The 51,675-nt window shown below is 50.8% G+C and overlaps 2 protein-coding genes across 4 annotated transcripts; both read right to left on the bottom strand.

The window, feature by feature from the left end:
• Positions 1-253: 253 nt before the first annotated feature.
• Positions 254-25,921, bottom strand: kansl1b (KAT8 regulatory NSL complex subunit 1b). Of its 3 annotated transcripts, XM_084676982.1 has the most exons (15): positions 25,903-25,921; positions 25,120-25,221; positions 18,633-19,890; positions 7,808-7,949; positions 7,195-7,287; positions 6,151-6,257; positions 5,640-5,796; positions 5,335-5,503; positions 4,973-5,167; positions 4,643-4,816; positions 4,125-4,306; positions 3,855-3,982; positions 3,452-3,676; positions 2,862-3,108; positions 254-2,013 (listed from the first exon to the last, which is right to left on the bottom strand). In XM_084676982.1, the coding sequence occupies exons 3-15, from the start codon at positions 19,781-19,783 to the stop codon at positions 1,783-1,785; spliced, it is 3,201 nt and encodes a 1,066-aa protein (XP_084533108.1). In that variant the 5' UTR covers positions 19,784-19,890; positions 25,120-25,221; positions 25,903-25,921; the 3' UTR covers positions 254-1,782. The 3 variants fall into 3 exon arrangements, with proteins under 3 accessions (XP_084533108.1, XP_084533109.1, XP_084533107.1); XM_084676983.1 differs by lacking the exons at positions 25,120-25,221; positions 25,903-25,921 and adding an exon at positions 23,766-24,254 and having other exon boundaries at positions 3,855-3,976; XM_084676981.1 differs by lacking the exons at positions 25,120-25,221; positions 25,903-25,921 and adding an exon at positions 23,766-24,251.
• Positions 25,922-28,073: 2,152 nt separating this feature from the next.
• Positions 28,074-37,962, bottom strand: cdc27 (cell division cycle 27). Its single transcript, XM_084678309.1, has 19 exons — positions 37,790-37,962; positions 36,554-36,629; positions 36,035-36,182; positions 35,551-35,676; positions 34,507-34,604; positions 34,197-34,366; positions 33,720-33,934; positions 33,500-33,611; positions 32,854-32,969; positions 32,653-32,752; positions 32,045-32,249; positions 31,689-31,861; positions 31,337-31,489; positions 30,957-31,165; positions 29,676-29,793; positions 29,291-29,419; positions 29,053-29,127; positions 28,741-28,903; positions 28,074-28,633 (listed from the first exon to the last, which is right to left on the bottom strand). Exons 1-19 carry the CDS (start codon positions 37,814-37,816, stop codon positions 28,548-28,550), a joined length of 2,499 nt encoding a protein of 832 aa, XP_084534435.1. The 5' UTR covers positions 37,817-37,962; the 3' UTR covers positions 28,074-28,547.
• Between the last annotated feature and the right edge of the window lie 13,713 nt (positions 37,963-51,675).

Here is a 51,675-nt window from a genome sequence, read left to right as displayed (position 1 = left end):
GTTTGGTTTGACTCATGACTGTCTAGCTTCATTATTGCACATAAATGTTCTCATCCAAGCAGTTACTGAATAAATTAACGTGTAAAACATTCAACCATGAACTTTTTAATGTAATGATGTTCAGGAGAACTTGTCCTTATGTATCGCTCGTTGTGTGGGTCTGCCTCGCTACGGTCTGTGGACGTGGAGCGTGGAATGTGTTTACATCGTGTCATTTCTTTTTTGGGTGTTACAGACCGTGAGACGTCACATGTACAATATAATCCACTTTTATTCAGAGAAGCACAAACGATGTCTGTCGAACTCCACAACCATCCAGAAAAAAACTGTTTGTATCTGCTTTCGCTTAAGGAAAAAAAAGTGTTTAATATCCTGTATGTGTCTCGTTTCTATGCAGCCAGGGTCGCTACGAACCTGAACACCAAACACAGTTAAGAATCAAAACAAAAGTATTTACAAAATATAATATTCTTTTGTACAAACTATTACATGCTAGGGGATATAGCAGACCCAGCCACCCTCACCACAGTGGAAACTCTAAAGTATGAAAATAACTCACAACAAAACATGGTGCCAGATGACTCACTATGGTAACACACTGACAGAGAGGAGAGAGGGGAGGTAGGGAGGAGGGGAGAGAGGGGAGGTAGGGAGGAGGGCAGGAGGGGAGAGAGGGGAGGTAGGGAGGAGGGGAGAGAGGGAAGTGGGATAAGGCGAGGAGAAGAGAAAAGAAAGGAGTAGAGAAGGAGAGAAATGTGCTGGTTGGGCAAGGCTGGGGGGGAAACCATGACTGTAGGAGACTAAAAGAGAGGAGAGTGAAAGAGAGACTGACACACAGGAGAGACAGACAGAAGTGAGACAGACAAACTGAGGGAATATGGCTGGAGAGCAGGGAGACAGACACAGACAGAAAGACAGACAGACTGAGGGAATATGGCTGGAGAGCAGGGAGACAGACAAACAGACAGACAGACAGACTGAGGGAATATGGCTGGAGAGCAGGGAGACAGACAAACAGACAGACAGACTGAGGGAATATGGCTGGAGAGCAGGGAGACAGACAGACAGACAGACTGAGGGAATATGGCTGGAGAGCAGGGAGACAGACAGACAGGAGAGAGACAGACATCTGAAGCTGAAGGACCGGGTGACCAGGTGACCGGGTGACCAGGTGACCAGCGGTGCCAGGTAGAGCCTCAGGATAGGGTGTGTGTGTGTGTGTGGGTGTTGAAGGACGAGGGTGTGTGTGGGGGGCAGGGGTGTGTGTGTGTGTGTGTGTGGGGCGGGGGGTGTTGGAGGAGGCTGTGGGAGAGGGGGTCATGTTAGCTACTGAGTTGTCTGAAAGACATCACATGATGAGGGGGGGGGGAAGAGCCCTGGAGCAAGTTGAAATTCCACCAATAGCAAGCTGCGCCTACCAAACCCCGCCCACGCCGGTCTAATGTCATCGTGGAGGAAGGAGGTCTGATCTTCTCTCTGCACCTTCCATCTGTTGGTCTTCCGGTTCCATCTCTCCGCCCTGTCCCTCTCCTGATGGATCTGGGCTCTCACCATGGCTGGGAAGGACGGGAGAGCGGTGAAGAGCAAACAGCAGCCGTCCTCTCTCCTCCCACGGTGGGCCTTCAGGGTGGAGGAGGAGGTGGTGGTGGAGGAGGTGGAGGAGGAGCAGATGGAGGAGGAGGAGGTGGTGTAGGAGGAGGTGGTGGAGGAGGTGGTGGAGATGGTGGAGGTGGAGGAAGAGGTGGTGGAGGAGCTCTCTGAGGGGGGAGGGGACGTCAGGCTTCATCGCGGGGCGTGTCTGTGGGCGTGGCCTGTGGAGGGTTTCTGCTTGCTGGCTTGCTCGGGCGGGGGGAGTGGGGAGGGGAGCGGGGAGGGCAGGGGGGAAGGCGTGCGGCAGGTGGAGGGGCGACGCAGGCTCCGGTACGGCCGCTCTCCCTCCTCCTCTGGCTCCTGCTCCGGCTCGCCGTCCAGGGGGAAGGAACGCCGTTCCCACGGCAACACCGGTAGGAGCACCTGGACGAGAAGGAAAAAGACAGATATATATATATTTGTTGTTGTGTTAAATTCCTGACAACTACGTTGCTGCAAGTAGTGTTGTTTTTGGCGACCTGTTTTAATTTGAGTTTTAGTCTAGTCTGACACTTAGTGTCGAGCTGTCATTTTAGTTTTTAATAGTTTTAGTCACGTTCATGCTCTTTTTAGTCTAGACAAGTTTCAGTCGACTAAAAGTCTGAGCATTTTAGTGTTATTTTAGTCAGACTTATCCATGACTATTTGTCTAGTTTTAGTCAACAAAAACGGATGACATTTAGTTTAGTTTAATCAAATTAAAATTGTAATTTAGTCTCTAAACTTCAATCAAAACAGAAGTAGTCTAAGCAGTAGTCTCGGGAAGCATGTTAATGCCAAAACCATTTGTTTAATGTATTGGTCTAGAATAAGGTATTCAAAGTCATGTTGTTGATGCCAAATTCAGTTCACAGTGATTACTATGTGAATGACAAAACTAGCTACAGTATTTGGCCAACAGGGGATGCTTAGTACACATGCAGTCAGTCAGGTAGGAAGAACCCACTTTACACTCTCTCATACAAACACACACACACACACACACACACACACACACACACACACACACACACACACACACACACACACACACACACACACACACACACACACACACACACACACACACACACACAGTACACACACACACACAGTACACACACTAGTCACACGTGTTAACCCACTTTACACTCTCTCGCAAACAAACACACACACGCTAGTCACACACGTTTGTCTCAGTCGTTTTCAGCTCCAGTGGCTAACATCTAAAGTGAGACACATTAGGGGAGTACCTGGTCCTCGTACGAGGTGTCGGGCGTGGAGCAGCGCGTGTCGTCGCTGGAGACCAGCCGCTGGGGGTCCCTGGCCCCGGGGGGGTAGGGGGCGAACGCCATGTCTGGGCTGGCTGGGGAGCAGGGGGAGGAGCCATAGTCCTGGAGTGCCTGGAAGTGGGAGGAGTCAGGGGAGGAGGGCTGTGGGGTGGAGGGGGTGGTGCAACACAGCAGGGGGGTGGTGCGGCCGTCCACCGACTTGTAGGACCTGCAGGGGGGGCAGGAGAGGAGAGGGCGGGGCCACAGGAGAGATGACAGGGAAAGAGGGAACATCTGTTAACACAAGGCTGACATGAGTCAAAACTTTAACAGAGCAGAACATGTAGTCTCTTTGCTGAAAGACAGAGGCAGGAGATGAGTCAGAAGTAGACAAAGAGCTCAGAGACAAGACAAAGCAAGAAGAAACAGCAGAAGAAAGAGAGGGAGCATTAGGGAGACACAGCAGGGAGGAAGTGGAGAGTGAAACAGATGGCCAGATAGTATCAGAGAGAGATTCAGACAGACAGACAGACAGAGACAGACAGTGAGACAGACAGCTGAGTGGTGCGTACCTGCTGCCCCTCCTCTTGGCCACAGTGCTGGTGGTGGTGGCTGTGCTGGAGGAGACAGCAGCCCAGCGGTATCTGGTCCTCTCCTGGTCCTCACAGGGCTGGTGGAGCCTGGAGAACACCTGGTCAGACAGGTCTTCTACCTCCACCCCCTCCTCCTCCTCCTCCAGCTCCCGCTCCTCCAGCCTCTCTACAGGGAGTCTGGAACACACGTCCACCTCACGCCAGCTGGGGGAACAGACCACACAGCTCAGGGCGTGCTCCAGCTGTAGTGTGTGTGTGTGTGTGTGTGTGAGAGGATATGTGTGAGCAAGTGTAATAAGGAGAGAGAGAGAGAGCCATAAATATAACCTTAGCCTAGTAGGCCTAGCTGTAGTGTGTGTGTGTGTGTGTGTGTATTAGAGACCTGGGGGTGATGATCTCCTTGTACTGCAGCTTCTCCACCCGTGTGGTTGCCGCCACAGACATGGGGATGACGATGTTGTTGATGTCAAACGAGCTCTCGCCACGGCGACGGCGGGTGGGCTGCTGTTGCTAGGGGGGGGGGGGGGGAATGATGCTGTCAGTCATCAACACATCAGCACCTCTACAGGGATGCAGCACACACACACACAGCCTGCGTACACTGCAGCACACACACACACAGCACACGTAGGTGGAGGAGGATGGTCCTCACCAGGGAGCAGTTGAGAGAGAAGGGGCCGGGGGCCTCGAAGGAGGATGCCAACTGCCGGGCCAGCGGACTGTAGGCCTGGGGGGCGGCGTGGGTCAGGTGGGGGCTGAGTGCGTGGGAGGAGGTGTGGAGGCCGGGCAGAGATGGGTACGGGCTGCCTGAGTCCATATACAGCTTAGACAGAGCTGGGGCGAGGAGAGAGAGAGGGCGAGAGAGAGAGAGAGGGCGAGAGAGGGGGGGGGGAGTGGGCCAGCATGAAGAGAGAGGAGGGAAGGGAAGAGTGGGAGACATAGGTTTAAAATACATTTCTCACCGGCAACACATTAATCCAAAATAGACTCCTATAGATGCAGTGACACAGTGAAAGCGAAACAGAAAGGGAGTGAAAGAGAGAGAGAGAGAGAGAAAGAGTGAGAAAGGAGAGAGAGAGAGAGAGAGAGAGAGAGAGAGAGAGAGAGAGAGAGAGAGAGAGAGAGAGAGAGACAGGGAGAGAGAAGGGGGTGAAGAACAGGGGTTCTCACAGTCCATCCTGTCCAGAGAGAGCTCGGGGCGTGGCCTCTTGCGTGGGTGGGGCTTGTCTGTGCTGTGGGCGTGGCTGCGTTCTCCCCGGTAGTGGGGCTGCAGCGAGGAGCCCTGGAGGCTGTGCAGCTGCTGCCTGTGCAGCTTGTCTGACCGGACCCTGGAGTGGGGGCCACCTGGGGGAGGGGGAAGGCTGTCATGGTTACCTCCTTAACAACACAGAGCCCAGTGTGGCTGTGGAGGAACAGCTTAGCCTCTCGAACCCAGACTGGGCCGGGCCAGGCCAGGCCAGGCCAGGGAGAGATGGTGTCTGTGTGGCGTGAGGGACTCACGGCCAGAGGAGAGCAGGGAGCTGGTCTTGTGTCTGTTCTTAGAGAAGGAGGAGGTGGAAGAGAAGGAGGAGATGGAGGTGGAGGTGGAGAGTCTGTGTTTCAGAGACAGCTTCTTCAGGGGCTTCATCTTGTTCAGAGGACGGCTGTTCCACTCCGACTTCAGCATCCTCTGTAGGTGAAGACCCATGGCCACATCTGGAGAGGGGGAAAGGGGAGAAGAAAGACTATTGAAACACCCATGTGTAATATGCCACGTGATCCAGCCTCCAGCTGGTCTCTCCTGGGTGCAGGGGCGGGGTCTACTCTCTCTCTATGAAGACATCCCAGCTTGCTGGCAGGCTGCTTGCTTGCTAGCGGCTTACCGTCTGAGAGAGAGAGGATAGGGTGCAGGCTGGTGTCCAACTGAGCCAGTCTCTCCAGCAGAGGGCGATCATACGGGCCCTCCGGCCCAGAGGAGGGGCTGCGGCCGCCACAGGTCACACACTGTGGGTTGAGCTCACACACACACCAACACACACCCTGACTCTGCACCTGGAGGAGAGGACACAGGTGCTGTGGTGTCAGTCAGGCTGTGCTCAGGTTATCCTGAGCCTGTGCTCAGGCTATCCTGAGGCTGTGCTCAGGTTATCCTGAGGCTGTGCTCAGGTTATCCTGAGGTGGGGCTGACCTTGCGGTGGAGGTTGTTGAGGCTGGAGGGTCTGAGGAGGCGTCGTTTCTTGTAGCTGAGGAGAGGCCGTGTGCGGGCTGCAGTACTACCCTGCTCCTGCAGGGGGAGCTGTGTCTGGCCTCGCTGATCCTCCAGCTGAGCCGAGGAAGAATGAAAGCTGGAGGAGACACAGCTAGTTATTTTGGACGCGGAGATATGGAGACTAACTCCAGCACACGGCCTGCACACCTGTTACTGCCCTGGGGGTCTGGTGTACCACGTCATCACCCCCTGAGTGACGTCATCTGGGTTAGTAAGGGGTGTGGTGCTCATTTGATGATCGTTTTCACTTTCCTACAGTCGGTGTCTGTCCCTGCTCTACTCACTGGTAAACACTTATAACACAGCTCATGATCCCAGTGTTGCCAAGTCCTGTCACCAGCTGCTAGTTAAAACACACACACTGTGACACACAGCAGCTGTTACCACATGGATTGTGTCTACACACACACACACACACAGTGGGTAGTACCTGTTGATGACACCGTTGACCTGCCTCCCGGACACACACCCTTTCCTTGGGCCCGTTTCCATGGAGACTGAGCCGGAACTGCCCGTCCCTGCGTCCAAGCCGCGCTCCTGGAGACAGAGGAAGGCAATTGGCATGGTTACCATGACAACGTCCCCCCCCTCTCCCCCCACCGCCTTTCTTTCCCTCCCATGTCTGTGTTCCTCCCCCTCTCCCCTCTAGAGTAGAAGTGTGTGTGTGGGGGGGAGAGAGAGGCAGAGAGAGAGAGAGAGAGAGAGAGAGGAGCAGGTAGAGAGAGAGCGAGAGCGAGAGAGAGAGGGAGGGAGGAGAGAAGGAGCAGGTAGAGAGAGAGAGAGAGAGAAGCAGGTAGAGAGAGAGCGCTAGTCTTCCAGGAAGAGGAGTGCACTAAAGAGGCAGGAAGGTACACACCACTTGGCAGGGTGCAACAAAGACCACTGTGTCTCCACCCCTGCCAACGAGCCCTCTCTTCACCCCCTCTCTTCTTCCATCCCCCCCCCCCCTTCTCCATCCTCCTCATTCCCCCTTCACTCACTCAATCATCCATCCCTACTTCCTCCTCCCTACATATGGAGGTATGGTTTAGTTCACATGTAAAACAGGCTACTAGGCTGCCTGCCTACTAGGCTACAACAGACTGGTTTTAGGTTGGTGCTGAAGCCTAGTTTAGTGTAAAAAACAAAACCTAGAATCAACACATGTAGTACATCAATATTGCTTCTAGCCAAGTAGGCAAACTAGCTGAGGTTAACTGACTGAATTACAACGGATAGCAAGATTAGCTACATTTGCCCCAAATGGATTGATGTCTATACCTCATTATGTAGAACTTCAGAGTTTTATGGCAAATACTCACAAAATGTGCACATTTATCTACACTTTAGGAGCTACAGTTAGCTTGAAGCTCATTCAGCATTCTGTTGCTACGGGTGACCAGAGAAATCTGACCCTCTGTGTTTTGCTGACACATTCAGCCTGGGGCACAACAGAAAGTGACCTGACCACTGATGTACTCGACTGACTTCTTACCTGTGTAACCTGGACAACGGCAGGCTCCGCCTTCACCTCCCCATCCTCAGCCAATGAGTCGGAGAGCGTGGGGTCCCCCAGCAAGATGGAGCCCTGTGATAGGTCAGAATCATGGTTAGCAAGAGAGATGCAGAGAGGATTGGCTGCTTGCTGGGTTGATGGGGGGAGGTGGAGAGGAACTTGGTCAGGCTGCATGAGGGGGACAAAGTTTGAGAAGAATGAGCTGTGTGTGTGTGTGTGTGTGTGTGTCTATCACCTCTATCAGTGATGTAAAGACTTAAATGTTGCCAGGGCAACGATGAGAAAGGCTAGTGTTACCTTGACAACCTACAGCAGTGTTGTGGACAGGGTTCCAGTGGCCTACTTTGTAATAGATGTTAAAGTCTTCTTGAGCTGTGTGCGTGTGCGTGTGCGTGTGTGTGTGTGTGTGTGTGTGTGTGCGTGCGCGTGTGTGTGTGCGTGTGTGTGTGTGCGTGTGTGCGTGTGTGTCTGTGTGCGTGTGTGTGTGTGTGTCTGTGTGTGTGTGTGTCTGTGTGTGTGTGCGTGTGCGTGCGTGCGCGTGCGTGTGTGTGCGTGTGCGTGCGCGTGTGTGTGTGCGTGTGTGTGTGTGGACCTTGCTAAGGCGTAGCTGGCGGTAGATGTCTGTGTGCTGTCTGATGCGGTACTCCAGGTCTGACACGTGAGCCTGCAGCCAGCTCCAGTGGCTGATCAGGGAGGCTCTTTCCAGAGCGTGGCGACCCTCCGCACGGCGCCACCTGCTCACACACACACACACACACAGGGGGAGTTAGACAAACAGTCACCTGACTGGTACACAAAAACATCTCTGATCTCTGTCTCACAGACACACAGCAAACACACATAACTCAGCAAGGCGCACACACACACACAGGCAGCTGTGCCTCAGTAAGATACACACACAGCTCCCTCCCAGCTGATCTGTGTGTGTGTGTGTGTGTGTGTGAGAGAGATGAAGGAGGGTAAAAGTCTCAGAAATCAGAAGAGAGAGAGGGTGAAGGGCAGGGTTAGAGATGGAGGGAGAGACCATGGGGTAGAGAGAGAGCAGCTTTGTTCTACAAAGACAGGATTACATAACCTGCTCTGTCCTTAAGATACACACTCCTCTCCTTTTTTCTCTCTCCCCTCTCCTCTGTCCTCCACCACCTCCCCTCTCCCTTAAGAGCTGCATCCACCCTCCATCTCTTTCCTCAGATTGTCCCTCTAATCGGTGGGCAGATACATAATGAATAGATCCCTGCCTCTAACCAGACTCTTTCCAGCCAGACATTTTACACATGGAGGAGAGAAGGGAGGGGGGTGAACAGGATGGAGGGGGAGAGGGGAAGGCTGTGAGCAGCTGCAGTACCATCCGGAGCCAGCAGGGGCAGCAGAGAGAGGAGAGGGAGAAGAGCAGGGTAGTAGGTCACATCATACGCACACATGCACACAGACTACAGCCAGAGGACTGCATTATATGGTGCGTGTGTGTGTGTGTGTGTATATACACACACACACTTTGACCTTGGAAAAAAATGCCTTGTCTGACTCATTGCCACACCTGTCTTTCCGGTTCTCACCCAGGAGTTGCAGCTGATGTAGTTGGTGTGTGAGTGTGGTGTGTGTGTGGTGTTTGTGGTGTTTGTGAGTGTGTGTGGTGTTTGTGAGTGTGTGTGGTGTTTGTGAGTGTGTGTGGTGTTTGTGAGTGTGTGTGGTGTTTGTGAGTGTGTGTGGTGTTTGTGAGTGTCTGTGTGTCCTTTCAGAGCCAGTGGAAAGCTTTACTGGACAGTAAACAGAGAGACCCCCAAATGATGTCTAGCTATAGCCAACCCAGATACAGCAATGTGCCTCCCTCTCTCCCCCTCCCTCTCTCTCTCTAACAGCATGTACACAAGCTAACAGGAAGTGAGAGAGCAGTGAAGTCAGCAACAGAACTGCCTCCCAGGAAGTCACACAAACACACATACGAGGAGAAAACCCCTGTGCCCTTTTCAGACCACATCAGCACCAAAACACCTGCTGCTACAGAGAGCTGGGCAGAGGGGAGGGAGGGAGGGAGGAGCAGGGGAACAGCAGGGGGCCAGGAGGAGAGAGACGGGGGAGATGGAGACAGAGAGGGACAGAATAAGAGGGGTCAAGAAAGAGGGAAAACAAGGGACGAGAAGAGAGAGAGAGAGAGAGAGAGAGAGAGAGACAGAGAGAGAGAGAGACAGAGAGAGAGAGAGAGAGACAGAGAGAGACAGAGAGAGAGACACAGAGAGAGAGAGACAGAGAGAGAGAGAGAGAGAGACAGAGACAGAGAGAGAGATAGAGACAGAGAGACAGAGAGACAGAGAGACAGAGAGACAGAGAGACAGAGAGACAGAGAGACAGAGAGACAGAGAGAGAGAGAGAGAGAGAGAGAGAGAGAGAGAGAGAGAGAGAGAGAGAGAGAGAGAGAGAGAGAGAGAGAGAGAGACAGAGGCCTGGCTCACACCTGCGTTCAAGTTGCTCTGGTCACAAGTGAGCAGCTCTAAGAGCTTCTGGTCACTCCGTGCATTAAAGTGCACCTCCAGATAAAACTCAAGTGACCGCTTCCCCATTCTTTAATGCAATGAAACACATACATCATCCTTGTTTGCTAAGACCAATGGCGTTATTGACTTGCATGAAGCCATGTCTAAAAGAACCAAAAGAGGCTTGGTCTATACATTTTTGCCTGTTGTTGCCTTCGTGGCACCTGCAGACTTGCTGAGTATGTCACGCGAGGAGGTCATCCTGGTTAACCAGAGGACGGCACGTCTTCAGTCCCTCAGCGAGGCCCACAACACACTGGGGCTCACAGCCCACAGGGATTCCATGTGAACAACTGTTTCTCGATGCTTGCGCTGGGTGCTTTCACACCTGTACCTCACCCTGCCCCCCAGAGACCCTGTACCCTGCCCTGCCCTGCCCCCCAGAGACCCTGTACCCTGCCCTGCCCTGCCCCCCAGAGACCCTGTACCCTGCCCTGCCCTGCCCCCCAGAGACCCTGTACCCTGCCCTGCCCTGCCCCCCAGAGACCCTGTGCCCTGCCCTGCCCCCCAGAGACCCTGTACCCTGCCCTGCCCTGCCCCCCAGAGACCCTGTGCCCTGCCCTGCCCCCCAGAGACCCTGTACCCTGCCCTGCCCTGCCCCCCAGAGACCCTGTACCCTGCCCTGCCCCCCAGAGACCCTGTACCCTGCCCTGCCCCTCAGAGACCCTGTGCCCTGCCCTGCCCCCCAGAGACCCTGTGCCCTGCCCCCCAGAGACCCTGTGCCCTGCCCTGCCCTGCCCCCCTGAGACCCTGTACCCTGCCCTGCACTGCCCCCCAGAGACCCTGTACCCTGCCCTGCCCCCCAGAGACCCTGTGCCCTGCCCTGCCCCCCTGAGACCCTGTACCCTGCCCTGCACTGCCCCCCAGAGACCCTGTACCCTGCCCTGCCCCCCTGAGACCCTGTACCCTGCCCTGCCCTGCCCCCCAGAGACCCTGTGCCCTGCCCTGCCCTGCCCTGCCCTGCCCCCCAGAGACCCTGTGCCCTGCCCTGCCCCCCAGAGACCCTGTGCCCTGCCCTGCCCCCCAGAGACCCTGTGCCCTGCCCTGCCCCTCAGAGACCCTGTGCCCTGCCCTGCCCCCAGAGACCCTGTACCCTGACCATGCCCCCCTGAGACCCTGTACCCTGCCCTGCCCCTCAGAGACCCTGTACCCTGCCCTGCCCCTCAGAGACCCTGTACCCTGACCTTGCCCCCCTGAGACCCTGTACCCTGACCTTGCCCCCCTGAGACCCTGTACCCTGCCCTGCCCCCCTGAGACCCTGTACCCTGCCCTGCCCCTCAGAGACCCTGTACCCTGACCTTGCCCCCCTGAGATCCTGTACCCTGCCCTGCCCCCCTGAGACCCTGTACCCTGCCCTGCCCCTCAGAGACCCTGTACCCTGCCCTGCCCCCCTGAGACCCTGTACCCTGCCCTGCCCCCCTGAGACCCTGCCCTGCCCCCCTGAGACCCTGTACCCTGCCCTGCCCCCCTGAGACCCTGTACCCTGCCCTGCCCCCCTGAGACCCTGCCCTGCCCCCCTGAGACCCTGTACCCTGCTCTGCCCCTCAGAGACCCTGTGCCCTGCCCCCCTGAGACCCTGTACCCTGCCCTGCCCCTCAGAGACCCTGTACCCTGCCCTGCCCCTCAGAGACCCTGTACCCTACCCTGCCCTGCCCCTCAGAGACCCTGTACCCTGCCCTGCCCCCCTGAGACACCAGGAGTGGAGAGGGCCACAGAAGAAGGGCAACCACTCAAGGACGAATATGGCTTTCCACGAGCGCAAACACACTTCATGTCAGACCGAGAGGCAGGCCACGGCCCTGGGGGCAGGCCACGCCCCTGGGGGCAGGCCAGGGCGACAGAGCAGGTCTTCTGGGCATGTCTGTTCCTGTCCTGCTACCAACATGGCAACCTGCTGAATCATCCGGGACGATCGTTTACTGAGCCCTCATCCTTCTCTCATCAGAAACGACACGTTCGGTTTTCTCCTTACAAAAAAGGCAGAGCTCTGAGGGCTAATCCACTCTGACCAACTCAGCATTCCATGAAGTTCCAGAAATCCCATCGCCCGTGGCAACACTGAAGGGAAAGCGAGGGGGGGAGAGAGACGGAGAGCAGAAGGAGCTGTGTGTGTAGTCTGTGGGTGGGGTCTGAAGAACAAAGGGTTTGATGTTGTGAGAAAGCCACATCCCTCCCCCTCACAGTCACATGACCAGACTCCATGGTGCTGCAGACAGAGAGAGAGAGAGAGAGAGAGAGAGAGAGAGAGAGAGAGAGAGAGAGAGAGAGAGAGAGAGAGAGAGAGAGAGAGAGACAGACAGACAGACAGACAGACAGACAGACAGAGAGAGAGAGAGAGAGAGAGAGAGAGAGAGACAAACAGACAGAGAGACAGAGAGAGAGATAGATGAATGGGGGAGTTGAGAGGCTGGTGAAAATACTGCTGAAACTAGTGTGAGAGAGGCTAGTGTGAGAGAGGCTAGTGTGAGAGAGGCTAGTGTGAGAGAGGCTAGTGTGAGAGGGGCTTGTGTGATCAAGAAAGGGTGGTGAAACTAGAGGAGAGGGCAGATTGAGGGAGGGAGGGAGGGAGGGAGGGAGGGAGGGAGGGAGGGAGGGAGGGAGGGAGGGAGGGAGGGAGGGAGGGAGGGAGGGAGGGAGGGAGGGAGGGAGGGAGGGAGGGAGGGAGGGAGGGAGGGAGGGAGGGAGGGAGGGAGGGGTGAGTCTGGGAATGGCCTGCTTCTCACTTCCTCTTCCTCCTGGAAAATCACTGGCAGCAGTCAACTGTCCTACTCAGTTGAGACCAGTACAACACCAGCAGGTTATCATAGCAGCAGTTGAGACCAGTACAACACCAGCAGGTTATCATAGCAGCAGTTGAGACCAGTACAACACCAGCAGGTTATCATAGCAGCAGTTGAGACCAGTACAACACCAGCAGGTTATCATAGCAGCAGTTGAGACCAGTACAACACCAGCAGGTTATCATAGCAGCAGTTGAGACCAGTACAACACCAGCAGGTTATCATAGCAGCAGTTGAGACCAGTACAACACCAGCAGGTTGCCATAGCAGCAGTAGAGACCAGTACAACACCAGCAGGTTATCATAGCAGCAGTTGAGACCAGTACAACACCAGCAGGTTGCCATAGCAGCAGTAGAGACCAGTACAACACCAGCAGGTTGCCATAGCAGCGCTGTGAGCAGCAGGCTGTAAGATGCTGTGTGTTGTCATGGGGATGGAGATGGTATGATGACAGCGCCAGGTGGTAGAGAGGCCGAGGGGTGTGGCCTGCCTGACCAGGAAGCCACTCCCCCCTACAGTGATAGGACATGATCCAGGATGGAGCAGGAGAATGAGAACCATCTGTAGGCTTTACATTCTCCATCACGGAACACACACCAGCACAATATCATGTCCTGTTGGAGGACGCTGGTAGACAGGACCTGCATCACCCACAGGCTCATCTGCACAACACACACACCAACCAGACAACCTGACACACACACACACCAACCAGACAACCTGACACACACACACACACACACACACACACACCAACCAGACAACCTGACACACACACACACACACACACACACACCAACCAGACAACCTGACACACACACACACACACACACCAACCAGACAACCTGACACACACACACACACACACACACCAACCAGACAACCTGACACACACACACACACACCAACCAGACAACCTGACACACACACACACACACACACACACAACTTGGTCTGTCAGCAGTCTTCCACCATGTTGCTTCTCGTCAGTGAGACACATGGTTGAACTGCCACGTTCAGTGACCTCCCCCATCCCGCAACACCCCCTCCCCCATTCCCCTCCCCCTCCTCAACACCCCCTCCCCCATTCCCCTTCCCCTCCTCAACACCCCCTTCCCCATTCCCCTCCCCCTCCTCAACACCCCTCCCCCCCCTCCTCAGTAGTAGCCTGGTTTGGAAGATAAGGCAGTGTAAACTGTAACAAGCATACCCCATCTTCTGTGTGTGTGTGTCACACACAGTCATCTAAGGTTGCTCCACAGATAACAAACCTGATTCAACATTCTGGAGTGACCAACTGCCAAACCCTAGCCCCTCCTCCTGCAGGAACCAGCTCCTAAATGTGCCCACTGTTGTGTTCACAAGCTGTGAGGGAGTGGGTCCTCTAATCTGTGGTCGTCTTAATCTCCAGACTGATTAGTGCCTCGTGTGTTAAACTACAGCCGTGTCTGTTAGTGATCCATCTGTTGAGGTAAACAATGACAACAACAATACCTACATTCTTCCATCTAGTAAACAAAACCCAGGATCGTGCAATGGTGGTATATCATTTATGGTGTATTTCATCTAGGCCTACAAAAACTAAACCTACAACTTCTAGCTGAAACCAGCCCTGGTCCTACAGGCTGCAGGAGATCCTGTCACCATAACCCTACAGGCTGCAGGAGATCCTGTCACCATAACCCTACAGACAGCAGGAGATCCTGTCACCATAACCCTACAGACAGCAGGAGATCCTGTCACCATAACCCTACAGACAGCAGGAGATCCTGTCACCATAACCCTACAGACAGCAGGAGATCCTGTCACCATAACCCTACAGACAGCAGGAGATCCTGTCACCATAACCCTACAGACAGCAGGAGATCCTGTCACCATAACCCTACAGACAGCAGGAGATCCTGTCACCATAACCCTACAGACAGCAGGAGATCCTGTCACCATAACCCTACAGACAGCAGGAGATCCTGTCACCATAACCCTACAGACAGCAGGAGATCCTGTCACCATAACCCTACAGACAGCAGGAGATCCTGTCACCATAACCCTACAGACAGCAGGAGATCCTGTCACCATAACCCTACAGACAGCAGGAGATCCTGTCACCATAACCCTACAGACAGCAGGAGATCCTGTCACCATAACCCTACAGGCTGCAGGAGATCCTGTCACCATAACCCTACAGACAGCAGGAGATCCTGTCACCATAACCCTACAGACAGCAGGAGATCCTGTCACCATAACCCTACAGACAGCAGGAGATCCTGTCACCATAACCCTACAGACAGCAGGAGATCCTGTCACCATAACCCAACAGGCTGCAGGAGATCCTGTCACCATAACCCTACAGACAGCAGGAGATCCTGTCACCATAACCCTACAGACAGCAGGAGATCCTGTCACCATAACCCAACAGACAGCAGGAGATCCTGTCACCATAACCCTACAGACAGCAGGAGATCCTGTCACCATAACCCAACAGGCTGCAGGAGATCCTGTCACCATAACCCTACAGACAGCAGGAGATCCTGTCACCATAACCCTACAGACAGCAGGAGATCCTGTCACCATAACCCTACAGACAGCAGGAGATCCTGTCACCATAACCCTACAGACAGCAGGAGATCCTGTCACCATAACCCTACAGACAGCAGGAGATCCTGTCACCATAACCCTACAGACAGCAGGAGATCCTGTCACCATAACCCTACAGACAGCAGGAGATCCTGTCACCATAACCCTACAGACAGCAGGAGATCCTGTCACCATAACCCTACAGACAGCAGGACCCTGCAGAGCAGGGGAGCAGGGGGGAGAACAGAGACCATGTGTTGCTTGGTGACGCTGTGACTTGGAGCAGGTGTCAGGTTGGGAGACAGACATCAGCTAAGAACAGAAGGGGAGGGAGGAAGGAAGGAAGGAAGGAAGGAAGGAAAAACAGGACAGAAAAAGAGGGCAGAGAGAGAGACAGAGACAGACAGAGAGGGAGACGGAAAGAGACAGCGAGAGAGAGAGACACAGACACCAAGATTGAGACATTTCCACCCACGTTAACTATGTAACCTAACTGGTTGAGGAGGAAGTAGAATTAGCCAGGTGAGGTGAGGAACAGGCTGAACAGGAGACAGCAGGAAGACAGCAGGAAGACAGACAGACAGACAGACAGACAGGACAATCATACCACAGACCAGACCAGACCAGCAGTAATAGAGGGGAAAGATAGAGGGGAAAGATAGAGGGCTGCTCTATTGTTTCTCAGCAACAAAGCAGCACAGGAAGTTTTTCTAACTCAACAGGAAACCACCACTGCTGCAAAAATGACAATAAACAAAGAATTGTAAACCAATCAGAGCTAGGCTTCCACATACACACACACACACACACACACACAGTAGAAAGGAAAAGTGGTACAGAAGGAAGCAAGGAGATGAGGTAGACAGGAGGAGAGGGGAGGAGGTAGAGGAGAGGGGGTGGAGAGGGAAGGAGGTTGGTAAGAAAGTTTAAAGGAAAGGGTTGGAGTAAGGTTGTCTGTAAATGTGGGGAAGAGAGAGAAAGAGAGGTGTGTGTTTGTAATCACAAATAAACCACAGACCAAATACAAATGAGGGTGGAAAAAACCAGAAGACAACATTCCTTGGTCCTCCTCCCAAACAGCAGTGGCCCAGGCCAGACCCAGGCCAGGCCAGACCCAGACCAGACCCAGGCCAGGCCCAGGCCAGACCCAGACCCAGACCCAGACCCAGGCCCACTTGTTATTGCCAGACCAGACCCAGCATCAGGATCCATGACTCCATATCAAGATCTCTCCTCCATAAAAACACCCATGTCTGCCACACAGCACGTGTACAGACGTCCCTCACGGGCCCTCCCTCTCAGACCAGCAGCAGACGTGACACGTGTTCACTGCATGATGCGTGTGATGTGTTGTGGACAGTGCAGGACACCGTGGTGAGCTCAAAGGGCTCGTGAGGAGGGAGGGGGGGGGGGAGGAGGAGATAAGGATCTTCAGGTGTGGTCGCACCAGGAGAAGTATGCTGAATTTACAACGGTGGTTCTCAAAGCAGGTTCCGCGAACCACAGTCAGGACGTCCGCAAAATAACTTGTCAAATTATAAAATTGTACTGTATCATTAAAAAGTGAAAAAAGATATAATAATCTACAGATGGGCACCATTAGCACCAATTAAACAAGCATATTCTTTCCAGTGAAGAGCACAAAAGGATATTCTGAATGGCTGCTGCAATAATGGGGGGGTCCTTGGAAAATGTTCTGCCCTGTAAGGATCCCTGGCCCCAAAGAGAGTCCCTGATTTCCAACACACAGGTACACAGGTACCCAATCAAACACCTCAGACGAGCATATAGGGAGTTAAACACCAGACAGGCTTCACATGACCCTGGTGTGGTTGGCAGGGCTGCTGCTCCTTTAACAGGCCTGTCTGAAGTGGAACAGGATCAGGTCTGGACGTGGTTACTGGAGCCTAGGCCTGGATGTTAGTAAATAGCCCCCCCCCCTCACCCTCCAGTCTACGGTAACTATGAGTCATCAGTGGTCTGTGTCTCTCTGTGTCTCTCTCTCTGTGTCTCTCTCTCTGTGTCTCTCTCTCTCTCTGTGTCTCTCTCTCTCTCTCTGTCTCTCACTCTCTCTGTCACTCTCTCTGTCTCTCACTCTCTCTGTCTCTCACTCTCTCTGTCTCTCACTCTCTCTGTCTCTCACTCTCTCTGTCTCTCTCTCTCTCTGTCTCTCTCTCTCTGTGTCTCTCTCTCTCTGTGTCTCTCTCTCTCTCCCTGTGTCTCTCTCTGTGTCTCTCTCTCTCTCCCTGTGTCTCTCTCTGTGTCTCTCTCTCTCTCCCTGTGTCTCTCTCTGTGTGTCTCTCTCTCTCTCTCTCTGTGTCTCTCTCTCTCTGTGTCTCTCTCTCTCTCCCTGTGTCTCTGTCTCTCTCCCTGTGTCTCTCTCTCTCTCCCTGTGTCTCTCTCTCTCTCCCTGTGTCTCTCTGTGTCTCTCTCTGTCTCCCTGTGTCTCTCTCTCTCTGTGTCTCTCTCTCTCACTCCATCTCTCGGCCTGCATCTCTGTCTCTCTCTACGCTCCAGGGTCATAATCTGGGACTAACCCTGTTAGTTCTTATGCAATCACCATGTGACCAGATGTAGGTTATCCCCATGTGGCTGGCTTTAGCTCTTCACACACACACACACACACACACACACACACACACACACACACACACACACACACACACACACACACAAAAAAGAGCCAGTCAGACTAGGTCTAGCCTTGAAGACAGACAGGCAGTCAGATAGATTAGGTCTAGCCTAGAAGACAGGCAGTCAAAGGGACAAGCATAGCCCAACAGACAGTAAGCCAGGCAGTCAGACAGACAGGAAAACAGTCAGCCAGCCAAAGGAAAGAAATGAGCACAAATAGATTTGCTAACACTGGTCCACAAAGCATGAACAGCATCCTGCTTTGCAGGCCTGTCTCCAATGCTCCATCTTCCCCTCCAGCATAGCAGTGACCTGCAGCTGAACCGTGGAGCTGGTATCCTGGGTGAACTGGATCTAGTTTGATCACACTGGAACCAGGGTGACTCACATCCTACTAGATCACAACAAACATCCCATCCAGGCTCCTTACAGCCCCCATGAATATCACCACCTCTGTCTCTCTCTTTCCCCGGCAGCTTTCTACCATTTCTCTTTCACAATCATTCCTCTTTTACCAGCTCCATCTGTTTCGACTCTACACTCACTCAAACTATCATTACCTCTCTTTCAAGCTCTTGTATTCCCCTCCTCACCTCTATCTACCTCGCTCCCTTCTAACCCTCTTCCTACCTCTTATCTTTTATCTTCATCTCTCTCATCTTACATGGTTCCTGCCTCCATTCCTTCTCCATGGTGACACAGATCCCCCCCCCCAAAAGATCCACTTCCCTCCAGAAGCAGAGGGAAGCAGAGAGAAGCAGAGGGAAGCAGAGGGAAGCAGAGAGAAGCAGAGGGAAGCAGAGGGAAGCAGAGGGAAGTAGAGGGAAGCAGAGAGAAGCAGAGAGAAGCAGAGGGAAGCAGAGGGAAGCAGAGGGAAGCAGAGAGAAGCAGACTCACAGTGACACGTGGCGCTGGTCCAGCTCCGCCCTGCCAGGCTCATCCTCCTCCGCGTCCGTCTCCCCTCCTGAGCTGCTCGCCGTGGCGTCCGAGTCAAACCCCGCCTCCACGCCGCGCAGCACTGCGCTCCCGCTCACGTACAGACGCTCCAGCTCCAATGGCGTGGAACCCTGCTTCAGCAGCCGTCCAATCCCGTCCCTGTCCTCTTGGCCCCTCCCCCGGGCTCCGCCCCCTCCCACGGTGTGCTCCAATAGGCCGTGGAGCTGCTGCTGGAGGTGTCGCTCCACCTGCTTGGCCTGCACCACCTGCAGGCGTCTCCTCAGGTGCCTCAGCCGGCCGGACATCTCCCCCTGCCGGCCCTGGCTCTGCTGAGCCCGCTCCTGCAGCCACGCCGAGCCCTGGACCAGCCCCTCCGGCCCCACGTCCAGCTCCCCGGCGCCCGGGCCATCCTGGCTGGTCACCGGGCCCCCGGTAACCAGCTGGAAAGGGGTCTCTGTGCCTCCTCCAGCCCCCAGGTTGTTGCCGACACCTTCCTGCCCAGTCACGGTGGTAGCGGGGGAGGAATAGTCCTGGGTTAGCGACGGAGGTCGGTCTGAAGGCTCGCTGTGCGGGCAGCTGGAGGGCGTGGCGGCGGTCGCCAGGGGAGACCGCCGTTTAAGACAAGGTGCTGGATCGGAGGACACTCCAGTCTGGGGCTCCGCCCCTCCTCTGACGGGAGCGTGCTCTGTACAGGCCGTGGTGGTCTGGGGGGGGAGGGGGGAGGAGTCTCCATTCAGGGTGGGGCCGAGGTTCCTGCCCTGCTTCTTGGCCTGGCCGTTGAGGGGGGGCTGGGCCGGGGTGTGTAGGGATCTCCTGGGGGGTCCAGGGGCGGGCAGCAGGCTGGGCAACAGGGCCTGCAACTTGGACGACGGCACAGGCGTGACATCAGAGCAGAGGTAGGAGGCCACCAATGGCTGCAGTTTCCCTACGCCCCTCCCTGCTTCCTCCGCCCTCCTGCCACGCCCTGCCCCTCGGGGGCTGATGTTGTCGGAGTCCTGGCTGGTCTCCGTGGCGCTGGGGGAGAGGGCGGAGGAAGGCTGGGCCAGTTTGAAGCGGATGCGGTGGGCTGCTTCGTTGGGCGCGTCGGTCAGAGCTGGCGCCATGGCAGCCATGCAGCGCGGGGAGGGGGCCGGCCAGTAGGGGGCCTCGCCCGGGCCTGAGGCCAGCTCCACCACACCAGCCCACTGCTGCTCCTCCTGAGGCCCGGGAGGGGGAACACCTGGGGGGGCAGAGACGGAGGGAGGCAGGGAACAGGAGAACATCAGACACTGTGTTCAATAGAAAAGCCAAACACACACACACACACACACACACACACGATCACAGCGCTACAAGACCACTTTTTCACAGACTACACATCCTGATTCGGGCCCTGTGCTCCGGGCCCTGTGCTCCGGGCCCTGTGCTCCGGGCCCTGTGCTCCGGGCCCTGTGCTCCGGGCCCTGTGCTCCGGGCCCTGTGCTCCGGGCCCTGTGCTCCGGGCCCTGTGCTCCGGGCCCTGTGCTCCGGGCCCTGTGCTCCGGGCCCTGTGCTCTGGAGGTCGTACTGAGCAGGAGGAGGCTGGCGACAGTCCCAGGACATGGTGTACGAGAGCAGAGCTCATGAAGATGGGTTGCAGGGTGGGCAGGTGGCTGCCTTGGTCCACATCTTAACCCCCTAGAAGACTGGTAACCACACACTGGCTGTGTTCAGAGGGTTGTTTGTGGGCGTGGCTGGGGACAGGAGTTGGATGGAATGGGGCGGTAACCTAACTCCCCAGATGGTCTGTTACACATACTCAAAAAATACTTGGCAGGTGATTGGATGAACCATGTGTCAATCATCGTCTATCACAGGCTAACAACCATGTCAATAGTTGCCAGTAGTTCCTCAGAGGGTGTTGATTGGTCCAAACCAATGTGGTTTGGGCAAAAAAGAGGAACTTTGGCAAGATGGATTCTCATGCGGTAGTGATCTCGAGAACCCAGCTGTCTCATTAAGTTGTGGAGGGGGACCAGATGTGTTGGTGAAATCCAGAAGTGTATGCTGCTGTGTGTGTGTGTGTGTGTGTGTGTGTGTGTGTGTGTGTGTGTGTGTGTGTGTGTGTGTGTGTGTGTGTGTGTGTGTGTGAGAGAGAGAAGGGAGGGCCACTGCACAGTAGCAGCATCCATGTTAGCATGGGCTGCATGAGCTAACAGCTGATAGCACCAATGTAGGTCAAAGCCTTTGCATGACTGACAGCCCCCACATGCTGACAGCTCCCAGACAGTGTATGTGTGTGTGTGTGTGTGTGTGTGTGAAGAAGACACTACCCTCAAGTCAGACTCCACAGCATTTATCCCACTGTGTGATTGTGTATGGTGTGAGGGTTTCCTTTCGTCACGGACACCTAACTAGACAACATCAACCACTCAGTGTTCACTAAAAGTGTGTGTGAGTGTGTGTGTGAGTGAGTGTGAGAGAGAGACAGTGTGGAAGTGAGAGAGAGTGAGGCTATACTAGACTGCAGTGCTATCCAGTATGCAGGTGGTACTAGTGGACCAGAGATAGAACAGTAACACTGCTACTGATCTTTCTATGGAGTGAAAGTTCTCGAACACCGGATGTTTATTCTGCCTGCTGGCAGGGGCCAAGTCACTGGCACTATCTACCGCCCTCATCTGGGCTAATGGTGTGTGCGTGTGCGTGTGCACGTGCGTGTGCGCGTCAGCCTTGACCGGCAGCTACAGAAGGTTCAGCTGTGTCAACTGACAGGATGACACAGCAAGTGGGAGCAACCGCCATGATGTCACAAAGTTGAAACGAAATGTTTACTATCGAAACTCTCCATTATCTCTCTCGCACACACACACACAAACGTGTGAAATCGTTTCTGTCGTCTGAGTGAGCACCAAATCCACCCTAATCTGTTCCTTCTGTAACTGACATCAAACTGATACTTCATAAAGTACAAGGTCTACAAGGAGCGGAGGCCTGGTTTGTAGATTGAGGTCATGAGAAACCGCAACTGAACCAAACAGTGATAACAAATGTTAATAAAACTAAAATGCCTTAACTACATAAAGTTCAGTCCTTTCCGTGGGAATTTTTTTTTTTAAATAGATAAAATGTATATACTAGATCTCTCTTACATTAGGAATTGAAATATAGTATGCATTTAGGAATACTTCAAATATATAAATTATTGTCATAACATGACTGATTGAAGGTAAATAAAAACTAACATGACAACACCACCTCCATCAGTGCTTGACATACGTTTCTCTCCCTGATACCAGGATGTTTGTCTGGCTGCAGTGAGGGTGAAGCAGCCATTCATGAGCCAGGCTGGAACCCTGTCTGACTGCAGTGAGGGTGAAGCAGCCATTCATGAGCCAGGCTGGAACTGTCAGAGACTCCACAACAACTCTGCTGGGAGAAGCCAGGCCTACTACTGATGAAGCACACCAGCACGTGGCTGGAATTGGGACAAGGCTGTGTGTGTGTGTGTGTGTGTGTGTGTGTGTGTGTGTGTGTGTGTGTGTGTGTGTGTGTGTGTGTGTGTGTGTGTGTGTGTGTGTGGGGAAGACAGGCCGGGTACCACTCACCACCAGACAGGCTTCTGAACTCCCCTGGCTAGCACAGCCATTCCCAATCCCCTGGACAAACGCATGTTCAAGCTCACACACACACACACACACACACACACGCACGCACACACACACACACACACGCTCGCTCACACACACACACACACGCACAACAACCCAGCAGCAACAAAAGTCAAGATCTAACATTCCTCTTGCAGCAGTATTTTCAGTGAACAATTAACCAAGCTAATTATTAGTGATGAGAAGTCTGCAGGAAGACAATCCTACACACAGACTACCCCCCCCCTCCACATCCCTGAGATCCGGTGATGTTGGAACCATCGGACGACGAGCGCTGAGATAGTTCCCTCCATGCCAGGGACAGTAACGCAACACACGCTTATATAACGGAAAACTACTGGTCGTCTGGCTGGGCCTGGTGGATGGGTGAACGTGCTATCGGAGGATCGCATGAACGAGGAGAGAGGGGAGAGGAGAGAGGAGGAGAAGGGAGAGGGGGGGCCTGCAGTGAATATGATGAAGACACTATCTGCACTGTCACTCCTGCCTTCGTCCAACTGCAATCAAGATCAGTGAATAAAACGACTGATTTCAATCCAGCTAGGTCGCCATCAGTCCAGTGTGACCATGGACTAGGTCTTAAGAGCAGAATCTGGATAAGGATCAAAATAGAAACTCATCCCAATCCCTTTTTAATTAATTACGAACGAATAGACTCCATTAAAAACAGCTCTAAATTTAGGATCGTCCTTGCAGGTTTAACTGCTAGTTTTACAGAATATTGCAACACAAGCTGTTGCGTTATCAGGGGCGGGATAAACGCATACCTTTCCCCACGATGAGGTTTATACATTTAATGACAAACACAAACCTGTAGGCTGGCCAGACTTGATTGATATAAAATATTTACCGTGCCAATTAGTATAACGTGGCGCCTGTACGTGTTTATGCGATTATATAACCCCGTTGTAATTCCTAGCTGTGAGGAAATAGGTCCAAAACTGTTATGGGAATGGGTGTTACCGCATTCATGGGCCACAACATTCAAGGATTACGGTGAAAGACTACAAATATTGTCGGTAGCGCTGGCGTCGGCTCGACAGAATTGCTTGGGTGCGTACCGTACCGTAGCCTACATAATGCACGAGCAAGTTCAGAATGCGGCGAGCTGCATTTCTCGTGGGCAGTGGAGCGGGCTTGCAGACCCGCTGTTTCCAGATGCATTTCACCATATAATGAGACTGAATGAGAGATCTTCTCTATGACAAACTTGACATTGATACGCGTAGGACAAGATAGTAGGCTATTTCCATATGGCGAAATGCCTTAGCCTACGTCTGGTTGCATTTGCAAAATGTAGCTTATTTTCTCTTCCCCCGCTCCGTAACTTCTGTCAGATATAAACTAGTGGCCTACTACTTCCTTGAGTAGGTAGGCGGTTGTTATCTAACAAGCAAGAGGCAAAGTTCCTTCTGTTTTTTTTACCACAAAGATAAAAGTGACAAAGAAAAAAGGAGGAACCTACCACGTGATGAGAACCCAAGTCCGGGGAAATTGTAGAATTAAATCCCCGCCGCGGATAGGTAATCGTGTGTGCGATCAAGGTGCATTAAAAAAGAAAAAATCATTTGTTGCAAGACCGCCTATTCACAAAACCCGAAGAGTGCGCTCTAATTCTGAAGCCAGTATTGCTCCCGGAATCACGAAATGGGCGAAACAACGAATAGTTCAGGAACCGCGTCAGCCTGCTCTCCGTAATTAGAGATGCGGTGCAAATCTAGTAGATTTTCACACCGGTTCTATTTCCAAATATACTCAGTTTGTTCGTCTCTTATTCCGAGATGATTTTTGTTGTCAGGTTTATATGCAATTCCCCCGTTAATCCGTTATTCTCGTTGCCGTTTCAGGGAGAGCGTCACACGGAAAATGGCGGCTCGGTCCTCTCTCTCGAATTTCAGGTCTGACAAACAGAGCCGTAGAACGTCTTTGCGGCCGGCGGGAGACATTGCTCATACTCGCCACTAGAGTAGAACAGCATCGAGGACACGCCTGTGTCCGCAAGAGGGCGACAAAGATACAGCCCTGCCCTTCTGTTGTCCTCCATCATGGCCCAATCATGTCTCCGGCCTAGGGGGCCTGGCCTGCTCGCGTGGACTGAAGGGTCCAAACGTACACTCTTCAAACAGCTCATCAAAAGCAACAAGGAAACGAGTAAAACGAAAAGCGGGTGAGCGCCAGTCAACATGCAGTAGTGTACCTTACCCATAGCATCAGCAGTTTGTCTAAGACAGCAACCTTCTTTAAACAACCTCATTATCATATAGTTCATCAACAACATGGCCTTTTCTGGCTCAATTCTACAGTCTCCATTCTGACTGATTCTACTTTAGGACTTCAGCCTAACCTGCATTTCCTCCTGATTCATCGCCTGTCGAGAAATATGGCCGTGAATCCATACGGCGGGAATGACAAGAACTGGTCCACATGTTTGACATTCCATTCCGTAAAAAAATTATTAGATCATGTTTTTGATGAGCTGAACAGGGACATTTTATTATAAAGCCGTTACTGACCAGTCGTCGCTAGTGTCGGTGCGCCATCTCGTGGTAAGAAATACAAACTCCCTCTGAGATGGCCCAAAGGCAGCATCAGAACAGCAGCGGTTGTGTGCAATGGTAATCCAGCTGTCAGCTTTACTCACGAGCGGACAGATTTCCTCTCACCCGTAATAATAATAATAATAATAAAACACTAACGTTCCTATTTTCAAGCACTAATGTGTGTCTAAATAAACCAGTGATGATATTTTATATCAAAGGCTTGGATATAAAATATCATCCATTGAATATTAACTGACCAGTCAAGAGTAAAATACATACCTCAGAACAGCGAGATGGCTCTGCCATACGTATATAATCTCCATTTTGTGGTTACCCATGTCACTGCGCCCAACAATCATCCTGGTAGACTGTCAACCCGTTCTAAAACACCGAACAGAAGAAAATTGAGTTAGCGACAGTACCCGTAACTTTGATACATTCGTCAGAATATTCGTTTATAAAAAAAATTATGAGACAGTTCATTTAAATATATAGCTTATAACAAACAGTACAGTGCTGTTATGATGCCACATTGATGGGATGTAGCTGGTAGCAAAGTTCCATGACCTGAATGTGACCGCAGGGACTGGGGAGAACGGACGGCGACTATCACTGAACTCAGTGCTGTATCATTTAGTGCTAGTTAGCTGGCTTATCAACGTAAATATTTTAAACAAAATATTCTGCAATCTAGTGTTCCCTGTAAAATATAAATAACTAAAATATAGAGACTTCAATATTAGTTATAGATTCTTGTATATTTTGTAAAATAACTACAAAGTTGTTTGCTATAGTTAGCAAGCTATCTCTAGACAGCATCGGTAAGTTAGCTATCTTGTTACTGACATAGCTTGCTAGCTAGCAATATCTCCAGTAAGCTAGCAGGCTAGCAAGCTAGCAGCAGCTGACCGACACATTGGCCTGTTGACTGGAACCCCGAGACAGTTTTACCTTTTAATTTTAATTTGAGTCGCACAAAAAATATACATTTTGCAAGATAAACTACTTTGGAACTATTTCTATTCATAGTCTCTGTCGACATCGCCAGTTTTCAATATTTACCTGCAATAAACTCAGTTTTATGTAAGAGAGTAGAAAACTCGCCTTCGCTCACCTGCACAAGTCGACCAGTCTTGAACCGGAAATGCCCGCCTGTGCACGTCTGTGATTGCACAGTTTTGTAAAACAAGCACGGTGATTTGCTGATGTACCTGCCACTCAGTACAGATGAGCCCTCCATTGAAAGTAAATAATACTGAAGTTTATCAGATATTCTCAAAATGTTCAAGCACGAAAACATTTTAATTGAACATCACTGCAGTCAAGAGCAATGGTTGTGCACCTCAATCACAGTTAGTCAAACAAAGCCTTAAGGTTCTCCGCTACTTTGAGCTAAACGTTTGCAAACCATATTTACTTTGACGATAGCTGTTCAACTACTGTTGTCTAATACTGAGTGGTAAACAACATTGTGAGCGGCTATTACCTGTTCGAATCTAATATCGCACAATATCAATGCTTTATCATTTCACGTTGGAGCTTCTGTAGTTCGCTTGAATCTGTGTGAATTACTTACCTTTAGACATTCCTCAACATTTTGTGCTGTCATGCTACACAAGATTATGGGTTCACATATAAAATATGACCATTATTGAAAGGGAAAGATATTATTAAACAGTATTCTTAGCCTGAAACATTGAAAGTATACGTGCCAGTTTTCATGTTAAAGCATATCAGATTTCTGATTCTGTGAAACTCTTTTACACTGTGGCAGACACTGATATTTGGGTGCATCAGCTTCTAACGAACTGTTAAATCAACTGTAGTCCCGTATTAGTCCAGTCTAGTAGTCTAGTTATTCACATCAGTAAACTCAGTTTGGCCACATGTTTTGGAGTAACTGATCTCTCCATTTTTTCTTTCAACCCCTGGACTACTGTGAATCCAATACCACAGCGTTGATGGTTCAGGTTCCAGCTTGAAAATGTAACAAAAATCCCTTTCAGTCTCCACTTGTCTGGATACTTTTAAGTAACCCTTAGTTGCAAACCTTTCTGAGGAACCCAGACGCAAGTCAAGGAAAAGCTTGTTGAAATTAGTTTATTGTAGTTTCCATACTTGAATGAATTACACATGAATAGTCATTCTGTCTAGGACAGTAGATTCTTTTTTATAATCAAGACACATTATGTAATGTAAAATTATAATCCTCCAACCTCTCTGTGCAGAGGTTAAAGTTCACAGATTTAATATTCACCATATACCTTAGAAAAAAGCACCAAAAGTTGACAATAGGCATCTCCATTCCTTGATATGGGGCAGCTTGTCGTAACGTGTTATTTCATCAAGTTGGCCTTTCTCTCTTATAGGTCAGACTCAAGCATATAAAGCACACATGTAACACACACACACACACACACGCACACATGTAACACACACACTCAGCACAAACACAGGGCAGCCAGTACAAGGTTGCTGAGAAATACCTGGGGGGATTTCTGATGGAAGCAACACAAAGTCTGAACGCTATTATTGTCAGAAAGTTCTTGAAACCAGTAAAGAACCTGTCAACGGTTCACGCCTGGGTAAGAAGGGTCTGGTGGATGGAGGCGCAGATTTCTGTCTTGAAACTGAACCAGTCAGCTAAATGTCATCGCTGATTGAAGTCCTTGGACAGACTTGAGCAAGGAATCGAGCTATGAATCGAGTATCAGTCAAGTAGATGTCTCAGGAATATTTAGTATAAATAAATAAATAAATAAAAAGAAGTCTGGTCTTTTTATTTTGGCTTTTCAGGCTTCGCCTAGTCTTGGTTCCCCTTGAGGTCACCATGCATCCCGTTTGGTCCCAGACACACACACACACACACACTAACTTGCCTATGGATCACTGGAAACTCAGTCTGGAAGAGGCACTACTTAAAATAAGTGGTTAAAGAACACTTCATTCCTCTCCATGTGAACAACAACAGTCAACATCTAACATCACCAGACTGCCGTGTGACATCAGGACAGCCAAAAGCTTCGATAGGCCACAACCAGCTAGCCAATGGTTGAGCCAATGGTTCTGATTGGTTGAGGTTAGCCAGCCCATTGCTATGATGGGCAGAGCTAACTCCTCTTCTGCTCCCTGCACACTAACTGACCAATTAGTAGAACTGCCTGCACACTAACTGACCAATCAGTAGAACTGCCTGCACACTAACTGACCAATCAGTAGAGAGAAACCAGAGCTACAGGCTATTCCACAAGTGTTTATTCAGAGTTATGATGATAAAAAGAACATAAAAAACTAAACATTTAAGACAGGGACTTCCATCAAGGATTCTCTTTTATTTATCTTCAGGGGCAGAGAAGTCAAAGTGATGTCTGCCAATGATGGGCCAATCAGCACTTAGAAACAAGAGGGAAGAGGAACAAACCAATAACAAATCAGCCTGATGAGGCTTCAGGAGTGGGGTTAGATGGTGATAGGCCAATGAGGGCTAAGGCATGATGGGGAAAGTTTGGGTCTTGGGGGTAGAAGAGGACGAGGAAAGGGGGGGGGGGAACCAGGAGATAGCGGATGATGACGAAACAGAGATTCAGAGGTACTGAATTAGCAGCAGTTCGTTTTCCTTTTTCTTCTTCCTCTTTTTCTAAATAGCGGAGTCATGTGGCTCCAGGTTGGCATGGTTACAGTCCAGGGGGCTGGGGGGGGGGGAGGGGCTACAGGACCTCGTCGCTCTCAGCTGTGTGCAGCTGTGTGTCGTCAGCATCAGTCATGCTGCTTTCCTGGGACTCCTCCACCTCCGCTGCAGGGGAGCAACAGCGGGTCAGAGGTTAAAGGTTACCAGGACAACACAAGCATAAAAGCCCAACGACCCAACAACCAAAACAAACGCGTAAGTCTGTAAGGTACCTGAGTCGTAAGGGTAATCTTCAGTCACAGGCTCTTCGTCATCAGGCAGGTATCTCTTGTCAATCGCTTCTTTGATCTGGTTGTTGGCTCCTTTGGGGTCCAGGTCCATGGCCCAGGAGAAGTTCATCAGAGCCAGGTGGGTCTGGCCCAGCTTCTTATACACCTGGGTGGGACAATACATGTCATGTTGGAAAAGACACAGACAGAAACTCATCTCATCTTTGATACTCCTTTACAGATACCAATTCCCAGCCATCCATAACAAGGATGATCCAGCTTGTTGTGTAAACAGGTTCTGGCAAGGCCTCTTACCTTTCCTATTAGAAAGTAAACAAGGGACTCTTTGGGCACGATCTGTTTAAGTTCCTCAAGCTCTTGAAGAGCAGCCTGGTAGGAGGAAAAAATGATGGAATGAAAAGTCAGCCAATGGAATCGCTCACAGATAAGCCACAACCAATGAAATGTCAGATACCATCTCGAGGCCAACCTTCCATTAGGTATTGGAGGCATGAGGTGCCTTATTCACAGCGGACGACGTTGGCATGGTTACCTTGTACTTCTCGTTTGCAAAGAGGATGGAGGCCCTGTGGAACTTGCATAGAGGATTCTTCGGATCTATGTTGATGGCCCTGTTCAGGGTCTCCAAGGCATGATCCGACTTCTTCAGCGCATGCTGCACCTGAAATGCACACAAAAAGCTTAGGGTCACGAGGGTCATCAGATAGATCTAACTAAAGCTGATGACTAATGCAAAAATTCCAGGACCGGTTAATGCGAAAGCTAAGCTAATGCTAACTCCAGGACTTCCCAGCTAAAACCAACTGGAAAAGGCTAATGTTGAACTACTATGGAGAAGGCTGAAAGCTAACTAGGTTTAGCACTAACAGCCAACGCCACGGTAAAAGTAACTAACGCTAGCGGTAACAGTAACTAACCACTCCGATGTGACAGAGCAGCACAGAGCTCTGAGGGTTGATGCTCAGAGCCTTCTTGAAGTGGATCTCTGCTAAATTGAACTTCTCCTGTTTGTAGTAGATCATTCCCAGCCCATACCTGTAAAACAGAGACAAAAGACAGATCCTGAACACATGACAATGTTGTTTTGTAGCCCAAGAAGTCTGAATAACATACTTTTATTGTTCATACCAGGTGTTGTAGAGACCCTAGTTTGTTGACAGCTTTTGGTTTTAACATCGAAGGTAGATAGACGCGCAAGCAGGGTGTTGTGTGTGAGGTCGTACCAGGCGTTGTAGTGGCGGGTGTTGTGTGTGAGGTCGTACCAGGCGTTGTAGTGGCGGGTGTTGTGTGTGAGGTCGTACCAGGCGTTGTAGTGGCGGGTGTTGTGTGTGAGGTCGTACCAGGCGTTGTAGTGGCAGGTGTTGTGTGTGAGGTCGTACCAGGCGTTGTAGTGGCGGGTGTTGTGTGTGAGGTCGTACCAGGCGTTGTAGTGGCGGGTGTTGTGTGTGAGGTCGTACCAGGCGTTGTAGTGGCGGGTGTTGTGTGTGAGCTCGTACCAGGCGTTGTAGTGGCGGGTGTTGTGTGTGAGGTCGTACCAGGCGTTGTAGTGGCGGGTGTTGTGTGTGAGGTCGTACCAGGCGTTGTAGTGGCGGGTGTTGTGTGTGAGGTCGTACCAGGCGTTGTAGTGGCGGGTGTTGTGTGTGAGGTCGTACCAGGCGTTGTAGTGGCGGGTGTTGTGTGTGAGGTCGTACCAGGCGTTGTAGTGGCGGGTGTTGTGTGTGAGGTCGTACCAGGCGTTGTAGTGGCGGGTGTTGTGTGTGAGGTCGTACCAGGCGTTGTAGTGGCGGGTGTTGTGTGTGAGGTCGTACCAGGCGTTGTAGTGGCGGGTGTTGTGTGTGAGGTCGTACCAGGCGTTGTAGTGGCGGGTGTTGTGTGTGAGGTCGTACCAGGCGTTGTAGTGGCGGGTGTTGTGTGTGAGGTCGTACCAGGCGTTGTAGTGGCGGGTGTTGTGTGTGAGGTCGTACCAGGCGTTGTAGTGGCGGGTGTTGTGTGTGAGGTCGTACCAGGCGTTGTAGTGGCGGGTGTTGTGTGTGAGGTCGTACCAGGCGTTGTAGTGGCGGGTGTTGTGTGTGAGCTCGTACCAGGCGTTGTAGTGGCGGGTGTTGTGTGTGAGGTCGTACCAGGCGTTGTAGTGGCGGGTGTTGTGTGTGAGGTCGTACCAGGCGTTGTAGTGGCGGGTGCTGTGTGTGAGGTCGTACCAGGCGTTGTAGTGGCGGGTGTTGACGCGGATGGCGTTCCTGAAACACGCCAGGGCCTTCTCCAGCTCCTCTGTCAGGACAAACTCGTGCCCCAGCAGGGTGTAGGCGTAGGCAAAACCAGGGTCCACCTGGATGGCACGCTGGAAAAACTTGATGGCAATGTCATGCTCCCTCTGCAGGCTGAAACAGTTCCCTGCAACACACCACGCCTGGGGGAGGCAGAGAAGAGATCATCAAGAAGTGGAAGGATGGGAAAATGAGGAAGGCAAATTGATAAAAGGAGACAGGAGTCGGACAACAGAAAACCAGTGAAAACTAGTCAAAAATGTGTCAGGTCTTATCCAATACAAGATTGGACGATGACGGTGTGTGTGTGTTACCTCAGGTGAGTTCTTGTCCATGTCCGTGAGGTCTTTGGAGAGGGCAGAGAGAGCCACGTCCTTCTGCAGGTGCCACAGCGTGGTGGAGTAGATCTCCATGCCCTCCACACGGTAGCTCTCGATACGACGCACCTCCGAGAAGATCCGCTCCGCCTGGAGAGGGAGCACAGGGCCAGAAGGAACTTCAGCATGTGAGGCTTACTGGTCTCACTGGTGATAGCCTGTCTTGTCCTTACTGGTCTCATTGGTGATACCTGTGGGCTTTAGTCTCCCTTTCTCCTTTGTGTGTCTGTCTTTCTGTGTGTGTATGTCTCTCAGTATGTGTGTGTGTGTGTGTGTGTAGTAGTCTTACCTGCATGTACTCTGCCAGTTCAAAGTGGGCCCTGCCAATCTGGCCCAGTACCCAGCCAGTGTTGTAATGGTGTGAGGGCAGCTGGCTCAGGATGCTAATGGCCTCCTTGCAGTTGTAGGAGCACAGGGCCAAGTAGCCACGGCCGATATCCCTCATCAGAGTCATCAGGCCGTCTGGGACGGCAGACAAAACACACGCAAGGTCAGCAACACAAAACGACACTTTGATATGGACATCCTTGAATCATTTCATTCTAGGAAAGGGTGTCCCAGGTTCGGGCAGCTTGGTTACAGCTACAGGGGTCCACGGAGGGAGGCGTGTGGGGTACATGAAGAAGGTCAGTGGGGTCTCGGTACCTGCAGCAGCCTTTTGCAGGCTGAAGGCCTGGAACTGGGGCGACCCCAGGCTGCCTTTGCCATCCGTCATTGATGAGTCGAGCTTGAGGATCTCGATGCTCTCGTTGAGGTTGGAGGGCGTGATGCCAGCCTTGCCCGTCTTCGACTTGGTCTTCCTGTTGGGGATCTTAGTGGGGAACTTCATCTTCAGCTTCTTGCTGTTCTCCTATGTAGGGCGACAGGTCGTCAGAGTGAGGGCTGAGGACTCTCTACTCCTAGAGCCAGACAGCCCAGAGGGTTACACACACCAGCAGCCACAGGAACAGGGGGGGGGGCACTCGCAGACAGCCAGCAGATACTTTCATCTAAAGTGACATTCAGAGACCTCTTGATCTGCAGGCGACCACACAGAGCTATCCCCACCCCCTGCTCTTGTCCTTTTCATGACTGGTTTTTCAAAAGGATTTGGGTTTATGATTGTTTGATAACAACAGGGTTGGGAGGATTTCAGGCAGGTCCAAATGACAATTGAAAGAAGAACAAAAAAAGCGCTTATGATATGCAGTCAGGTAGACGACGCTGCTCAGAGAACAGATGTTTTGTCGTGGCGGGGGCAGGAGGGGCGGTACCTTGGCAGTGGAACTGGCACTGGTGAAAAGCCGTGAGCTCCGCCTGGGCTGCACGTTGGGGGGGGCAGCGATGGTGGGGCTCAGCACTTGAGGTGTCGTACTGCACACAGACAAGGACAGAGAGACTGACGGTAAGGTAAGGAAGAACCAGGTAGACAGGCAGAAACCTGGCCAGGCAGGTGGAAGGCTGAGCAGACAGACCTGGTCTGAGGGGCGGTGCTCTGGGTTTGGTTGAAGGGGATAGGGAGCACTTCTCTGCTGTTGCCACTCTGGGAGAACACTGACTTGGTCCCTGCCTGGGAGATACGAGCTACAGACTGGAGAGAGAAGGGGAGGGAGAGAGAAGAGAGGAGGGGAGGGAGAGAGGAGAGAAGGGAAGTGAGGGAGAGAGGAGAGAGAAGGGGAGGGAGAGAGAGAGGAGGGAAGGGAAGTGAGGGAGAGAGGAGGGGAGGGAGAGAGGAGAGAGAAGGGGAGGGAGAGAGGAGAGAAAAGGGGAGGGAGAGAGAAGAGAGAAGGGAAGTGAGGGAGAGAGGAGGGAAGGGAAGTGAGGGAGAGAGGAGAGAGAAAGGGAAGGAGAGAGGTGAGAGAAGGGAAGTGAAGGAGAGAGAAAGGGAGGGAGAGAACAGAGGAGTAAGAGAGGAGAGAGAAAGGGAAGGAGAGAGGAGAGGGAAAGAGGACAGAGAAGGGGAGGGAGAGAGAAGAGAGAAGGAAAGGGAGAGAGGAGAGAAGGGAAGTGAGGGAGGGGAAAGATGGACAGACAGGGAGGGAGCGAAAGGGAGGGGAGAAAATTATATTTAATCTCATTTCATTATTGGTGTCGTTCCTGTGCGGGTGTGTGCATGTGTACCTTCTTTTGTGGCGCTCCGGGTGGAGGTGGTTCCATCCCTGAGCCACTGTGACTGTAGTTCTGAAGGTACGAGGGGTCTCCGGGGCTGGGCTCCAGGGGCAAGATCCCAAAACTGGAAACACAAACCAGAGCTTCACACTCGGATATCTATCTCAGCTCAGTCACCCAGAGGATCGAGAGTGTGTGTGTGTGTGTGTGTGTTTGGTATACAGCTGTGTACCTGGGTGTGAGTGGGCTGAGTGCTGCGGGGCCCCCCAGTAGAGAGCGTCCACTCCTGGGCTTGTTCTGAGTTTGCTTGGAGAGCATGGAACCAGCCGGACCCAGAGGGCCCGCATCCGGGGAGATGACAGACGAGTCTATGTAGGACATGGTGGAGTCAGACGTCAAGGACGAGTACTTAGAGTTAGACGACTCCAGATTCAGTCGGTTCAGCTCCTACAGAGAGAAGAAATGGATGGAGAGACAGAAGGTTAACGCCTTGCCCTGCAAACAGACTTCAAATTGTTTGGCAGCATTGTATGTCTGTGTGTGCCAGAGTGTCCTACATCTGTGTTTGTGTGTCATTGTGTGTGTGTGTGTACCAGGGTGTACTACGTGCATGTGTGTGTGTACCAGGGTGTACTACGTGCATGTGTGTGTACCAGGGTGTACTGTGTGTGTGTACCAGGGTGTCCTATGTGTGTGTGTGTGTGTGTACCAGGGTGTCCTGCGGCGTCTCCATCAGGACTGTGTCCACCTGGCGGTGCGGCATGTTGTGGCATGGCGTGTGGGCGGGGCTTATAGGGGGCTGGGGAAGAGGTCCACTCCCTCCACAGAAGTTCTGGAGAGAAGTCAGTCTGAAGATCTGCTCTGGGTCTGGATGCTCACCTGGAAACCACACGCACACGGAACCTGTTCACCTCAACCTTCGACAACATTCTTTAGCAGTATGGAGTGACCGGCAGTTGACTGAATCACCTGTCCATGTCTCTGCAGTGTGTGTGTGTGTGTGCAGACGGCAGACTCACCTATCTGACAGAGGGACTCGAAGGGGGACCAGAGGAAGGGATTGAGGCTTAGGCTCCTCTGGTAGCACTCTGAGCCCCGGGCAAGGCGGTCAGTTTTGCTGTGCGGGGAGAGACAACGGACATGAGGACAAACATACAACTACACGTTACTATGGTAACCATTCTGACTGTCCAGCTGGGCGTAGCTCGGCTGCAGTCTAGAATCTTCAGATGTAAAAGATGAATCGAGTTCGGTAGACAGAGGGGTTAAGGGCTACTGACAATGGAGCCATCCTTAAGTGGCATATTTTTGGAATTCTAAGAAGTGGGGTGTTTTCAAATCCCGCTCAGCAGATCTGCCTGGAGGATCCGTCCTTGTGTTTACATCGTGACCCCAGCATTCCCCTGGTACACACACTACTCCAGGTCACAAGGCCTTGATTAGGCACATTATAGCTGCAAACAGAAGTGCAGTAGCTAGCTGGCCTGTCTGGACTTCAATCTAAGAGCACAGGATGCTTCTGCAGCCAGACTAAGCCCATCAGACTCAGATCCTGTTTAAACTGACTAATGTATGCAGTGACTGACCCAGTATAGTAAGGAACCGAAGACAGTAATGCATGTTTGTATAATACAGTCTTCCTTCCTCTCCTGTGATCTAATGGGTCTACCCAAAAGCTTCTCTACAAAGCCATTACCTATCCATCCTTATGGCAGATCAATGGATTAGAGGGGCCATGCATTAAGGGAGCCCCTAGGTTCAGTCCTATTAGCTTGATGACACAACCAGTAGCAATGCTTAGAACCCACTAACATTCCACTGCAACAATGTGATGTTGACCTCCACGTGTTATTACGTTTACATAACAGTTCATGCAACAAGGAAACTTAAGTCGATTTAGATGCAGTTTTGTGGGCATATGTGAAGCCCTCTGTGACATTGCTTGTAAAAAGGGCAATACAGATTCCATTTGAAACAGTGAACGAGACCATCCCAGTACATAACTCTCCCAGTGTAAACCAGTTGGTAGAGATACATGCCAGTGTAACCCAGTGAGACCTTACCAGTAAATCTGTCCGAGCAGAGACAGGGTGAAACAGGCCGAGTCTCCAAACTCTGTGACGAGGTCTTCCTGGCTCTTCTGTTTGTTCAGGACGCCCCCAGTGAGGATCTGCTCCCCCTCCGCTAGCCTGTGCACACGCACAGTCACACACGCACAGTCAGACACACCTAACGCAGTCAGACACGCACGCATGCAGTCAGACACGCATGCATGCAGTCAGACACGCATGCACGCAGTCAGACACGCACGCACGCAGTCAGACACGCATGCACGCAGTCAGACACGCATGCACGCAGTCAGACACGCATGCACGCAGTCAGACACGCATGCATGCAATCAGACACACTTGCACGCAGTCAGACACGCATGCATGCAGGACCTATACTGATCCATAGCATGCCAACCACTCGTGTCTGTTCCCGTTATTAGGAGCCACCCCATGTCCCCCAGACTCCCACCCCGACATCCTCAGTCTCTCTGCTTACTTGCTGAGGTCCACACAGCACTTGGCTAACAGGTATTTGCATTGCGGCGTAGTGCAGCTGTGGCCTTTAAGGAGGCGGTAGGCCTTGTAGGCCTTCCCAGAGCGGTAGTAGCAGGTGGCCAGCAGGAACAGAGCCTCCTCCGAATGCACTAGGGAGACATGACACAGCAGGAGCATGGCGGAGCATCAGACTCGGTTCATTATTGTGGCCTCTCACGTACGCACAAACTGACACACACTGATGAATAGACAGCTGGACATCCAGAAAAACACACACACACACACACACACACACACACACCGATGTACAGACAAAGACATACCCACGATGTGACACCGACAGACAAGCAGAGAGATAATCTACCGGAGAGATACAGGATTGTGGTAATGCGCTGTTCTGTGTCATGTTTAACATACAGGCCTGCTTTTGCAAGGATCGAAGTCGTTTAAAGATGACTAGCGATGGATGGACGAACAGGGAGGATTGTATAGGCCCATGTGAAGTGTGTTATGTCATTACCTTCAGCGTACAACCGCTCTGCCAGGAACGCTGCGTCGCGATAGGCATAGTGGTTTAGTGCTTGCCACACAGCAGCCTACACGCAGGGACGTGGAAGAGGAAACATACATTACATACATACAAGCCCTTCTTTGAAAGCTTTCTATAGCTGTTGGACTAAATTGGGAAGATGATTTACGAGTTAGCGTGATTCCAAACATACATTGAAAAGATTAACCTATCGCCCATAACCCAAGTTAAATTGAAGGATAGTCTCCATCTTAGCTACCGTTACACTAGCTCGTTAACGTTGGATATTATGAATGTGGCAACCACCACGTAGCGCTTCTTAAGCAATATTTAATCATTACAATATTAATGCATTTGATAGTAGCAAAATATTATCAGCTAGCTAACAAGGCAAGCCATTTCGTGGGCGAATACATCAATAACTTCATATTAACCAATTAGCTAGCTGGTTATCTATTAGCTATCTAACTTGCTAAACAAAATGACACAGCTAGAGCTAGCTAGTTCACATTTGACGAAAGGAAAATGCCAGTTAGCCAGTTGACGTAGCAGTCTAATAGTAGTAGACCAATAACCTTAATATTAATACCAGAGAGCTGACTAACTAGCAAACGCAAAGCTAGCAGAAAGCTACTATAAATACGTTGGCTACAGTAGGCAATCAAGTTCATCAACGGGCCTACCAGCTACATTTAGTAAGTTTACAAAAGAATAGCAGATCAATCAAAGACCTGGCTAATTGACTTGCGTTAGCTAGCTAATTGTATCGGCTGGCCCTAACTTTAGCAAGCGCATACAGTCTGTAAGCTAGCTGTTAGCCAAGAAACCCTCGATAGCAGCTACTGTACACAAAAACATTCTTATTCAGAAGGAAAAGACCATATAAACCAACGAGATAATTAAATTGACAGTTATGTTTCTGGCTACTATTCATATTCGCGATGAGTACACTGCTGTTCTATAATCTGGAAATGAGAATCATACGCCTATTTTTTTAAATTTTGGGTTAGACTAGGTATATATAGAGCTAGTTTGTGGAGCTAAATACAATGTATCCTGCTGTACCCAGCTAGCCAATGCTACACAAGGCCCAGGCGTTTGTTTTCAGACCTCGGCGTAAGAGTAGTCGAGGAGACCGACCGGGGAGAACAAAATGTAGGCATGAATACATGGCGCTTTTCCTGCAAATGACATAGGTCGGCTTGAAATAATAAACCACTTTTTCACCTGAACAGGTTCCTGCAGCACCGTCATTCCGTTGTCAGGCTCCTTCTCACGTCCTCTGTTATTTGTTTCCCTCTCTCTTCAGTTCCTTTCTTAGCTTGTTCAGTATCCAGGCCTGAAGTAGCTCCGACCGAAGGATTTGAACACACCGACCGTTACCGAGAAATAATGCCGGAACTTGTCGAATTCATCCGAAAGAGGCAAAGCAATTGACGAGGGCTCTGCGAAGATAGCCGAAGAGTTTTTATTTTTTTTTACAAAACACGAAAAGCAAAGCCAAGTACACTAAGGCTTTGTATTTTTCCAAAAAATAAATCCTTATAAGGGCTTTCTTGTATCTAACAAGTTTCAGTGATGTACTAAAAAGCTTAACCTCATAAAAACCCGTTTGCCTCGGGGAGAATGTCCCTGTACTTACTGTAAGTCGCTCTGGATAAGAGCCTCTGCTAAATGACTAAATGTAATGTAAATGTAAAAATCTATGTAAAAAATAATTCCGATCAAGGTTCAGAAATTCAGGCTGCTCAAATTCGAATGGTTAAATTCAGATCCCATTCAGATTTAAAAAAAATATTTTATTCAAATATTTTTGAAACCTTTCGAAACTTTTCACACACTCAACGCACAGAGAACGTTTTATTATAAAAAAAAAAAACGTTTTGTTCTAAAATATGTTTTGAACCCTTTGGAACATATTTTTGAAACCTTTGGAAAATATTTGTTGTACCTAAAAACAATATTTATACCTTTTGAAACGTTTTTCCCCAAAACATTTTTATGGAAGCAAATCAGATCAGTTTCAGATCCCAAAAATTTGAGCCTGAATTTTTTTTATCGCAAAATCTAGGATCAGGGGCGTCGCCAGGAGTTTTGGGCCACATGAAAAAAGTAAAATAAAAAGTTGATCATTTCTATTAGTTTTTAACTTTTTTGGGACCCCTGTCAGTCAGGGGCCCTTCGGGTCGTCTTAACTTCCCCCCTGTATGGCGCCCCTGTCCAGGATACCACGGTGCCTCAGTTTAGAGCTAAATACTCTTGCCAGAGCCTGGAATTGAACCAGTGTTTTGAGTGATTTTGCATGGTCTCCAACAGGTGATCTGCACATTTCACACTGAGGTACGCAGTAAAAATCACTGTTGTAAACTACACTCATAAAACTAAATACTTTAGGATATCCGGATATCCGGATATTCGATTAACCCCGCCCATCCCTATGAGGAACACCGAGTTGTGGGGACTTGTTGTGTGCTTGCCTTCGGTAAGAAGCACGCATCACTAAAGGTTCTCCTCTAGGTGGGGAAAGAGAGCCATCTATCACTGACTTGTATCCATGTCGGGTCTTTATAGACGGTAGCACACACACGATGATCAGTGTTCCTGCCATTTATCTTGCATTTTACTCATCAGAAATTTATATCACAGCGCACATGCCACTTCATCTATGTATTTAAATGAGGAGCGCGTGCTACACTAGATATTCAGTCCTGCAACTCCTGACGAATCACAACTTGCTCATCCCTAATTCATCTCACATGCCTGTGTGGAGGAGAAAAAAAAAGTATATAGTTATAAAAAAAAAACAACAACAGTAAACTGGGGCAACTGCTCCACAGTTCATGTGGATTGTTGCCTGTGGACATTTCAACAACAGCACTTGAAGGAAATGAATAATGGATTATGAATAGATTGACCAGCGGTCATAGTTAAGTATGATCTCATGAATTTGTAATCTAATAAACCTATCGCATTAAAGTGAAACAGACTCGACTTGTCCTTGTGATAACAGTCGAGAGAACATGTAGGCTAACTGGGAAAGAAAAGAGGTTACCTGTCACTGTAAAATCAAGTGTTCACGTTGCAACACCGTTTATTCATTTATACAAATGCTCCAGTTCAGACCATGGCCACCCTTAAAAGGTCCTACAGCGAACCACTAGTTTTCTGCTATCTTTATATTCTCCCTGAGGGACAACTGAAAAACATCTGAAAAAGAGCAATTTGTTGCGTGTAAGCAAGTGGTCGAATGACGACATGTTTCTGAGTTCAGGGTTGTTTTTTCTGGCTATATCAGGTTATAGCCGTGACTGACAGGCCCGCTATGGGAATGAGGCATCTTGCAATAATCTCTAATCCATACGCTGCTGCTGGAGAAAAGAGAGGAAGAAAGCAAGGGGGGTTAAAGAGAAGGAGAGTAAGAAGGCTATTTATGTGACTCATAAACTTACTGTGCAATTCCCACGCTGCACTATGACAGCATTGGTTTCAGTCTCGTAGACCAGCTGGTTCTACGACCAATGCCAGCCAGAACTGACTAACAACAGATAGAACTGACTAACACTAGATAGAACTGACTAACTCAAATTCTGTCTTGAACCAACTAGTTCTACTTTAGACCCACTAAGGGTGACTAAAACCATCACCAACATCACCTAGATCTGTCTGAAGGGAAATTGCCCTATTTTCCTTCGAAAAGTAACGTCAGTCTCCGCAGCAGTAATTCAAAGGAGAGCAAGGTATCCTGGCTCAAACTTGCTTTGTCATCAACCTGTATGTTCCAGACAAGTGCCGGTCGGTCTTACTGTTCTCACAGTGAGAGAGAATTAAGTGTTGTTTCCATCGAGGATAACTGTCACACACTAATGGATGGCAGACATGGCTACAAGCAGAGTTTAACCAGACTTCAGCCTGAGATGGACTGATGCAGGAACAGCATCTCTCTCTCTGATCACCTCACATGTTTCTGCCTTGTTGTCAGACTGCCTGGCTGAGGATCCAATGAGAGAAGTGTGAGAGGCCTCCGGTTCTTTTAATCACTGTACATTTGAAAGCCTCCTTTATTTATTTATTTATTTAAAAAAAAGAAATCCAACTTAAGTGTGAAATGGAAGAGGTAATGGAGGTCGTGTGTGTTCCGCCTCTGCAGTACAAACTGCTGGTGCTTCTGTTAAAGTTAACAGGTTTGTTCTGGGCTGACTGTGGGTGACCTTTGAACCCTCCTGCCGGGTCATTGACTCCTATTAGTCCAGAATCAGACTCCAGGAAATGGAGCCATGGGCCTGGCTGGTCCCCAAAGAACTGACCAACCAGATGTAACAACATGGTCTCTGTAATCAGCCAATTAGCTTTGGGGGTCAGGCCTTCTAGTTTCAGAGGCAGCAGAAAACCTGCTACTCCACTCTCTCACACACGCGCACACACACACCCACACACCCACACACACACAGTCAGTTAGGTTTGTCAGGAAGTATAGAGGGTGACAGATGTGGTTCTAGTGAGTCTCAGGAACAATCAGAGAGCACTATACAGCTTCCATCCCTTCACATCCAGAGATGAGAGGGCCTATCCCAGAGACTAAGGCACCCTGACAATTAAATACTCATTCTGTCTCACCCTCTCTGTCTATCTCCTTTTTCCATCTCTGTCACTGTTTTTCTCTACCTTTTCTCACTCTCTGTGAATTCTCCACTCTCTCTTTCAATCACCCCCCTCTCCACCCTTAACCACCAGCCCACCATCACCCACCACACAGACAATCACTCTCATCTTTTAGCTATCAACCTTCATGTAAGGCAATCAACAGGATCCTCTTCAGTGCTGTGTTCTGCACTGGCTCATCCTGGCTGGCTGATAGAGGAGCTCAGGTACTGCTCGCTGCCTGCCTGCCTGTCTGCCTGGCTGCCTGGCTGCCTCTCTGCCTGCCTGCCTGCCTGCCTGCCTGCCTGCCTGCCTGCCTGCCTGCCTGCCTGCCTGCCTGCCTGCCTGCCTGCCTGCCTGCCTGCCTGCCTGCCTGCCTGCCTGCCTGCCTGGCTGCCTGCCTGGCTGCCTGCCTGCCTGGCTGCCTTCTTTAATGTCATCCACCGTTTAGGTGGTGGCTTTAGGCACGAAAACATTTTAAAAGTATGGACCGGTATCCTAAAAAACCAAACAATATCAACCCCTCTCCCTCTCCCTCTCCCTCTCCCTCTCCCTCTCCCTCTCCCTCTCCCTCTCCCTCTCCCCCCCTCTCTCTCTCTCTCTCTCTCTCTCTCTCTCTCTCTCTCTCTCTCTCTCTCTCTCTCTCTCTCTCCCTCTCCCCCTCTCCCCCTCTCTCTGTCCCTCTCCCTCTCTCTGTCCCTCTCCCTCCCTCCCTCTCTCCCTCCCTCTCCCTCTCCCTCTCCCTCTCCCTCTCCCTCTCCCTCTCCCTCTCCCTCTCCCTCTCCCTCTCCCTCTCTCTCTCTCTCTCTCTCTCTCTCTCTCTCTCTCCCTGTCCCCCTCTCCCTCTCCCTCTCCCTCTCTCTGTCCCTCCCTCTCCCTCTGTCCCTCCCTCTCCCTCTCCCTCTCCCTCTCTCTCTCTCTCTCTCTCTCTCTCTCTCTCTCTCTCTGTCCCTCTCCCTCTCTCTGTCCCTCTCCCTCTCTCCCTCCCTCTCCCTCTTTCTCTTTTTCCCTCTTTCTGTCTCTTCCTCGCTCTCCCACTTTCTGTCTCTCCCCCATTTTATCTCCCTTTCTCTCTGTTCGCTCTCTCTTTTTGTTCCTTTGCCCTTCACTTTCTATACCATTGACCCCTGACCTTGTGTACTTGGTCCATCTGAAGCAGCGGTAGTGAGAGGTGATGAATGCTGAACACTGAGCAACAACTGAAACAGACAACAATTGAAAGGACCTTCATGACAGCAATACTCGCTGTCAGAACTCGCTCACACACCGCTGTCTGTGTTTGGGTGTGTTTGTGAATGTGTGGGTATGTGCCTGTGTGTACAGTGTCTGTGTGTGTGTGTGTGTGTGTGTGTGTGTGTGTACAGTGTCTGTGTGTGTGTGTGTGTGTGTGTACAGTATGTGTGTGTGTGTACAGTATGTGTGTGTGTGTGTTTGTGTCTAGTTTGCATATCACTTAGAGTCGGCCACATTTCAATTCCTTCAAATGGTTCCTCTAAAAGGATGTTGAAACACGTTGCCCTTCACCCATTTGACGTTATTCATGTAGGATGTGGTAGTGGGAGGGAGTGGGCGGGGCTTGGAGGTCATTGTGATGTCAACCAATCCTGTCTGCTGGACTTGACCAAACAAATCTGGCCAACCAGGTCGCCATGGTGACAAAATCCTTGGATTGACCTTCTGACTTGCCATTACCCTGGAAATAGGGTCAGGGAGAAGACCATACACACACACACACACACACCTCAACACATCCTCCAGTACAGAACACACCTATATTATTCTCCTTTGTTCAGTGCCCTTACTCCCTCTCTCCCGCTCTGTCTGGCTCTCTCTCGCCCTCTATATGGCTCTGTCATTCTCAGTGTCACAGACTGCAGTCCTCTGCTCCTCTTTGTACTTATCACATCAGCCACAAAGGTATTGAGGATTATTAAAGATGTTTTTTATACTCAATATTTTAATCCTACCTCCCTCCCCTTCAACTATCGATTTCATCCTCTTTTGGTGCCTCGATCTATTACTCCTGCCCTGCCCTTCTTCCTCTCTTTCTTCATTAACCCTCTCTCCTTTCATCCATCTTCCCTCTCCCCCTCTCCCCCATGTCCCCCCCTTTCTCTGGAGGAAGACAGAAGGCAGGGTCTCCTCCTCCCTCTCCTCCTCCTTCCTACTCCCTCCTTCTTCTCCTCCTCCTCCTTCCTCCTCTCCTCCTCCTCCTCCTCCTCCTCCTCCTCCTCCTCCTCCTCCTCCTCCTCCTCCAGAGTATGAAGTGAAGTGTCCCTCAGTGTCTTGTGTTTGGCATCGTCACAGCCTGGATGCCACTTCTCTCTCTCAACCCTGGACTGCTCCAGCTCCAGAGAGGTGACTGGGAGCACAAAGCGCCTGTGCTCCCAAGAAGAGCCAAGTGCTCCCAAGGGTGGAACATTAAAACTGTTTTCAGAAAACAAGAGCCACAAGACTCGTTGAAGTGAATTGTTGTAAACATGTAAAATGGTCCAATTATCAATCCATAGGTGCAGACAAGGGTCTGAATAACTTGTTGACTTTTTACCATTGGGAGCTGTTTGGTAGTGGTACTAGTCCTGTTCTCAGGGTAGAGAGGATTCACCATGTGCCCTCTCCTCTCCTCTCTTCTCTTCTCTTCTCTTCTCTTCTCTTCTCTTCTCTTCTCTTCTCTTCTCTTCTCTTCTCTTCTCTTCTCTTCTCTTCTCTTCTCTTCTCTTCTCTTCTCTTCTCTTCTCCCCTCCCCTCCCCTCCCCTGCCCTGCCCTGCCCTGCCCTGCCCTCCTCAGCTATTCTCTCCCCTCCCCTCCCCTCCCCTCCCCTCCTCTCCGCTCCTCTCCCCTGCCCTCCTCTCCGCTCCTCTCCCCTCTCTTCCCCTCCTCCTTGCCTTGGCAAAGCTGTAGCTATCGGAGCCTTGTTGCAAACTCTCTGAGACTACATGTGTTTCAGGCTGGCCTGTTCTGGCTCCGATGCCCTCTCTCCCCGCAGTCTTTGTGTGATTGAGCAACTGCTCTGACTGATCTAGGACAGAGAAACACTGAGAAACAAAGTTAAGTTGGTTTCTTAAATGTTCATCCACCCTTCCTCTCTCCCTCCCTCCCCCACCCCCCTGCACTGTGGAGGAGGCCAGAGATCTGTCTGGATGTGGTTTGCCAAGAGTACCCCTCCCTGGTCCTCAGAGGTTAGATGCTAGTAGATGCTTTGGGGAGAGTGCATCCTCTCAATGCAGCCAATTACATCCTGCCTGCCTGCCTTCCCTAACCCTGCTCCTTTACAACTACTATATTTGCAATATTACTGTAACTGTAAGCATCTGGCCTTTAGAGAGCAGATGAGGTAGCCTGGGGCCAGGAGGGAGGGAGGGAGAGATGGAGAGGGAGAGATGGATGGAGAGATAGAAGGTTAGGACTGGAGGGAGGGAGGGTAGGAGTGGAGGGAGAGATTAGTTGATGGAAGACAGAGAGAGGGATGTGAAGGAGGACACTGTGAGGATAAGCAGCACTCCACCGAACACTGTTCACATCTGTTTGTCACGGCGTAACGAAGCAGGATGAGACTACAGGATGAGGCGGCTGGGGGAGGTGGGGGGGGGGTGAGTGGAGGATTTGAGTCAGCTAAGAGGACTGAGGCAGGGTACCAGCAGAGGCAGGGGAACATGCGTGTCAGTGAGGTCCACGAATCAGAGAGTTCAGATGAAGGCAGTCAATTATGAAGGTTAAACAAGTCATTATATGAGTAATCTGAGAGCTGTGTGTGTGTGTGTGTGTGTGTGTGTGTGTGTGTGTGTGCGTGTGTGTGTGTGTGTGTGTGCGTGCTGTGAAGTCAAGAGTGGGAGGGTTGGATGCTGGAAATGGGTGACCTTCCGAGGAGGAGAGATGAGCAGAGATGGAGAGATCGGGTGGAGGAAGCAGAGATGGAGAGATCGGGTGGAGGAAGCAGGGATGGAGAGATTGGGTGGAGGAAGCAGAGATAGAGAGATCGGATGGAGGAAGCAGAGATGGAGAGATCGGGTGGAGGAAGCAGAGATGGAGAGATTGGGTGGAGGAAGCAGAGATGGAGAGATCGGGTGGAGGAAGCAGAGATGGAGAGATCGGGTGGAGGAAGCAGAGATGGAGAGATCGGGTGTGTGTGTCTCCTTCCCCCCTAGCCCAGGGGAGCGAGCTCACATTCACCCATAGTTGGAGTTCCCGGCGTTCCCAGATCGTTTCTGTTAACGGTTCTGACAGCTGGAACACAGCACATGCAGGGCTCTGCAGGAGACGAGTAGAGAGAGGGAGCTTGTTTTTCCCCCACTGTGACGAATCTTCCTCACTCACTCACAGATACACACACACAGCCGGCAGAACACAGTTATGTGATTGTTCCTAGAAGTTATTTGTGGGTGTTTTGAACCCATTCTCATCCGTTCTCCCCTCAGTCCTCATCCTGAATACTCCTTCTGCTCCTTCCTCTCTCTCCTGCTTCACTTCCCTCCCTCCTTTTTAAACATCCTCCCCTCCCCCCCTCTTCTCCTCTTCCTCCTCCTCCCTTCCCCTCTTCTCCTCTTCCTCCTCCTCCCCTCTCCTCCTCTCCTCCTCCTCTCCTCCTCCTCCTCTCCTCCTCCCCTCTTCTCCTCCTCTCCTCCTCCCCTCTCCTCCTCTCCTGCTCTCCTCCTCCCCTCCCCTCCTCCTCCTCCCCTCTGCTCCTCCTCCCATCTCCTCCTCCTCCCCTTTGCCCTCTCCTCCTCCTCCTCCTCATCCTCCCCTCTCCTCCCCTACTTCCCTCCACCCCTTCTTCCCTCCACTCTCCTCCCCTCTCCTCCTCCTCCTCCTCCTCATCCACCCCTCTTCTTCCCTGCTTCCCTCCATCCCTCCTCCCCTCTCCTCCACTCTTTCCGTCCTCCTCCTCATCCTCCCCTCTCCTCCTCCTCCTCATCCTCCCCTCTCCTTCCCTCCTTCCCTCCATCCCTCCTCCCCTCTCCTCCTCTCCTCCTCTCCTCCTCCTCCTCTCCTCCTCCCCTTTTCTCCTCCTCCTCCTCCTCCTCCTCCTCCTCCTCCTCCTCCTCCTCCTCCTCCTCCTCCTCCCCCTCCTCCTCCTCCTCCTCCCATCACCTCCTCCTCCCCTCCTCCCCTCCTCCCCTCCTCCCCTCCTCCCCTCCTCCCCTCTCCTCCTCCTCCCCTCCTCCTCCCCCTCCTCCTCCTCCTCCTCCCCTCTCCTCCTCCTCTCCTCCTCCCCTCTCCTCCTCCTCCTCCTCCTCCTCCCCTCTCCTCCTCTTCTCCTCCTCCCCTCTCCTCCTCCTCCTCCTCCTCCTCCTCTTCCTCTTCACCTCTCCTTTCCTCTGTATGGAGCTTGTCTCCTCCGTGCTTCCACACTGATGCCCCCAGGGTATCCTGCTCTCTCTGGTTAAACTTGGATTGGTAACCAAGACGACAGGAATAGAAAATGGCATGTTACTGGCTACCAGGTTGCCGTAAGCACCCAAATTAGAAAGTTGTTCCCTAACATGCGACTCCACCAGTCACTTCCAGTCACCTTCTGAGACACACACACTCACTCAAGCCACATTCAAACTCCAAATATCTGATACCAACATGTCACTCCAAACATCAAAAGACTTCATCAAAAACTAATAACCATATAGTTACCATACAGGTAGGGTGTTTCTCAAAAGCCTGTTTTAATTAGACTGCTGATTGCTGCTGGCCTTTGTTTGTTAGAGAGAGAGAGAGAGAGAGAGAGAGAGAGAGAGAGAGAGAGAGAGAGAGAGAGAGAGAGAGAGAGAGAGAGAGAGAGAGAGAGAGAGAGAGAGAGAGAGAGAGAGAAGAGAGAGAGAGAGAGAGAAAGAGAAGGGGGAATGTGTGTGTGTGTGTGTGGAGGACACACTAGAGAGCACTTAGTGAAGCACTGCACTGCCCACAGTCGTCTCCTGACAGTTTGTTAGCGAGTCCATAGACAGCACTTCTACTACCACTTTCCCTCCCCTGGAGAAAGTAAGAGTGAGACAGAGGGAGGAAAGAGAGACAGACAGATTTATGTAGCTTAGTGGAAGGGACAAACAGATAGAGAGAGAGAGGGTGGAGAGAGAGAGGGGAGAGAGAGAGCGAGAGGAGAGAGAGAGGGGTAGAGAGAGGGGGGAGAGAGGAAGAGAGAGGGGGGACAGAGAGAGGCATCACAGCCTGAAGTGAGAGAGGGAGGAGGGCAGTGGTTATCCCTGCAGCAGGCTTTTCTTTCACTACATTTGCATTGTGATTAGTGGGAGGAGAGAGGAGAGGAAGATGGCAGGAGGGAGGGAGATAGGAGTGGAGGATGGAGGAAAAGGGAGGGAGAGAGGAAAGAGAGGATAATAGAGGGAGGGAGAGAGAGTTGTTTGTTTACTTTAGATACGTTCTGGTTCATTACCTGTGTGTGTGTGTGTGTGTGTGTGTGTGTGTGTGTGTGTGTTGATAGATAATGCCAGTATCTGTCTTCTCCCTCTGTGGTGTTTTGTGTTCCTCTCCCAGCAGAGACTCTGGTGGTCATGCGGTGTTTCAGTTGACGTGTTAATTCACTGCTTTAATCACACACACACACACACACACACACACACACACACACAGACACATAGGCATTGAGACTAATTGTTTTCCATCGGTTTGTCAAACTGTGCTGTTGGCACCTGATCAACAACATCCAGTCACGGTAACAGTGTCACTAACTGACCAGACAAACACCTGACTATTCCTCTTCTGACTCCAAGACAACATGTCCAGCACCAAACTCTTTCTTTTTCTCTCTTGTCTTTACTCTCCTCACCATCTTTCCATTTCTCTCTTTTTTCTCTCGTTCCCTGTACCTTCACATTATCCTGTGCTCCATCTCTCTCTCTCTCTCTCTCTCTCTCTCTCTCTCTCTCTCTCTCTCTCTCTCTCTCTCTCTCTCTCTCTCTCTCTCTCTCTCTCTCTCTCTCTATCTCTCTCTCTCTCCCTCTCTCTCTCTTTCCTCTCTTTCCCTCTCAGGGAGATAGAGTCTGGTGTCTGAACACGTGTTTACACTTGTTCAAGTCACCATGCTTCAGTATCACATCGTGTCGGTTAATGATTACCCCTGACTGAGGAACATCCCTATGTGTTGGTAATCAGAATGACAGGGTATCCTTGGGGAGGAATGCATCATCACTCCATCATTGTGTTAGGGCTGCTATAATTACAGCAGAGCAGAGACAGAAGGAGGGAGATGAACAGAGAGAAAGAGAAAGCGATGGAGTTTGTGTGTGTGTCCGTGAGAGAAAGAGAGAGTGGGAGGGAGGGAGTGAGAGAAAGATAGATAATTAAAGGAGAGAGAGAGGGTCCTTTCTGTAATTACTGTTCTGAGTCACAAGGGAAGAGGGAGAGAGATGGAGGATGAGAGAGAGACAAAAGTGAAAAAGAGAAATGGAGAAAAGAAGGGAAATTAAAAAGCCTGTCAGAGAGGAGAGAAGGTGGAGGGAGGGTTGGAGTACAGCAAGAAGAACACAAACGCATCCATTACCTGCTGAAACAAAGAGCACGGTCATAAATACCAAATACACACAATATGGATCCTGAAGATACAGTTGTCAGCTGACACTTGACCCTCCTTACTGTCCAACTCACAGGCTGCCACATGTACAGCCAGTCAACACGATGTCCCCTCATTCCTCCTCTCCCCTCCTCCCTTATTCTCCATTCCTCCCTCACTCCTTCTGTAATCTCTTCTTTATGCAAGTGCCCACTACTATCCTTTGCCTCATTCAATCCCCCGCCCCTTTCCTCCGCCTCCCCCCCTGCCCCCCTCTTCCCGGGCTGTCACCGTGTCAGTGATGCTCCCTGGGCACTGCTGACAGCACTGCTGACAGCACTGCGCTTTCATTGGACGAGACAGCGCCTCTGCTCGCAAAAATGTATTGTCCTTGACAAGCGGTGGTGGTGCTGCGTTTGTCAGCAGACAGCAGCAGAGACAATACAGCATACTATACTATACTATACTATACTATACTATACTATACTATACTATACTATACTATACTATACTATACTATACTATACTATACTATACTATACTATACTATACTATACTATACTATACTATACTATAAATCCTACACAGCAGCAGGGTGACACACCAGCCATTAATACAGACCCCTCTGCCTGTCTACCTGTCTGCCCGTCTGCCTGCCTGTCTGTCTGTCTGTCTGTCTGTCTGTCTGCATGTCTGCCTGTCTGCCTGTCTGTCTGCCTGTCTGTCTGTCTAACACAATATAACACTATACAGTACCTAGTGATAAAATTGTGTCGTTTTTTTGTATTTGAAGAATCCAATTTATTACGGCTTGTCTTAGAAACAAGCAATGAACTTGTTAAGATCTTGTGTCTGCTGTGGACACATGCCAGACCGCTGGAGTAAAGAGAGAAGCTGCTCTTCCTGTAGACACTAATTAACTAGCAGAAGCTCTCTTTCTATGTCTCTCTCTGTGTGTCTTTCTCTCTCTCACACACACACACACACACACAAAAACCCACATGCACAGATGCACACACAACACACAAAAACACACGCACTCACAAATAGTTTCCCTAAACAAGCTCTACCCAATCCAGCGAGGTGTCTGGAGGGGGTACCGGGGGAGAACATGTCAAATGCTCGGCTGTGTCTGAGATTGGCCTGTTGTCGGGTAAACCGGATGGCAGGCATGTGTGTGTGTGTGTGTGTGTTTTTTTTGTTTATTGAACCAGACATTGCTGCAGTGGTTGGCGTTACTGCTTACTAATATTCTGCTAAGAATGTGACATTACTCTCTCTTTATCTCTCTCTGGCTCTCACTCACTCCATTTCTCACTTGCGGTCTCTCTCTCTATGACATCCATTCATCTTTGCTGAGCATGAACCAGAAAAGCCATCCCCCCTCCTTCACCCCCCCACCCAAACCTCCTCAACCCCTTCCAAGAGGTAGACGTATCACCATCACTCTTCCTGTCTCTCTCTCCCCCTGCCCCCCCCGTCTCTCTCTCCCCCTGCGACCCATCTCTCTCTCCCCTTACCCCCCCATCTCTCTCTCCCCTTACCCCCCCATCCCTCTTTACCCCTGCTCCCCGTCTCTCTCCACTTCTCCCCCCTCCTCTCCCTCACTCCTCCTCCTCATCTATCCTGTCCCCTCTCACTCACTTCCTCAAAGGGAAATGTGTGTGTATTTGTGCATGTGTGTCTGTGAAGGAGTATTTTCTGCATGTGTGTGTGTGTCGGAGTATATTTGTGCATATGGGTGTGCAGGAGTTTTTGTGCGCGTGTGTGTGTTTGTGTAGAGCAGTACTGAGGTCCCTCTTGGCAGCCAGAAGCTGGCTGATTCATGGTTGTCTCTAGCCAGTATCGATCGCTGCACACCAAGCTGGCAGTAGATAGGCCATTACTGGAGAAGGTGGGGGAAGATACTCCTAACATTTAACCGGAGCAAACCTATATCTCAGACAGGAGAGGGGGAGCGTGGAGGAGGGGAGGAAGAGCTAAAAGCAGAGGAAAGGAGAGGACAATAGGGGAGGATGAGAGGAGAGGTGAGGAGGAAAGGCGAGGGGAAGCGACATGATGGAGAGGAGGGGAGAGAAGGTTCGGAAATTCAGGTTGCTCAAATTCAAACAGTGAAATTTAGATACCAAAAATGCAATAATGTTTTCAAGCAGCAGAAATTCAAATATAACCAAATCCAGCTGCTCAAATTCAAATGGCCAAATTCAGATCCAAAACATTTGAGCCAAAAAAATTCAGATCCAATACATCAGGAATACCAAATATAGGTTAGGCAACATCAGGAATACTTAGGTACGGCAATCAAGCCTGAATGGTCTCAAAGCACCTCACTTCTCCGAGAAGGGTCCAACTGCAGACCTCCTCAGGCCCCTCTCATCCAGGTGTAGCTGCAAGCGGTCATACATGCAGACATGCAGGTCAGTCAGACAGCCTGGGGTCTGAGGAGAGACGTCTGGTCTGAGGCAAGCAATGCCTCAGGATCCCAATCAGATTTCTTTCGGCTCCAATTTTTTGGGATCAAATTTTTGGGTTTGAAATTTTGGAATCTGAAACAACATTTTACTACATTAATATACTAAAATATAGTTTTGAAAAAAATGAAGAAACCTTTTTGTGTCGTGTTGGTGTGTGAAAAAAAGTTTTGAAAGGTTGAATAAATATTTTCAAGAAAAAGAAAGTCTGGTGTTTTTTTCGGTTAAAGAACGAATCAGTGAAACCTTTTTTCAGGGTTTGCCTTTGCATGGAATCTCCGAGTTAAAAAAGAAGAAGAAAAAAATAGAATTTTGAGAGAAAGTTCACGAAAAGGAGATAGGAAATATAATAGCAGAAGAGAGTGAGGAGAGGAGAACAGTGAGGGAATTGTAGGAGGACGGCTTTCGACAGTTGGCTTGCGACACTGACAGGCTGCTCTCATGCTAACGAGTTACGCTAGGAAGCAGGAAGTTTAGAAACAGTCGCAGTTGCTGTGGCGACGGGCGAAGG

Source organism: Hypomesus nipponensis, chromosome 17 (assembly GCF_054491055.1).
Source record: "Hypomesus nipponensis isolate SF chromosome 17, ASM5449105v1, whole genome shotgun sequence".
Classification (NCBI taxonomy): domain Eukaryota; kingdom Metazoa; phylum Chordata; class Actinopteri; order Osmeriformes; family Osmeridae; genus Hypomesus; species Hypomesus nipponensis.
This window is presented reverse-complemented; position numbering and strand designations above follow the sequence as displayed.

Excerpts from the sequence above, each read along its gene's own strand:
- cdc27 (XM_084678309.1), bottom strand. The coding sequence starts at position 37,816 with ATGACGGTGCTGCAGGAACCTGTTCAG. Across the intron at positions 35,677-36,034 it reads TGCTGTGTGGACCTCAGCAA|GCTAGCGGAGGGGGAGCAGA; the intron begins GTAAGCAGAGAG and ends GCGTGTGCACAG. Across the intron at positions 29,128-29,290 it reads TTGCAAACGAGAAGTACAAG|GCTGCTCTTCAAGAGCTTGA; the intron begins GTAACCATGCCA and ends TCCTCCTACCAG.
- kansl1b (XM_084676982.1), bottom strand. The coding sequence starts at position 19,783 with ATGGCTGCCATGGCGCCAGCTCTGACCGACGCGCCCAACGAAGCAGCC. Across the intron at positions 5,797-6,150 it reads GTCAACGGTGTCATCAACAG|CTTTCATTCTTCCTCGGCTC; the intron begins GTACTACCCACT and ends TGTCTCCTCCAG. Across the intron at positions 5,504-5,639 it reads TCAACAACCTCCACCGCAAG|GTGCAGAGTCAGGGTGTGTG; the intron begins GTCAGCCCCACC and ends CCTCTCCTCCAG.